The following is a 72,089-nucleotide window of genomic DNA, read 5'->3' as shown; positions in this document are numbered from 1 at the left end:
ATATGTGATCGGTATATTCAATGGAAGTGTGTTTCACCTTTATGAATTATCACAGAAAACATTGGTGTACACAATTGGTAATCACATGTAGGTTATTGAATTGAATAAATATCCCACACATTTACATTTATTGGGTATTCACGTTATAATGATGACAGCTTTTTATTCTTGAGATAAGTTAGCATGACAATAGGCCTAAGCTAAGTGTTCCACATTTTGAAATTGTTAGTGTGCTGTTTATTCCTTTCTTTGATGGTGCATTATCAAGTCCCTTGTTAGCTAGAAAAGGCTCATTATTTTGTACTAGATAGACAGTTAGGCATGAAGTTGAAAAATTGGCAGCAGATGTTGAGAAATTACGATTAAAGGATTCTCCTGTGCCAGGCATCTTAGGAAGATGCAACTCTCAAGGGTGATCATATGTGTATCTAGCTGTGCTGAGATGGGACTTTAGGGGTTTACAGGTTCCTGGCAAATGCTGCCATCAGATTGGTTTGGACTGTGGGAGTGAGATATGGAGTGAGACGTTTTATTGTGTTCTAATTGGTATACCATAGTAGTTAGAGAAGTGACCTTTACCTGACTTAAAAGAGAGCAGATCTCTCTATTTTTCTCATTTCCAGGAGTGTGAATCTTCATGCTAAACACTCTTTTAATTTCCTTTGAAATTCTGCTGCGGTTTTGATGATGCTGACACCTTCCTCTTTTCCCCTTAGGAAATCCCCTTTGTACTTTTCTTGCCTAATTTAGCGAGGGCTAGCTTCTTTATGGATGCTTTGGATTCTTTACATATTTATTATTTGCATTCTGTAGTTCATAATCATTAAGGCCCTGATGTATGACCAATTTATTTTGCGCCTCGCAATTTCCGACTATTTGCGAGTTGCAAATTGTGATGCGCAAAATAAAATGTTCAGCAGTGTGTTTAACACTGTTTGGGATTCTCAATGAGGTCGCAAATTGCGAGGCTCATTAATATTAATGAGTCTCTTACAATTTGCAAGGCCATTTGGAATGACAGGCCCTCCCAGGTACGGTGGCCTGCTGGGCCCATGCTGAGCCCAAATGCAGCCTATTTTCCTTAAAAGAAAACAGGATGCATTTAAAAAAAAAAAAATGAAATGTTTTTATTTCATTTTTTAAGGGCAGGTAGTGGTCCCTGGGAGCATTGCCTGCCCGTAAAAAATATTTTAGCATGCTTTTGCAAAGGGGAACGGATCCTCTGGGGACCCCTTCCCATTTGCCAATGCATTGCCACCTACTTGAAGTAGGTGGTAATTGTGAGTGTTTTGCAAACGCAATTGCGGTTGCAAAACCTTAGTACATTATTTTGAGACTCGCTATTTGGAAGGGAACGCCCCTTCCAAATAGCGAGTCGCATAGCCTATTTAGCAAGTCGCAAATACATTGTGACTTGCTAAATAGGCTTTGTACATGGCCCATGATGTTTTTGGATGCGCAAACGGGTTCGCAAACCCGCTTGCGCATGCATAAACGGGTTGTACACCTGGCCCTAAATTTACAGCTCTCAACTGGCTTAATATTTCCCTGTTATGATGTATTTAATTAGTCGTTTACACTTTTGCCGATTTCTATGAACTAATAGTTAAAAAATAAACCTTTTTAGTTGCATACAATCCTCTCTGTCATTATTGTTGAACTGTATTGGTTTTGTTGACTTTCAAATGAATTCTGAATGCTATCTGTCCCTCAATGATTCATGTCCACTATCAAAGACCCATACAACCAGTAGGGAATTATGTTTGATAACTGTACCAAGAGACTGAGATTTCAACATCCTCCCTTGATCAACAGTATCAGTAGCAAGACAAGATTTTTAAGGATGGGATTAAACTGTTAATGCTAGTGTGTACCACTTGACAAGGGCTGCATGGTGTTTGACCTGCTTTAACTGTTTCAGCATCATGATAGCCAACTCTGGAAAAGATGGAAACTGTTGTACCAATGGATTATTGTCTGTTTGCTCATTAATTAACACATTTTGACGTCCAGGGCTGGAAGTCACAATATTTAATCAAACCTCTGTGAAACAGAGTGGATCATATCATACTGCAAGAGTCAAAGGTTTTGATTTGTTTGACTTGGATACAAATCAGACCAAAAACATTGAGTCAAAAAACAAGGTTACATAGTATCCTATTACCAAAGATCAAGGCTTCAGAAACATTCAGTTTAGGAAAATTCATTGCATCCACAGAAGAATACCAGAAAGAAAGGATTTGATGGAAGGAGTAGCTCATGAGCTAAAGGGATTGATGCACATATATATATATATATATATATATATATATATATATATATATATATATATATATATATATATATATATATATATATATATATATATATATATATATATATATATATATATATATTCACTGAAAAAACCATAGGTTTAACACCAGTTATAGTTAGCTGGAAATTTTACTGACATAAAACCATTGAAATTCCCACGTTATAGTTAGTTGGACTCACTATAACTTGCACGTGTAATGCACTGATGACACCATCCAGTGAATGTGTGTCTTTCAGATAAATAAATATGTTTTATATATGTATGTTAAGGTCGATGGAAGGATATTTGTTTAAATTATTGTCTTAATGGATGTTTTTAAAAAAAAAAAAAATTGGATATCTGCCTTATTAAGTGTATCTTAGTGAATACATATATTAGCGAGTGAAAGTAGGTCAGTCTCTCTGTCATCAGTGATGTCATGAGTGATGTCACTGACCATGTCATGAGTGATGTAATATGTGATGTCATCAGCAGTGCATTACACGTGCAAGTTATAGTGAGTCCAACTAACTATAACGTGGGAATTTCAATGGTTTTATGTCAGTAAAATTTCCAGCTAACTATAACTGGTGTTAAACCTATGGTTTTTTCAGTGAATTTGATAGGTTTTTAAAATGCTAATTCCTAACTATAACTGGTGTGAAACCTATGGTTTTTTCAGTGAATTTCATAGGTTTTTTAAATGCTAATTCCTTTCTATATCGAGTTTCTAACCTTTTTTTTTTTTTACAATTTGCTGTTTTTTTTTAAGTATTCATTTTTTTTATATATTTTTTTTCTTTTGCGCTCTGGGTGCGCGCTCCGGGAAGCTTTCAGCTAAGCTCTCCGGTAAGCTTTCCGGTGAGCTCACCTGAAAGCGCACCCAGAGCGCTACTGTCGTTCGTGAAAAAAAATATGAATGAAAAGTTAATAATAATGCAAAACATTTCGTACCATACAAATAAAATCCGTTTTTTTTATAAGGAAAATGATTATGTATTTCTGTAAAAGTTTGATGACGTCACTTTGGCGCGCAACGTAAGTGCCCTCGGAAGCGCCTGCGATCGCGCCGCGTAAACGCACCCGGAAGCGCCCAAGATCGCGCCACGTTTACGCCCCGGAAGCGCCTACGATCGCGCCGCGTAAACGCACCCAGAAGTGCTCCGGAGCGCGCTGCGTAAGCGCGTCGGGTCATGTGACCCTAAAATAACACTTTTCATTGGTTGCTAACAGTTTTTTTTACAAAGAATGAAATCCCCACCCATTTCCTTCACTATTGCTTTGTACTTGGAGAGAGCAAGAGCTGTTCTGTGTACTATCTTCATCTCCTACTTTCCTGATCTACAGCAATGGCTGCAAGAGAGTCATCCAGCAGTGATTCAGAGGCATTTGTAGATGAGGACCCTCCTAGGCAGAAGAAAAAAATCCATTTCATCTGGAAATTTTATAACATCCCTGAAGGAGAAAAAAAAGTCAACGCTCCAAAAGTAACCTGCAAAATATGTGGTAGTACTTTATCCAGAGGCAATCCTCTGAAAAAATATAGTTTTGGAAATGCCAATTTAATCAGGCATGTCAAAAGAAGACACCCAAACAACTTTGCGAGGGAGAGTGTCAGAGACCTGGCACGGAAATTACCCACAGATGGCGGCAGCACCTCCACTGGTGGAGCAACACCTTCGGGACCATCCTGTAGAAGAATGGTCCCTAACATACAGCCAAAGTTTGCAGGCATCAAATTTCTGTGCACGGAGTGTGACGAACTGCTCTGCTATGGGGAGCAGAGTGTTGAACTCATTGCCCTAAAGAAACAGCAACACCGCTGCCCTGACAGTCCCTAAATTTTCAAATTTTTTTGCTCCTGTTGAGCCGTTTTGGAATCCCTGTTTTTTGTTTTTCCCTTGACAAAAATCCAAAAAAATTATAAAATTGTTTTAAAAAGTCTAAAAAAAATATATAAAACAACAAAATAAAAAAAAGTTCTTTTCAGAACTACCTCTAATTTATAAAAAAATGCAATTTTTTTGTGAAAAAAAATCTGTCATTTTTTATCTCCATCGTACGCTCCCCAGTAAGCTCCCCGGTACGCGTACCGGGTGCGCCCCTGCGGAAATCGTTTTTTTTTTTTTGTTTTTTTTTTATCCGCGGGACCCTTTTATGGCCCCCACATCAAAACTAGGGGGTCAGAGGGGGTCTACTCTTCCCCCTTATGGTCATTTGCCCCTTTTTTTTTAAACCCCTTGTGTCTCGATTTTACCGAGACACAAGATGGCGGCCGCTCCAGACTGTTTAGAATGTTTACAGACACCCAAGAGCCAATCAGCTTTCTGCGCGCAAGTCGCGTGGCGCGACTGGAGCGCTTTCCGGTGCGCGCACCGGAGAGCGCCTATAGATATATATATTTTTTTGAACCTAAATTACTCAAAATCCACTGGAACACATATCTTGAGACATAGCAAAGGCACATCGGGCTACCAGTCCCTACAATTTTGCCAAGTTTGCTGTATATCCATTCAGCCGTTCGAGCTAAAAAAGAAATCGACCGCCCTATGGAAATTAACATGGGGAAAACGCGTTTTGGGACCCCCCTTTTATCTCGGCCCCCGCTTGACGTATCCCCCCCAAACTTTCAAGGAAGAACCGGAGCTCGACGAGGCCATTTTCAGGAATTTTTCAGGCACATTCGTCAACCGGTGCCAAAGTTATTCCAAATAGAATTTTGAGATTTAACATTGAAAAAAATCCTAACTATAACTACCTACTGGCGACCGCCAGTAGGTAATATAAATATATATATATATATATATATATATATATATCTGGAACTTCGCCATTCGCCCCAAAGAAACTGGAAGCCAAAAACGAAACGGACCCGTTCAGGTTAGTTTAACTGCTTATTTTATTCTGTGCACCCTCTTGTCCGCCATGACGCGTTTCGGGCCCTGGAGCCCTTGATCACATGACATGGTCGAATTACACCCAATGATTTGTAGTACCGGAATGGTCACATGACTCCAAGCCTATAGAAATAAAGAAAATACTTCAGCCTAACCCGGACTGTTTGACAAAAAAACATTTTTCTTTTTGTCATGTGTTAATTTTTTACATCATTATTACCTCATTGTATTTTAACCCACGGATATGTGCAAAAATTCGCAATAAATACAATAAATATTTAAAATAAATACTTAAATATGTGCAAATTTGCAGTAACAGTTAACCAATATCATTACACTGGTAATTATTTACCATATTGATCAAGTATATATATATGTACAAGTTGGCAAGAATAAAGTGCATTATGCTTGTTTTCAAGTTTGTTTTGCTGTACAGTGACAGATTCAAAATTCCTGTATACCAACAATTATTTACATTATTTAACACGTATATACAAATTCACTTAGGACCAATATATCAATCATGTTTTAAAAAAAAAACAGTGAAATTTATGTGCAAAATTCGCCAAATAAAGTACATAGTGCTTAACTGCTCAAGTTTTCTAGTGGGTTCTACCAATTTATGAGGATTTAAATAATACTGCCCAAGTGGGCATTCTCATCACAGTTCCGGACCACTGCTTCTATACTGCTTGGGTTTTTCTGTGTTATCCATGCACCACGAAAAGAAATAGTGTGATTTACCCTTAATTATGTGTTTTATTTTACTACTGTTTTTAAAATCTGGCAGTACTTGATGACATAGCATAATTTGACGACTCTATGCCCCTGATCCACTTTTGAAGTTTTAATGTCTGATTCATATAACCTGCTTATGATATTATTCCAGATGTAAGCAGGTATATAAATCCTCAGTCGCATTGAGGCCATATGGTGTCTTGGTGTCAAGCTCGAGGATGTAGCGGGTTTCTAATACTCGTAAACGTGCTTCTCTATTCCCTCCTCTTCGTAGAGGCTGCACCATATCTATTGCATAATACTTCAGGCAGTTTACATCTCCCTTGTGGCATAGATTAACATGCCTCGCCACAGGGTAGGCTTCATCCTTGTTGGTTACTGCCCTCATATGCTGCAATATGCGTTTGTGGACTTGTAGCTTAGTGCTACCAACGTAGCAAAGTCCACAGACGCATTCCAATACATAGATAACGTAATCTGATTTACAAGTTATCTCTTTGGATATATATATATATATATTCACTGAAAAAACCATAGGTTTCACACCAGTTATAGTTAGGAATTAGCATTTAAAAAACCTATTAAATTCACTGAAAAAACCATAGGTTTCACACCAGTTATAGTTAGCTGGAAATTTTACTGATATAAAACCATTGAAATTCCCACGTTATAGTTAGTCGGACTCACTATAACTTGCGCGTGCAATGCACTGCTGATGACATCACATATTACATCACTCATGACATGGTCAGTGACATCACTCATGACACCATCCTTGTGACATAGTGACAGACCTTCTTTCACTATAATGTAACCCTTGAGACACATATTCAAAAATAGAAACTGAAATTTTTTAAAAAATGGAGATACCTATATCAGTTACAACAAGCAATTCAGTAATTCCACTATCTATATACACATCCACTCATTCACCAACAGTTCTATATAGTCACTCATACATATACTCACTCATCATATGAAGTGATACACCTATACATCCTGTTACACACCGACATTCATCCAAAAGTTACTGACACACATATTCTCACGTGCAAATAAACTATTGGACATCCATTTATTTGAATATAGAGTTATACACACACTTCCACCTTACTTCTATTTAAAATTACACATATTTATTCTCTTAAACAATCACTTATAGAAACACATACTTATTTAAACAGGAACTCTTACAATCTCTTACTCTCACATATACTCACTTATATACATCAATATTCACATATACTAGATTAAAACATATGTAGTTACTGATAAAGACACTAGTGAGACAGTCATTCACTCACTAACAAACACATATAGACACTCATCCACCCATACAGTCCTGTACATATGCTGTCTTCAAAACACATACAAACAAAGAGTCAGTCACTCATGCATCTATGTGCTAAGTAATACCCCCACCAAACCATATAGACACTCATACTGATACTAATAATAATATCAAATAACCCATATACATACACATGAGTGGATGTGTATTAGAAGGTGGTATTACTGAATTGCTTGTTGTAACTGATATAGGTATCTCCATTTTTTAAAAAATTTCAGTTTCTATTTTTGAATATGTGTTTCATGGGTTACATTATAGTGAAAGGAGGTCTGTCAGTGTGTCACAAGGATGGTGTCATCAGTGATGTCATGAGTGATGTCACTGACCATGTCATGAGTGATGTAATATGTGATGTCATCAGCAGTGCATTGCACGCGCAAGTTATAGTGAGTCCGACTAACTATAACGTGGGAATTTCAATGGTTTTATATCAGTAAAATTTCCAGCTAACTATAACTGGTGTGAAACCTATGGTTTTTTCAGTGAATTTAATAGGTTTTTTAAATGCTAATTCCTAACTATAACTGGTGTGAAACCTATGGTTTTTTCAGTGAATTTCATAGGTTTTTTAAATGCTAATTCCTAACTATAACTGGTGTGAAACCTATGGTTTTTTCAGTGAATTTCATAGGTTTTTTAAATGCTAATTCCTTTGTATATCGAGTTTCTAACCTTTTTTTTTTTTACAATTTGCTGTTTTTTTTTAAGTATTCATTTTTTTTAATAATTTTTTTCTTTTGCGCTCTGGGTGCGCGCTCCGGGAAGCTTTCAGCTAAGCTCTCCTGTAAGCTTCTCCGAGAGCTCATCTGAAAGCGCACTCAGAGCGCAACTGTCGTTCGTGAAAAAAAAATATGAATGAAAAGTTAATAATAATGCAAAACATTTCGTACCATACAAATAAAATTTGTTTTTTTTAATATGGAAAATGATTATGCATTTCTATAAAAGATTGATGACGTCACTTCGGCGCGCAACGTAAGTGCCCTCGGAAGCGCATACGTGCGCGGCGCATAAACGCACGGAAAAGCGCCTACGATCGCGCCACGTTTGCGCCCCGGAAGCGCCTACGATCGCGCTGCGTAAACGCACCCGGAAGTGCTCCGGAGCGCGCAGCGTAAACGCGTTGGGTCATGTGACCCTAAAATAACACTTTTCATTGGTTGCTAACAGTTTTTTTTTACAATGAATGAAATCCCCACCCATTTCCTTCACTTCTTCTTTCACTTTTGTGACTGAAAGACCTGCCTTTTTTGCTGCTCCATATTCCTGGATTCATCATGGCTGCCAGACCATCCAGCAGTGAAGATGACTCCAATGATTTCATTGATGAAGAGCCTCCTACCCCAAAGGTGAAGGAACATTTCATCTGGAAATTTTTTAAGTTTCCAGCAGGCCAGAAGAAGGTGAATGCACCAAAAGTAGAGTGCAGGATCTGCAAACAGGTCCTGTCACGGGGTAACCCCCAAAAAAAATACTCTTTTGGCAACTTCACCATGATTCGCCATGTGGAGAGGAGGCACCCCCAGAATTTTGCCCGGGAAAGTGTCAGGGCTCTGGCACAAGAGGTTCCCAGAGATGGGGCCTCTACATCAACAGGAGGAGCAACTTCTTCTGGAAGAGAACAATCTCAGGGGCAGGTAGCAAACATTCAACCTGCATTCAACCATGGGGTCGTCAGATGCAGATACTGCAATCAACTCCTCACCTATGGGGAGCAAAGTGTCCTGCTCATGGTTCGGGCATTGGAGAACCATCACTGCCCTTCCCACCCCTAATTTTTTTCTTTTCTTTTTGCTCCTGTTGAGCAGTTTCTATTCCCTGTTTTTGTTCCTGTTCAGTTAAAAGAAGAAAACCAAAAGTTCTTTTCAGAACTACCTCCAATTCTCATCAAAGAGCTATAATCTTAAAAAATGAAGAGTAAGTGAAATATAGTGCATTGATAATTGAAAGGAGAATGAGTAAGAAAGAACAGAAAGGTATGAGAGGTGAAAGGAAGTGAAGTAGGAGGAATGAAAGAAGGTGAGTGTTAGAAAAGAAAGTTATGACACAGTGAATAAACTGGAGGCCTCATTTCTGAAAAGTGACGCATCGCTACGTGAAAATAGCGATGCGTCACTTTTCTGGACGCACTCCTTATGACATTCCAGATATGTCATATTTAATATATGACTAATCAATTCGCAAGGAGTTACAGATATGTCAGTATTTCTGACATATCTGTAAACACAAAAGTAACGCATTGCAGGAGTGCGTCACAAAAGTGACGCAACTCCAGTAATGTGTCCTTTCACATGGAAAAAGCACCATGTGAAAGGTTTGCTGTGAAGCAGGCGCAAGATTTTGGCGCAACTGCATCCTAAAAGTGACGCACTGCGTCATTATTACCAAGCTTTTTGCAAGGAACACCCCCTCTGCATGCATTATACCTGACACTATTTTTTAAAAAGTGACGCATCTAGGTACATGGGTCACTTTTTAAAACTCTGCGCCATATTGTATCTGCATCAGGTATAATGTATGCAGAGGGGGCAATCCCTCGCAAAAAGCTTGGTAATAACAACGTACTGAAATCTATGAGATTTCTCTGCGTCACTTTTAGGATGCTATTGCGTCAAAATCTTGCGCCGGCCTCGCATTACTTTTATGTTTACAGATATGTCAGAAATACTGACGTATCTGTAACTCCTTGCAACATGATTCGTCATACATTAAATATGACACATCTGGAATGTCATAAGGACTGTGGACAGAAAAGTGACGCATCACACCAGCAGTGTAATGAAATGTGCCTCGTTGCACTATATTTAAAGGATGCAACAGCATCCTAAAAGTGACGCAGTGAAATCTCAAACATTTCACTGCGTCGCTATTACAAAGCTTTTAGTGGGAGAACACCCCCTCTGCATGCATTATACCTCACGCAGATATAATGTGGCGCTTGATTTTAAAAAGTGACCCATCTACCTAGATACCTCACTTTTTAAATATAACGCAACGAGGCACATTTTTTTACACCACTGGTGCGATGCGTCACTTTTCTGTGCGCACTCCTTATGACATTCCAAGTAACGCATTGCTGGAGTGCGTCACAAAAGTGACGCAACTCCAGTAATGTGTCCTTTCAAATGGGGAAAGCAGCATGTGAAAGGTCTTGCCTCAGTCTAACACCTGCTGTAAAGCAGGCACAAGATTTTGACGCAACAGCATCCTAAAACTGACGCAGTGAAATCTCAAAGATTTCACTGCGTCGCTATTACAAAGCTTTTTGCGGGAGAACACCCCCTCTGCATGCATTATACCTGACGCTATTTTTAAAAAGTGACGCATCTAGGTACATGGGTCACTTTTTAAAACTCTGCGCCATATTGTATCTGCATCAGGTATAATGTATGCAAAGGGGGCATTCCCCCACAAAAAGCTTGGTAATAACGACGTACTGAAATCTATAAGATTTCTCTGCGTCACTTTTAGGATGCTGTTGCGTCAAAATCTTGCACCTGCCTCGCATCACTTTTATGTTTACAGATATGTCAGAAATACTGACGTATCTGTAACTCCTTGCAACATGATTCGTCATACATTAAATATGACACATCTGGAATGTCATAAGGAGTGCGCACAGAAAAGTGACGCATAACACCAGCAGTGTAATAAAATGTACCTCGTTGCACTATATTTAAAAAGTGACGCATCTAGATAGATGCGTCACTTTTTAAATATTGCATAACAATGCGCATTTTTTTACACCGCTGGTGCGTCACAAAAATTGACGCACAGGAAGCGCAAAACTAACAGCGCAAGGCCTTCATAAATATGGTCCTGGATTTTCCCCGTGCTTCGCCGGTGCGCGTACCATGCGCTTCCCCCGCGCAAAACGAAAAAAAATTTTTAATGCCCTGCAGGACCCTATTTTAGTCCCTACATCAAACCTAGGGGGTCAAAGGGGGTCTACTCTTCCCCCTTATGGTCATTTGCCCCTTTTTTTTTCAAACCCCTTGTGTCTCGATTTTACCGAGACACAAGATGGCGGCCGCTCCACACTGTTTAGAATGTTTACAGACAACTGAGAGCCAATCAGCTTCCTGCGCGCAAGTCGCGTGTCGCGCCTGGAGCGCACTCCGGTGCGCGCACGGGAGAGCGCCTATAGATATATATATTTTTTTGAACCTAAATTACTCAAAATCCACTGGAGCACATATCTTGAGACATAGCAAAGGCACATCGGGCTACCAGTCCCTACAATTTTGCCAAGTTTCGTGGAAATCCATTCAGCCGTTCGGGCTAAAAGTGAAATCGACCGCCCTATGGAAATTAACATGGGGAAAACGCGTTTTGGGACCCCCCTTTTATCTTGGCCCCCGCTTAACGTATCCCCCCCAAACTTTCAGGGAAGGACCGGAACCCCGCGAGGCCATTTTCAGGAAATTTTCAGGCAGATTCGTCAACCGGCGCCAAAGTTATTCCAAATAGAATTTTGAGATTTAACATTGAAAAAAATCCTAACTATAACTACCTACTGGCGACCGCCAGTAGGTAATATATATATATATATATATATATATATATATATATATATATATATATATATATATATATATATATATATATATATATATATATATATATATATGTATCATCTGTCAAAGAGGAGAATTATAGTATTATCTTCTATGGTGCTTCATAAGAAGGATGACCAAATAAAAGGGCATGAATAAAGGAAGAGCTATGAATGACTTCGAATACCAAATATCTTTCCTTTCAATCACATAGGAGATGCACAAAACATTGTGTCAAATTAAGTATAGTGCTGGCTTCTCAGGTTCCAGCTTTGATCAAGGATCAAGCAGAAACTATAAACAAATCAAAGAGGATCAGTGTGTTCCCTCCACAGTCCCCAGCAAATAATGAAGCAGATGCCTTAAAGTCAAGATATGTGTGTCATTTTAGTATCTTGGTCAGAAACCTTTCCATGAAGGATTGAGGAGAGAATGCTTCCCCAATAAAATGTGTGTACTGCCTACTGATTATGTGTCCAATCCGCTTACTTGGGTAGAAGAATTTTGAAATGAGATGAAAATTATTATATTTATCTGCATGAAGATAACTCACTTTTAGCAGTGTAGTTCTCCCATTCAGTTTAAATGTATAAGGCATTGATTGGAGGACCAATGAGGTGTCAATCAGTTGTTGTATAACCAGGGAAATTTTTCTGGTATCTGTTCAGTCATCCTGCCCTGGCATAATCCCTGCAGAGATTCCACAGTATGCTAACTTTAGATTAAGCACACATTCCATGCCAAGTAGCAAGAAGTCACATAGTTTTATGGCACCCATATGAATTCTTGACATGGTTGATTTCGAGAGAAGAGAGAATGATAGTCGGCTTAAAATTTGATATGCCTGTGCAACATTCTGAACACCTTTTTATGTTGAGTTTGAGACCTTGTGTATATACTGTAGTATATACTTCTTTGTTGGCTTAAAAGCCTGTCTCTGCTATTCCTTTGTATTTTTCAGTGTCCTTTAAAAATCCTTGCTTGCTAGTTGTCAATCCTTCTTCTTTGTCTCTCCTTTTGGTGGTTGGTTTCCTCTCACAGAGATGGGACTAAGTACAGTATTTTTAAGCTTTGCTTGTTTATCTTTTTTTGAGGGACTATTTGTTACTTGTTTCCTGCTTGTGTTACTGTTTGCCTGTGTCCAGCTTCGGTGCATGTAGCTGCCACAGTTATGCGATCTCGCAGCTGACAGTGGCATTGCCAGTCTTTTACAGAAGGCATAAAAATCCTAACTTTGAAACTATAGTGCTGCCCAAGTACCGTAGGATAAGTGCCCTGTGCTTGTCTCCGTGGAGACCTTGGTATTCCAATTTGGTCTGCTTTTGTTACATCAGTGCTCCAATCTTATTGTGCACTCGCCAGTGAACTGAAGGTCAAAGCAGGGATCGACGCCAGTGCCCGGATCGAGACGAGCACTTGCTGGTCACCCCTGGGCCAAAGCAGGCCCCCAGGTGAATATCGGAGGTCTATAAAGTGGGTTCAAATGAAGAATGAGGGACAATAATGCTGCACGTTGGGTGCATTGGTCTGACGATCCGGTTGGAAGAGGGACATGGCATAGCCCTAGTCATTCCCTTTCCCTAAAACCACTTTTGTTGCACTCCACAGGCAGCCCTTCAGGTCAGTATCTCTTCAGAGGAGCAGTCCCAGTGTATCCTGAGTTAGGGGACTACATTAGTTCTGATAAGAACATGTGTTGTGAGGAATAAAGTCTTATTCTGGAAGTCTGCCTTTAATTCTTGTTCAACTCCTGCCCCATCACCCTATACATGCTGTAGAAGGGGTGCCGACTCCTTTATTGAGTTCAGAGAGCTTGGAAATGTATTTCTGTGCAGGTGAAGAGATCTGACTGCTGCACAGCACTCAGAGGGCAGCAACAGCTGGCACTTGCTTCCCTGGGCAGTCCTTCCTCCTGCTGCTCTTTGGCATTGAGGTGATGGGGAGAGGAGCAGATATGAACTGTCTCTGTGACCTGCAACCTCAGTGTTTGGGGTTACTGCTGTGTGTTTGTGCAAGAAAATTCAAGCTCCTAACATAAATGAAGGTTGGTAAACTACCTAAAGAATTTGTGTTTGTAAAGTGTTTGTGTTAGTGAACAGCAGTGTTAGACAACTGCACTATTATGCACAAGTGTGATAGACAATACAGGATCAACAGATGGAACCTGTCATGTAGTTCCCACTAATCCGTAGGATCTGCACATTTGCTTGACAGCATAAACTTTGGGTGAGGTGCCTAGACTGCAGGATATGTTGGCCTAGAGAGCAGCTAGCTCACAGTGCCACCATAAGCCTCCCTAAACCTACCAGGGAGCGCATGGTTTCTTGCAACCACTGAACATGACAACCCGATCCCTCAGGGATCGTGGAAACTGTTCAGGACCTATCCTGCATTTACTTGTACTCATGTTTGCTCAGAGAAATATACAGAGAATACGCAGTAGGCAATTTCAACATGTTTATTGAACCAATGTTATTCTTGTATAAAATACATATGCTGCGATAATCAGTAGACAGAAGCAGATGATAGCGATTACAAATACCAAAAGTGTAAATGGTAGATACATCTCTACAATGGTGTGAAAACTGTGTATTTATGCAGGTATATGCCACGAAGCAGTAATCAGGCATACTTCTACTATGTGAACCCTACTCTGCGTGTACCTAGAGTGTATGTAGAAGTGAAGCCAAGAATTCTCCCTAGGGACCATCCAACCCCATTACCTGGTGAGAAAGAATGTAGGACCATGTCTTGGTCATTAACTGGACACCCCTCATGAAGATGTCAGATGGCTACTTGGTGAAGTCTCAGCATGCAGGGACCCTTGTTGGCAGCTGAAGTGCCTCTTCTACCAATCTTCTAGGATGGTCATTATTTATAATGTAAAGCATCCTTGTGATGTACGCATGGAATAGTAATGTTATGGATATGTAGATAGCCTGTCTCCCCTTGCATGAAGATAGAGCCGCATTTGTACATTGTGTGTAATAAGGCCTTGTACATGGTATTTGAGACATCATGATAATGCAATGTGTAGCTAGATGTGTGAACAGAAGTAGTTTCAGATAAACTAATCCAACATTGTCACACTCGCAAATATCTGTAAAAGGTCACAACAGAAATGTTATTGTGCAAAAGTAGGATTTTTGTGTAGTTCCTATAAAACCTACAGTGGATCTGCGCGTTCTGACAACATAAACTGTGGGATTGGTGTCAGACTGATTCTAGACACCACCAGCGAGTATGTTAGCCTGCATACCAGCTAGCCCATTAGAAACCGCTCTTACCAGGGAGAAAATACTTCTTGGCAACTATCGAACATGAGAACCCTGATCTCTCAGGACCGTGGAAACAGTGTAATACCTTTCGCTCAGTCACTCGTGCTCACTTTGTCTCAGAGAGATACACAGAATAAACAATATGGATGTTTTTCAATATACATTTTTTGAACAGTCATCATTCTGGTGTAAAATAGGTGTGCTGAAACAATCACTAGACAGTAACAGATATAAATGAATAAAAGTACTAGGAAAGTAAAAGGATGGTAGATTTCTACCATTATGCTAAAATCCTGAACACAAGCAAGTATATAAAATACATGACAATAAAATGTGTACTCCTATGATGCGATCCTAATCAGATGTACCTAAGTGTACCAAGCATGTGCGTAGGTGTTAAGCCAAGAATCCCTCTAGAATTAAGCCAACCCCATTACCTGAAGTGAGAGACTGTGGGACCCCACTGAGTCTCGAATTGGACACCCACGAAGAATGTTAGACCACTACGAGCTGAAGTATCTGCATGGAGAAGCCTCATCACCTCGCTTCAGTGGGTTGGCATGGAAGTCCTAGTACTCCTCTTTTTGTCTCAGTAGGATGTGATGTTTATATACCCTAAGGTCTCCTTGGGGATTCTACCTTGCTGTGACACTTGTCAGACTTAGGATGACGTCGGGAATGAACTTTATACATAGTTATTATACAGGAGATGGTAGTCCTGCTGAGTTTCCAAAAATCCTCATGCAGAATGTATGAGGCATTTACCAGGGAAAATCCTGCATTCTGTGTGCAGTGTTGTATCTAGGTGAAGTGCCAGTCCCCAAGAACTGTTATGTGTGTAATGTAGAGTAGAGTATAGGTGAAAGGTTACAATGTTACCTGAACCTATACGGAATATAACACCCACTCCTCATCTGACTGGATGACATAGTTAAATTCTACTAGGCTGTGTAGGTATGCAAAGAACTCCAGTAAAAGCAATTGTTTTGCTCAAAAATGGTAAAAAAAACTCTAAAAATAAGTGCTTAAAAAAATTCTCACTCAAGCAATAGCTCTAACGTGTCCGTATATATAGTCCGAACAACTACAAGCATTGAAAAGCCACGCAGGTCATAAAAGGTGTCAATTGCTTGGAATTGCAATGTGAGTTTAATTGAAAAAGGCTGATTTTGTCCCAGCACACAACAAGCCAGATGTTGATGTGTCCTGGCTGGTATACGCAACATTACTGTTGCCTGCCTTCGCAGAAGGCGATCCCTGTAACACCTTGCAGATTACGTCAATTGAGCACAGATGATATTCTGTACTGCCAGCAGCCAATGCTGGGCATCCTGTGTGTCATCCAAGGCCTAGGTGTCACTGGAGGAGCAGGTATCTATTACAACAGAAGTAGAGACTTCCTTTGGAGGCTCTAAGTATGCTGCCATCAACATAGGAATACGTTGGGAACGCTGAAGAACATGGGCCATTATCGGGTCCAGTAAAGCATCAAAGTACGGTTGCGCAACTTATGGAAGTTTCAGGCAGAGACCCAACACACATTCTTCTCTTCAGAACAGCCACCAGAGAACAGGTAGGTTACAGTCCATCTAGACAGGCCTAAATGACAAGTACCAAGAGGCGCTCAGTTTCTGTAGGCGAGGTGTGCCCTGATGTTGTACCATGAGATCACAGTATTTGCCTTTTCCATCTCCTTGGTGACTGGGACGTCCATTGCATAGCAGAAAACTACAATCAGGATACCTGCTATTAGTAACAGGATCAGTGGAAGTCCTCAAAAATGCTTCTGAATACGGAGTGTATAAAGTTTTGAATAACTCCGAGGACTATCTGAAAGGTGCTTAACAGTCCCAAACCTATGGTCTTAAAAAGATGGACTATACCCGTTGTATCAGACATGTTAAAGATATGATTTACCATTTCTGTGAAATGGAAGGGGCAGTTTGTACGTATGAGTGCCTGTATCTCAGCCGAGGACCTCATGATCTGGAGATCAAAAGTCTCCCGGGCAGAGGTTAAGGACATGGTTTTCAGTCTGCTCAGAGTATCAAACTGTATAAAGGAAACATTCAATCAAGTGCATAGCAGCACCTCTCTGTTTGTGTTTGTCGGTGGAAACAATACTTGCATTCAGCAAGTAACCCTGGAGCTCAAGGTGACTAGCTATGTGATGCCCGAAAGCATCCCACAACAACCTTGATCGTTCAGCGTCAAGTAACTCCCATTCAAAAGTAGCTTAACTACCGGAGTAATCATGGTTGCTGATGTACCAAGTGAAAGGATAGGTGTGCCACTGAACTATTACAGGCCCTGTGTAGCATAATATCCTGGCATATGAGAGATCCACTTAAAGCGTTCTCGCAGTTTGTACCTCTCAGAAGCACTTCCAGATCCCCACTCCTGCATCGAAATCTGCACAGTAATTCCCAACATTCCTTGATGAATTCCCTATCCATTTCTTCATATCTGCCTGCCTGTTGTTGTTCTAGGCAATACTGAAAAAGGAAAGTTGTGACCGGTCATGTTATATGGCCGTGGATTACCCCCTCTGTGGCTGGTGATTCGGCCACAGTAAAAGGTAACGTGTCCAATTTTTCAATACCCGGCATTGTATATTTTGATCCTCTTTGTGCCATTGTTATCTGCTTATGCATCAGATTGTATGCAGAAAACGAGGAGGTACTGTTGAAAAAACTCCAAGGCATGTAAACAGCTCGCAATGCTTGCAGCGTCCAACTTAGTAGCATAATAGAATGTAGTTGTGATTGCTGTAATATGGACAGAGAAAAAATCCTGGATGTTAACGTAGCTATGCCATTGTCATCTATGGCTAACGCCTTCTCTAGGTTAATTATATCTATTTCCTGAAGTCTCTCCACTGCTTTTTGTTGGGAGATTCTCCAGATTTCATTACAGACAGCATATAAGAAACGTTTTTGACATGGCTTTCTGGGACCTAATCCTAATACCACATCCTCTGTTAGTAAGGATATGTGCTGTTTTACCTGAGGTAGTGTTGAGGTTCTTAGCCAATCAATGCATAACTTCACTGTATGATGTTACCATTCCCAGATGTTCTCTTTGTACAGAGCTTGGGTCTGATCTATGGATACTGAGCCCTTCGGTGGTACCCCTGAATCTTCCTTGACATCCGTTTGTGTCTGTGGGCCAAACCAATCATCCCTTCCAATTGGGGTTTGATCTATTGTGTTGTACAATGTCATCTATTGTAGTCCCGTCTTGTGATGCACATTTTTCCTTGGTATGAGATGGTGTTGGAATCCGAGGTGTGTTCAAATCCTTGTTCTTGGCTATTCCAAAACAGGAAGTCTGTTGCGAAGTATCATTCAGAAATATCAATAGCTGAGGAATGAGGCATGCTCTAAATACCTCTTCTGTTCCCTGGACATGCCAGTCTCTAGAACCCCAGACTAATTTTAAGTCTATTGTGTCTTTCCATAAGTTGAAACCCCATTCAGACAGTTGGGTAATGAATGAAGCTGAATATATCTAGTGTTAGTCCGTATATTTTTCTGTGCGGATGTAGGTACAACCTTATAATAATATGAGGTTGGGTCTTAAATATTAAACCTTGAAAAAAATGAACAATTTTGTGAAAATAATTTTGGACTACTTTTTGGTGGTGTAGGGCAATGTTCCCATTGGTGATATGTGAAAACATTTGTAGGGATATTGGATTTGTCTAGAAAATGATGACCATAATGTTGATAACAACACATGGTGCTAAGGTCTGATGTTTCATTTAAAATTTCATTGCTAGAAAATGCGCCAGATTGTTCTAAATCGGATAACATATTGTTTACAGTTTCAAAATCCTAATCATTTGAAAAAGTACTGGAGGTAATGATATAATTTAAGGACATTTTAAATAAATTAGGTATTTTTAAAATTTCTTTTGGGCCACATATATCATAATCAACCTTGTAACATACTATACCGGCAGGTATAGGAACTGCTGAAATGTTCATGTAGAACAAGTCTCTTTGTTTACGATGTGAAGAAACATGAGGTTTCAGGCTCAAGTTAACATTTGATGCTGCAGAGCTTTGGCGCAGATACGTTCCATGTAAGCAGAAAACAGTTACTAAGCCTATCCAGAAAAGAAAGAACAGTGTATCAGTGATTATCCAAAGTTCTAGCAAAGTGACACCAGGTATGTCCTTTTAAGAAAAATTAAGAAGTCTTTGAATTATTGTTTATGAGATATTAGGGCTGTTATTTCCGGTTCACTTGAATCCAAAGAAAAGGTATCAAAGTCGATGAACTAGCCAGATGCACTTTGATCTATTTTTTGTAGCTCAGCAGGTTTTGTTAAACTTGTAGATGGCTCTTCTTGAGGCATATTGATGTAGACATCAGTGCAAGGTCAAATTGAAATGTTGCCTTTCGTTTTAATTATGTATTTCCAGTTCAAGGAAAATGAGTTTCCATGGCATTGTTGCATAGTCCATAATTCCATATAGGAGACTCTTTGAACGTGATGAGCCTTTCCATCTGACTCCCTCTACGGTAGCGAGAGGAGGGCATCAGCTACCCAGGAGTCCACTCGGCCTATTATTCAGTATTGGCCACATAGTGTGGTTTGATCAGATCAATGGAGATGAATCTCTTATCTTTTTTTCCGGCAAGAGGAGGTCGAAGTACAGGTTCTGTTCATTCAATGGCAAGGAGAGGTACAGGCTTTGTGTATCATGGCCCAAATTCTGTCTTGCCCACTCTCTTTTATCTGACCAGCGCCCCGACTTTAGGAGCCCTGACAGGTCTTGCTGTGACTGATTTGACTTCCCCTGTGGCGGTCCTTTTCCCTGCACGTTCCTTTGAATGGCTCTGAATTGATTGAGATCCGGTAATACAGCCAAGCGTTTATTTATGTCAAAAGGTTCTTTATTCGCCACTGTGCCTTCACAATCAAGATTGGATACCCGCATGCTTGTCCCAAATAGGACCTCATAAGGAGTGATACCCCAAAGAGAACTTCTTGGCATGTTGGTAATAGCTCCCTGTACTCCATACAAATGATTGACATAACGGCCACCCGCACCTAATACCCTTGCTATTGAAGATTATTTTAAGTCCTCTCCACAACCGAATTTACCTCAGGATGGTACGGAGCAGAATACCACAATGCAACACCCAAACTTCCCATGGCTTGTTTGTAAGCCCTAGAGCTAAATGCTGGGCCATGATCAGAATGTAATGTGCCAACTGCCTATGTCGCTATGAAGACTTGCAAATCTTTGATAACAGTTTGAGCATCAGACGAGCGCTGAGGCCATACCCATTGAAACCTCAAGCAGGAATCCACTGCAACCATGATGTACTTGTAAGCCCCATCAGATTGTAAGGGGCCACAGTGGTCCAAATATACACATGTGAGTGGTCTGTCTGATATTAATGAAGGTGTCTGCACTGGGCGAGCTACAGTGGAAACCTTCATCTGCTGGCAGATGTCGCAATTTAAGACAAAATCTTCGGACTGCTTTATTAACCCTGGCCACCAGTAGCATTGCTTCAGTAAAGAAATTGTTGCAGTAACTCATGCGTTTGCAGAACCCAGACCCTTTTGTGCAGCTAGTATTAACCCTAATCTGCAATCCATGTTTGGTATTACTCGATCGCCCACTCCTGGAATCTGAGCAAATGGAACGTTATTTGCATTAAACTTGTAGGAGTATTTGAGTACAAAACCTTTTGGCAATGCCTTATTTTCTTTGTGTGAATTAATGACAGCTACCAATATCTGTCCATCTATTCTCATTTTTGAATGAGTGATTGCAGCTATGGAGGCAGCTCTTACTGCCCCCTTCGCAGCTTCATTAGCCAATGAATTCCATTAAATGTGAACCCCATCACGTTGATGACTCAGCTGGTGTATCTAGTAAGCTCTTGGCAGTGCGTTTTTCTACTCAGCTACCTGTTACCATAGCATGTAATGCTTATTTATGCCACCTTTCGAGTCCTTGAACCCATTTTGTCCCCAATAGTGTAGCTATTCATTGTATGACTGGACACAGTAAAAAGAATCGCACACAATTAGTGTGGGGAATTCTTGATCCGCATTTATCAGTGCCAGTAATAGACCTTTTAATTCTGCCAGCTGAGCCATGCAGTCTCCTAGAGACTGTGTTTTTGTATAGCTTGAATGGAACCTGCTGTCCTGCATACAACCTTTCACAATCGCACATTCAGCGATGTATTGTTGTTTACTTCCAATGGCCACTTGAGCAGGCCCGTCGTTGTAAACAATGTATTCATACTGATCTAGAGACTTAATTTCATTTGGGGGAGGATGTTCTTGTTCATATTGCAGGAATGCTTGTGTTTTCAGACTTGGGTTGTATCTGTATTCTACATCTGTTGCAGTGAGAGAATTAGCCCATCTCGGATGTAAGGCTTTAGCATTTGGAAAGTTTGCCTTTGTACAGCCTCTAAGGCTGGTACCAAAGTCACAACAATTATTAGTTTTCCCTGATCCAGTGCTCTTTCTCTCTCTACAGCGGTCTGTACTGCTGTCAGAATTTTTTTTGTGGTTGCAAAACACATCTCACCGTTTGTGTACAAATGTGATTTGTATGCTATTCATGCTATTCACCTTTATTGTATGTGAGCTAAGTGTACCCAGATTGACCAGCAATTATATGGATCACCAGTTTGCAGAAATTTACACGTGTCTGTAATTGTTTAGACGCTATCATGTCAGCTTGTAGGGAACAAAGGGAATTTGGATGTTCCTGTGTCCATTGCCTAACTGAAACATCAGTTCTTATATGGTCATAGTAAGGTTTAACCCTCTCTGCATAATCCAAAATGTATAGATGTGAGGAAGCGACCCCCGGGATGACCCCATACCTAGGACTACGGCTACCAGAAACCTGCAGAACTAGGTGGAGGAACCGTAAAGGGCAAAATGACCAAACCCCGACCCGGGAGAAAAACACACCTAACTTTCCTGTTTCTCCGCAGTCAGGTCCGGAGGCAAAAGGAGGAGGAGTCGACCTCAGAAACACAACAACTGCTCCAGTAGAAGAGGAGGAAGGATTGTCGATGACCGGAAGGAAGAGGTTCTGAGAGGAGGCAAGTCCGGAAGTGCAGCAAGATGCGGAACGGGAACGCCGACCAGAACAGAGAAGAAGAGGAGACTGATGACCACTGGACGGAGGAGTGGTGGCATCCAACAGAGGAAGCTGAGGAGTGGCCGCAACTCAGGAGAGTTGCGGCGGAGCCGGTGAGTGATTCAAGGACGGGGACACTGAAATGTTGCCGTATTTCCTATAGTACCAGAAAAGAACCCTTGGGAAACAGACCACAGTTTCAGGGCCGCACAAAGAGAAGATCCTGTTTTACAAGAAGCCTGGAGCACCACCATAGATAAACAGGACCTCCTTCAAGTATGTCCCTATTTCTTCCTCAGGAATGGACTGTTATATAGGAAAGGAAATCACACTCAAAAATTCCAGCTATTGATCCCCGTTCCCTTTAGATAAAAAGTATTGTTTTTGGCCCATAGTCATTTATTGGGGGACACTTCGGGCAGAAAAAACAGAGAAGCAAATCACAGAGCGATTCTATTGGCCGGGAATATATCAACAGGTAAAAAGATATTATAGGGAATGCCCCATATGTCAGAGGAATGGCCGATATAAGCCACCCGAGCTCCCCTCCGACCCCTTCCGATCATAGACGAACCCTTTAGTTGAGTAGGGATGGACATTATAGGACCCCTGTTGCCCTCACGAAATGCCTGTCGCTACGTTTTAGTCATAGTCGACTATGCCACCCAATTCCCCGAAGCGATAGCCTGCGCCGTCCAGATGCCACTAACATCGCGAAGGCCATGACAACCGTGTTTTAGAGATTGGGGTTCCCAAAAGAAATTGTAACCGACCAGGGAACCCGTTCATCTCAAAAGTCATGAAGCAGGTATGTGCTCAAATGGGGATGCATCAGATAAGAACCGCTAGCTTTAGAAACCAGGAAATGGGAGGACATGTTGCCCTTGGCTCTGTTCGCTTTGAGCTATAAGGTACAGAAAAGCATTGGTTACTCGCCCTTTGTGCTCTTATATGGCCATCAGCCCAGAACATTGCTGGACATGACACAGGAACAAAGGGAGACGGAACCAGATAAAATAAAACCCTTAGTGGACTATGTATCCAGCCTCAAAACCCATCTAAGTCAGATTAGAACCATTGTCCGTGCTAATTTAGAAGATGCACAAGCAGCACAAAGTTTCAATATGACAAAAAAGCTAAGGATAGGTCGTTTAAGGTAGGAGATTCTGTCCTTCTCATGATCTCCTCTTCTGACCATAAACTCCTGGGGCAGTGGCAGGGTCCATATACTGTGACAGAGAAGGTAACACCTGTGACGTAACGTATAGAAATAGATCCGGTCCAGGGTACTTCACAAATTTATCATATAAATTTGCTGAAGAAATGGGAGGGCCCCGTACCAGCCTTGGTTCTGAAAGCAGTGACTGGAGCACCTTTATTCGAACAATGCATGGGTTTGGCGCTTTCCCCTAGTCAAAAAACTAAATTGACTGATGTCCTTCTTCCTCTTAGTGATAATTTCTCTTTGACTCGGGGGCGAACATCCTTAGTAGAACATGCCATTAAGACCCCTCCCGGCATAAAGGTACGCCTCAGGTCTGATGAAGTGCAAAAGATGATACAGATGGATGTTATAGAACCATCTGTTAGCGAGTGGAATTCGCCAATAGTTTTAGTACCAAAGCCAGATGACTCGGTACGCTTTTGTATCGACTATATTGAGGTGAATAAAATCTCGGAATTCGATACATATCCTCTGCCGAGAGTGCATTGGTGGATAAGATAGGCCGAGCTAAATACATCAGCACCCTGGACCTGTGTAAAGGGTATTGGCAGATTCCCTTGCGCACCCAAGATAAAGAAAAAAAAGCTTTCTCCACTCCCGATGGTTTATACCAATTCAAGGTATTACCCTTTGGATTGCATGGAGCTCCAGCTACTTTTCAGAGAGTCATGAATCATATTCTTCGCCCTCATGAAAAGTATGCCGGCGCCTACATAGACAACATAGTTATATATAGTGATACTTGGGAACACCACATGTATCATCTATCACAAGTTATCACTGCTTTAGGACACTATGGTCTCAAAATTAACCCAGCCAAAAGCCATCTGGCAGCCCAAACTGTCAAATATTTGGGTTATCTATTAGGCGAAGGTGTAATAAGACCACAAGATTCAAAATTGACTACTATTTCTCAAATACCCTTACCCAAAACAAAAAAAGATTTCAGAGCCTTCCTAGGGTTACTCGATTATTACAGGAGATTTATCCCTAACTTTACTCAAACAGCTGCCCCTCTCACTAATATGTTACAGAAAACCACCAATACTGAGGCAAGACTAGCACAACCACTCAGGACATCCTCTGAGCCTTTGAAACCCTAAAACAATCCCTTACCTCTGATACAGTACTGGCCAGCCCTGACTATACACTCCCCTTTGTCCTACAGACGGATGCTTCAGACCAGAGAATAGGGGCAGTGTTATCTCTGGTAACTAAGCAGGGAGATGAAAGACCTATTCTGTATATCAGCAGGAAATTGTTTCAGAGAGAACAAAATTGAGCTGTAATAGAAAAAGAAGCCCTAGCCATCAAGTGGGCTATAGAAACCCTGCGGTATTACTTAGAAGGGAGAGAGTTCACATTTTATATGGATCATGCCCTTTGGAGTGGCTAGCTCAAAATAAAGGAAACAACGACTGAGTTTTGAGGTGGTTTCTGGCCTTACAACCTTATAGATTCCGAACCCAACATAGGAAAGGCTCAGACCAAGGAAACGTGGGCTTTCTATCAGGATATCCTCAGGGAAACACCCCTAGTAGTAAGACAGCAAGGGTAAGGGGATGTGAGGGAGTGACCCCCAGGATCACCCCATACCTAGGACTACGGCTACCAGAATCCTGCAGAACTAGGAGGCGGAACCGTAAAGGGCAAAATGACTAAACCCCGACCCGGGAGAAAAACGCACCTACCTTTCCTGTTTCTCCGCAGTCAGGTCGGGAGGCGAAAGGAGGAAGAGACGACCCCGGAAACACAGCAACTGCTCCAGTAGAAGAGGGACCAATTCAGGAGGAAGGATTGTCGACGACCGGAAGGAAGAGGTTCCGAGAGGAGAAAAGTCCGGAAGTGCAGCAAGATTCGGAACGGGACGCCGAACAGGAGAACGCCGACCAGAACAGCGAAGAAGTGGAGACTGATGACCACTGGATGGAGGAGTGGTGGCGTCCACCAGAGGAAACTGAGGAGCGGCTGCAACTCAGGAGAGTTTCGGCAGAGCCGGTGAGTGATTCAGGGATGGGTGACACTGAAACATTGCCGCGGGAGGAGGGAGGAGGGAGCTAAGGGTCTATGCCGGCACTACCATTTTACAGGCAGATTTCTTTGCACTTTAAAGGCGCTCGAAAGCTGAGATTACTTTGCATTTGGCTTCAAGACAGTTTTTGTTATTGTTTTTTCTGCACTATTTCCACCCTAAGGCAGAGTCCCCTTTGCACTATTGTTTTTCCTCGAAGGCAGAACCTGCTATCGTCTTGCAGATGCATAACACCGCCCTAAATTAAATCGCACTAGTTCCTGCTGTTTCCCCTAGACACTACTGGGTGTAGGTGACGGGTCCTAACGGTAAAACAGTGATACTGACAAGCTCCCTTTCTTTCTTCTTGGTGAACCTCTGGGTGAAGTCGTCACAATGGACGTGACAATCAACCCTACACCATGCAGAGGTTCCTGACCAGGAAGAAGCAGTTCAAGCCACCGAAAAACCCAAGACTGTAAGCGAGAAGACCTATGCTAAAGAAGAACCTTTCGTAAAACCAAAAACCATACTACTGACAATAAAACATCTTCTTTCCGACAATATATCCAGCCTCCTCGTCAATATATCAACCCGCACTGTTACAATGTTCTACCAAAAATCAGGAATCCCAGCAATGGATTGTACATTTTCCAATGATTTTGCAGGTTGGAGCTGCTCACACTTTTAAAAAATGTTAGCTGTCAAACTCTTGCCTTCACTTGAAAGCTCATAGGACATTGAGGTGGACTATTTCAATTCTTTCAAGTTCAATTTGTATCCCTCAATGGCGAATCCCTAAATTATGGTGCTCACCCTGGTCAAGTGTTCCTCTAGGTTATCATCCATCAGGTAAATACCATCCACATAGGACAATGCCTCCTCATCCTTATTCTGAAGTGACTTAGTTACCCTAGCTGAGAACAACCCTGGGCTGTTTTATATCCCTGGGGGAGTCAAAAATAATTGACACTGGGACCCCAGCTCTGAGAATGCTGTCAAATATCTCCTCTCAGACGCTATATTTTGACAGGAAAATCCATTTGAGCTATCTTGTGTTGTTTTGTGTTTTTTTCGCACAATGTTATTCATCAATGCGGCACTGTGTGTGTTCTGTATTGCAAATGTTTTTGTGCAAGAGTACAGATGCCTGTAGTCTAAAAGAAGAAGATATGTAATGTCAGGTTTCATGACAGGAAACAAAGGGTGCAAGTTTCAATCACCTCCTGGTATTCAAATTGATCTAAGGTCTCCCTGACCTGTTTCATAGCTTCCTGTTTTATTGGATACTGTCTCTGTGGAGTTGGAGTAGATTTTAATGGTATCATGTGGCGGGTAGATTCTTCATCCCATCCAACATGGTTGTGATATAGTGCTGGAGCAAGCGCTACTTCCCAGTTGCGTGCATATCTATGTTTTATGTATCGGGTAATGAGGTCAGAAAAAGCTGGCATAATTACAGGTTTCTCCCTTTTGGCAATCCATAACAGTCGCAGGTGGCCAATCTCTTTCAGCTAAAATAATGTCATAGCCAAATGTTAAGGTCTTCCAAAAAAGACCTTACATTTTTATAGGCTTTTCCCTCTCCATTTGGAGTGTTATTTCATGTAACCTATGTGGGACGCTCACCCTGGTATCAGGTATTTCCTCCGTGATATGTTCATTCAGCGCTACTGTCACCAGAATTTCTATCAAGTTCTGGCAAGTTATTGTTACTTCTGCTCCACTGTCTAGCATTGTCAGAGCCCATTCCCGTTCAGTAGTTGAGTCCTCAGTATTCTGGGCATGTCTGATCTTAAGACCTTCTACTTTCTTCTTTTTAAATTGAGGTTTTGATTTTGTTTTTTCTTCTTTCTTTGAAGTGTATTTTGGAGGGGTTTGTGTGTCTCTGGACTATGTACGCTCCTCTTGTCTGTGTTCTGACCGTCATTCCCTCTCAGAGATTTTCGATGAACCCTGAAAGGAATGAGAGGAACGTGTATCAGTGTCTTGATACCTGTCAGGGTTTCTAATGTTATCCCTATTCCTAAGGTTATACCTCCTTTCAGAGGCCTCCTGTTGAGGAGACCCACCTCTGCATTGAGATCTGTTCTCTACATTCAGTTTTTGTATATTATCCCATTTCCTCTTTGAAGAAGCAGGTGCTTTCTTGAAGGTATCCTTTCCGGGACCACCCATCAGTTGAGGTTTTATCGCTTTAGTTCCAAAACTTTCGCTACCTAATTCTGCATAATTGGTTTCAATAATTTTTGGTAATTCATGCTCCTGTTGTAATGGAGTGAACTCCCTCGGGTGCTGGCTTATTGCCACCGCTGCTGCCTCCCCTTTAATGTATGCTAATATTATAGCTGATACCTGGGCAAAATTACCTAGTAATTTCATCCCTACGATTAGAGCAGGTTCCGCTCCATACTCATTCTGTATTTGTCTTAAGTCATCTGGTATTACTGCTAATGAAGGGATGCCATGAGTCCTGGTATATATGGCAGCAAAGATTGTTTCACAAGTCGTACGATCTTCTTTCTGGGGAGTTATCCTCATCGGAAGCAGATTGGTAACATTCTGTGTTTTTCTTGTGAGCTGGTGTGTGGAAATACTGCCTTAGCATTGTTATTTTTTGAGCTACCCAGAATGGCATTTGTTCACGTTTAGTGGGCATCTTACCCATGACCGCGTGAAGCATTTGTGCTGCTATTTTAGTTGGGGATATTTGAATTGGTCCTGTTGGTATAGCGGTGGCTGGCTGAAGTGTGAGCGTTCTCATCACAAACTGTGTCATGTTTCTGTAAAGTGTTATTAGTTCTTTATGAAGTGCACGTAAGTCTCCTACTGGCATTGTATCAATGACAGGATGTGATGTATAGGCAGCTAGTACTGGCCATGTTGGTCCGTCTCTTCTAAGCGGATCAAGTCTTGTATGGGAAGGGTGCCTTGAAGCCAGTTTAGCTCGAGTTAGGTGAGAGGAACTTCAATTTCCTCATACAGACAGCATTCATTCAGTAAATCATCCTCTAAATAATAATGGAATGTGTTTATTCATGCATTTGCTTGTGGGATTTTAACCCATGAATAGAGTACCTCTGTTCAATATGATTTGTGTGCCTCAATCACAAAGGTTACTGGCCCACCCCTAGCTGATAAACAATATACTGCTAGTTTTAGGGTGATGGAATTTCTAACATTTTCAGGAATTTGTATTGTATCTGCATCTTCTTCCTCTTGGACTGTCATATGTAGTGCACACACAACATTTTCCTGCTCAGTCATTTTTTTTAGTAGGAAGAGTTTACCAGGGGAACTGAGATCAGGTTTAATGCACAATAGGAACAATGTGTCCTTTAAGCTTGACTAACTATCAGGATTTTCCTACTCAGCTGTGGTGGATATTTGTTCCCTCCAACTCCAGACATCTCTGGGCAAATGTGAGTAGGGGTCTCTGAGAATAGGACAACTAAACTACTCAGGTTCGACCGTTAAATGCGTACCCAACAAATGTTAGGTGCCATGTCTTGTAGTTCCAATACAACCTATATATGATCTGCACGTTTTGACAACATACACTGTAGGATTGGAGTCAGACTGATTCTAGACACCCACACCGGGTATGTTAACCTATATACCAGCTGGCTCACAGTGCCACTAGAAACCCCTCTTACTAGGAGTGAATAAGTCTTGGCAGCTATCAAAAATTAAAGCCCTGATCTCTTAGGACCGTGGAAAAAGTGTAATACTTTACGCTCAGTCGCTCGTGCTTACTTTGTCTCAGAGAGATACACAGAATAAACTACATGGATATTTTTCAAGAAAAATGTATTGTGCAGTCATCATTCTAGTGTAAAATAGGTGTGCTGAAACAATCACTAGACAGTAACAAATATAAATGATCAGAAGCACTAGGAAAGTAAAGGGATGGTAGATTTCTACCATTATGCCAAAATCATAAATATAGGCAAGTATATAACATACATACCAATAAAATGCGTACTCTTACGATGCAATCCTAACTAGATGTACTTAAGTGTACCTAGCATGTGTGCAGGTGTTAAGCCAAAAATCCCTCTAGGGTAAAGTCAACCCCATTACCTGAAGTGAGAGACTGTGGGACCCCGTCTTGGTCTTGAATTGGACACCCCGCAAGGGATGTCAGACCACTGTGAGCTAGAGTATCTTCATGCAGGAGCCTCAGCGTCTCACGTCAGTGTGTCGGCATGAAAGTCCTATTACTCCTCTTTTTGTCTCAGAAAGATGTGATGTTTATCTACCTAAAGGTCTACCTGGGGGTTCTACCTTGCTGTGACACCTGTCCTACTTAGAATGACGTCGGGAATGAACTTCATACATAGTTATACATAGTTAATATACAGGAGATGGTAGTCCAGCTTAGCTTCCAAGAATCCTCATTTATAACGTATGAGGCTTTTACCAGGGAAAATCCTGTGTTCTGTGTTCAGTGTTGTATGTTGGTAAAAAGTCAGTCCCCAAGAACCATTATGGTGTAATGTAGGGGAGAGTATAGGTGAAAGGTTACTTAAAACGTGGTTGTTTACCAAATCATTTTTAAATAAGTGGGCACCCTGTTAGAGCATTTAACTGAATAACCATCTGAAGCTTGCAAATTAACCAGTGCCAAGACGCCTTCGGGTATACCCTGCGCTCTATAAATGGCAATAAATTTAAATTTAAAATTTAAATTTAAATTTAAAAATGTTACCTGAGCCTATATTGGGGTACCTACATGAAATATAACAGGACAATGTAAGAAAAGTGCAGCTTCTTTATTCGGGCCTAACTCAGACACATAACAAACTGCATTCCTTCGTGTGAGTAAACAGCGTGCCTGTTTGTACATGCACGCACATGGGCTTGGGCAGTGGTTTCCTCGCTCATCTTCTTAACATTTGCAATAAACTATTTCTTGGCATCTTACATTGCTGCAATCTCTGTGTCCTCATCTATTCCTCTCAAAGTTTCTATGTTACCTTCTCTCGGTTCTCTCTTCCTAATTACAGCCCCCATTTGTCTTCCTCTCTGCCCTGCTGCCCACCATGCTCCCGTTTGCCAACTGTGTGCTACTTTTTCCCCTCTTTGACCTTCTTTTCTGCCTTTTATGACCATTCTCTATTTCCCCATCCACAAATGTCCAAATATTTCAGCTTCTTTCACCACATGCCAGTTATTGCCTCTTATAAACATTTCTCTGTCCTCATTTTGGCATTCCCTCAGCCACTGTTGGTTCACCCCTACCCTTTTGCCTTTCTATCAGCCCCCTTGTATTTTCTCACTACCTGTGTTTTACCTTTGTCATGCTCTATGCAACCCTTTCCCCTCAGCTTCATCCCATTCTCACACCTCTTAGCCCCCTTTACTGTCTGTGTTAAATTTTACTCAAGTCCCTTAATTCCCCAATGTCCTTTTTCACCTGCTCATTCCCATATCACGCTGTCACTATAACTTCATCCTGCTTTTTCCTCTGTCCTTGATGTACCTTTCACTGAGCATCTGGAGCTTTGACTTAGTGTCTCTGTAAATACCCAACAAAAGGCACGAGGGTTTCAGAACTTGTTATTGGTTACCCCACTCCAATTTCTGAGTCCCAACACTCAAACAGCCTCCTTGTGTAAGTATCAGTCCCACCTAGGGCAACCCTCTGAAATGACATGGACCCTACAATACATGTTTGAACTGGACAAACTATGACGATGTTTAGAGTAGCATGTTGTAAAGAGGAGATTAACATAACATGCTCTGGAGTCATGCGCACTGTGACCTAAGATGGATGCCTAGCATCAGAGCTCCGCGCTGCATCGGACATCGCAGCTTGAATTACAGCATTTTTTTTCCAGTTTTGACATGGAAAAAGCAGTTTCTTGAATCAGAAGGATTTCTCTAAAGGAGGATATCTTTTTCTTCAGATGATGTTTTCAGTTATTTAGCGGCCACCATTTTGAATTTCATTTTTTTTCTGATTTCTCCTCAAAATCTATTATAATATACTTGGAACTGCCCTTTTCTACCCATTTTTGTTTTTCATACTGCATTATCTTCAACTGAAGTGCTTTTCATATAATGGGAGGCCCAGGTTTTTACTTTATTTTTTGCTCTTGTGTGGAGGGATTCTTGTCAAACTGTTGGTACATCATTGGACAGACCCATTTTCTTGTTTCCTGGATATACTATTCCATTAGAAGGAGCAAAAAGTTACAGCACTCCTCCAAAAAATGCAATTCCAGTGAATTGGTGTATTGCCCTGCATACTCTGCAGCTCCCAATAATTCCTCTCAGCCTTCTGAGTGCTTACCACAAGTGGCACACTCTCGCCCCACAGCTCTGTCAACTATGGCTTCTAAATCGCAAGTGCCTAAACTGCCATAAGGAGAATAAAACATGACCCTACTTCTCCTCCAAAATCTATATCTTCAGTCTCTCTGGACATTGTTCTGGGGGAAATTCATGCACTCAGACCTTTTGTGGAGGAAACAAACTTTTGTTGGCAGACTCTGGATAACAAGTGTCATCCTTAGATTCCCGCTTTTTGGCGGTGGAACAATAAATCAGCAATGCACAAGACTCTTCCTCTGAATAATACTTCTAGATTTGAAGATCCTGTGGAGCTCAGAAACTTCATTCATTCTCATTCTGCATCCTCGATGGAGATTGCTGGCCGTTCTCCTAATACTTTACTTTTAATGGTTCCTCTGTAATGTTTATATTGATTCTGTTTTCACTGTAACAAGTTATTTAACTTCACTACTTCATATGCATAACATTTCAATGTTTTCTACTTACAGGTTCTTTGGATCCCATCTTTTGTACCTACCTTATGTTCCTGCTCCGATATGTATATTTTCATTGACGTCCTGGTGTGGTTCGTTGCCCTTTATTCGGTGTGCCCTCCCTGTTGTCCATTGACACCTCCCATTTTTCCCTTGTGTTTTCCTGTGAAGGTACGTATTGCAGTCGTCATTTGGCATGTTCTGTCTCTTCTTACTCATACTTCTTTTTTCCTTCCCTCTTTCCCTCTTCTTTTCTCTGTAGCTTTTTCGCTATCTTTGTCTCTCTCTTACTCTACCTACTTTTTCTACACATTGTTATTGTGGTTGGTTCTAATGCTCCATATTTATTGCCATTTTCTTTCATTCAGAGTTACTTGGAATTAAAAATGTTTTATTAACCCTATAAAAAGGCAAATACTTTTATCACATTTAGCCTCCTATAACCCTGATTTAGTTTTAATACAGGAAACTCACTTGTCAGAGGCTGAAGCTCCTAAACTCAAACGCAGTTGGGTTCGTTCTGTTCTTGTTTCTCCCACTACTACAAAAAAGAATGGTGTCATTATTTTATGCCATAAAAATTTAAATGTTCTGTTGTCTCACAAGAAACTGACACAGATGGTAGATGGGTATTAGTTAAACTTCTTATTAATGATAAGATCTCTCTAACTGTCTTTAATATTTATAGCCCAACTCAACCAGATGATGCTTTCTGACCTTCTATTACCAATAATTTCTTGCAACACGAAGATGAATTTTTTATCCTTGGTGGTGATTGTAACCAGATCATGGACCCCTTTATTGATCGAAAGTCCCTGGTACGCTTTACCCCACACAAAGCACACACTCAATTTCATATTACCATCCCTGTCTCTGTCTGTCCCTGTCTCTGTGTGTTTCTGTCTGTCCCTGTCTGTAACTGTCTCTGTCTGTCCCTGTCTGTCCATGTCTGTCCCTATCTCTATCTGTCTGTTCCTGCCTCTGTCTGTTCCTGTCTCAATCTGTCTGTCCCTGTCTCAATCTGTCTGTCCCTGTCCCTACCAGCCTGTCCCTGTCTCTATCTGTCTGTCCCTGTCTCTGTCTCTATCTGTCTATCTCTCTCTCTGTTCTCTCTGTCCCTGTTACTGTCTGTCCCTGTCCCTGTCTGTCCCTGTCTCTATCTGTCTGTCCCTGTCTGTCGGCCCCTGTCTCTATGTTTCTGCCCATGTCACTGTCTGTCCCTGTCTCTATCTGTTTGTCCCTGTCTGTCCCTGTCCCTGTCTTTCTGCCCCTGTCTCTGTTTGTCACTATCTCTGTCTCTGTCTGTCCCTGTGTCTATTTGTCTGTCCCTGTACCTATCTCTGTCTGTCCCTGTCTCTATCTCTATCTCTGACCCTGTCTCTGTCTGTCCCTCTCTATCTCTGTCCCTGTCTCTGTCTGTCCCGGTCTCTATCTCTATCTCTGTCTGTCCCTGTCTGTCTTTGTCCAAATGAGTAGACTTCCCAAAAGGCCCTTTTAAAAGTCATCTGTGAAAGCGCTTACAGGTGACTTTTAAAGGGCCTTTTGGAAAGCTTTCTGAAGATGCCCTGATGTCACAGAGGCCGGCAGTAAACACAGAAGATGGCAGCTGGAGCATACGTAGTAAATACCTATTTAGTACGTATTCACTACTTATGGTCCTGCAGTGATCTTCTGTGTTTACTGCCGGTCGTGGAAGCTGCAAGGCAAGGTTCGTGGGCTGCCAATGAAGGCCTGCCGGGCCGCTGGCGGCCCGAAGGCCTTACTATGAGTACCACGGCTCTAGATGCAGATTTAAGAACTTCCTTTCACAAGACCTAGTTGTTTCCTCTTCCTTTGCTTCTTTTGTGGAAGAATGATTTTCTTTTAATGAGGACCCATCTATTTCTCCTGTCGGGGTATGGGACTCTTTCAAAGCTGCTGCCCAGGGCTTCATCATTGATTTTGTATCTATCAATCAATCAATCAGTGACACTTATAAAGCGCGCTACATACCCGTGGGGTCTCAAGGCGCTGATCTAGGATAAAGAGACATACTCTTACTCAACACAAAGCCCTGCTGGATAATATCAAACAATCGGAACATCAATTTTATACTTCTTCATCAGATTCCACTCTGCAGCAGCTTGTTCGGACAAAGCTGGAGTTCAATAAGATCTCCACAGACAATGCTTCCTCTATTTTATGTCGTAGCAGTGCCTGGTACTATGGTGGTCGTAATAACGTTGGATTGCTTTTAGCTAACTACCTTAATTCCAAGAAAGAGAGGACTCTGATTGATTCTATCCAGTCAGCAGATGGGTAAACATCTTTTTAAAAACCATGACATTCTGGTTGAAGTTGCATCTTTTTATGAAAACGTATATACTCCGAAGTCATCAGCATTGAACCCTCCTATTGACTCTTATCTTAATAGTGTTTCTACCTCTCCATGTTCAGATTTGGATTTGGATTCCCTAGATTTGGATATTTTGCTTCAAGAGATTACCAATTCTCTAAATTCACATAAGAAAAATAAATCCCCTGGCCCAATGGTTTTTCGTAGAATTTTATTTACATTTTTCTAATCTCTTACTTCCAAAATTCTTTTATCTCTTTCAGCATTTCTGTACTACTGGTGCAGCAAGAGGTACTTTCCTAGAAGCCTCTATCCGTCTCATTCATAAAGAAGGTAAAGAACTGAAATTCTGTAAAAATTACCGTCCTATATCCTTGATCAACGTGGATTATAACATTTTTGCTAAATTGTTAGCACTACGTCTTGAATCATTCTTACGTCATTTAATTGGTCCAGAGAAATGTGGCTTTGTGAAAGGCAGACTAACTTCTGATTATTCCTGGTTATTCTTCAATGTCCTAAACAAAGCATCTACTCTATCCTATCCCTTAGCTGCAAATTCTATTGTCGCGGAGAAGGCTTTCGATAGAGTGGATTGGTCTCTTCTATTTAAATCACTCAGTTGTCATGGTTTTGAACCTAAATTAATTTTCCAGTTATCATTACTTTATACTACACCTACTGCCTCTACTATAGTTAAAGGTCTTATTTCAAATCATTTTTTACCTCATCGTGGTGTCTGTCAGGGTTGTCCCTTATCTCCTCTTCTTTTTATTTTATTCCTTGAAACTTTTCTGTCTCACATTCGTCATAACTTTTCCATTTCTGGGTTTCTACACTTGAACCTTTCTGTATATGCAGATTATATTTGACTTTTTATATCCATTCCAGAATCCTCTCTTCCCCTTTATTACAAGAAATTTCAGACTTCTCTGCAGTATCAAGCTACAAAATAAATTCTGACAAAACAGGAATCCTACCCATAACAAAATTTTGTTCCAAACATCATTTCGACCTAACAAGTTTCCGTTACAATAGTTCTAAAATTACATACCTAGGCAAATGGTTTACCAACACTATTTCGGACTTAACCACAATTATTATGAAATAAATCCTTGATCGGGTTTCCAAACCACTTTCCTCCTGGAGTCCCCTCTTCCTTTCCTGGTGGAGACGCCTGGATTCTATCAAGATGATGGTCACTCCTATATTGTTATATGTACTTTCAATGCTCCTAGATCATATCCCCTCTTTTTACTTAAAAAAACTAGACTCTCTTCTTTCTAAACTTTTATGGAATAGTAAAAAATTCAGAATTTCTTTATCTCATCTCAGAAAATTAAAATCAACTGGTGGTATGAATTTCCCAAACTTTAGATTGTATCATAAAGCTTTTTGCCTCAGGCCAGCTTCGTACTGGCTTCATACAGGCATCTCCTCTCATATTCCTTTATGGGTTAATATTGAACGTTGCCTTTTCTCCCATGTCTCTATCCCAGAGATTCTTTTTTTTACTGCCCAAACTACCCTCACATCTTTTCCACTATTTAAACATACCTGCTCATTTTTACAACCTCACTGTCAGCCAAAGACTCTCTCTAGGAACACATTTTTACAATCTCCTCTTTGGTACAATCGCCTTCTCCTCATTAACAATAGACCCTTTTTTTTGGAGCTCTTGGAGATCCAAGGGTATCATCTGGGTTCAAGACATGTTTGATGGTCTTTCTCCTTATTCTCTCCCCCAGTTCCAAACCACTCTTCCGAGTCCACGTTCATTACTGCGTACATTTTTATTACTGATGGAAACAATTATGAACATTTTTCATTCTCTTCGCCTGGAAAACTCCTTGTTTATGCAAGACCTGCTTATAAAGATCTTGTTGTTGTCTCCAAAGGCTTCTCTCATATATAAATGTTTTAACTCCGTTGATCCGGAACAAGTCAAGACTAAGGTGGAGCTTGCATGGGAGATGGACTTTGGGTTGTGAATGGAGCATTGATTTCTGGAGAAACATTTCTAGATCTGCATTTACTACTCAGGCTATGTTTTTCCTATTTCACAGATTATTTTTTACGCCCCTCTCCTTTGCCAATTTTACACACTCTGATAATAAGTCGTGCTGGTCTTCCGATCACTCATTGGATGATCTATATCACCTCCTTTTTCTATGTCCTCAAGTAGCCTCTTTTTGGTCACAAATCTGTTCTAGGATTTCGATTAGTTTTAATCTTCACACTCCTTTGTCACATATTCTTCTCTTCACTAGAAGTTTATCAGAATCACTTGGGCTAATGTCTCATGAATGAGGGTTGTTTGACCTCATGTTAGCCTGAGCCTTTCAGCAGATTACACTTAGGGGCCGATTCCGATGTCGGACTGACCTGAGTCTGGTCCTGCAAGTACGATGCGACCGAATCCTGTTTGATTCCATTCCTATGTTGCAGAATGGGAGCATGCATTCCAAGGGAAATGCATGCGTGCATTGTGAAATGGAGGGTTGCAGTTCATCCCTGCACCCTGTGGCCGGCACACCAAGATGCCTGCCACCCGGTGCAGGGATCACCAGAGGGGAACCATAGGTGGCCCCAGGCCACCATCCAGAGGCCTTGCTCCCATGGAGGCCCTAATGGGACCCCCAAAGACATTTTCTGACTGACATTTTTGTCCCAGAAGACCCGGACAAAAAGGCAGTGAAAACTGCCATCGTACTCTCTCAGTCGCAAAGAGGTGCCTGGGGAAGTACTGAAGGATTTCCGGATGGCTGACGGGCCCGTTGGAAGCCATCTGAAATCCAAGGCGGATTCCTATCCGACCGAGCCCATCAAAATGGCGCAGTCAGAAGGGAATCTGAACGGCACCTTCCAATGCGGACGGAAGGGCCGTCCGACATCGGAATCGGCCTCTTAATTAGAAGTGTTCGAACAAACCCTCAATCACATCTTGGTGGAACATTCTGTGCCATTATCATAGGTTGGATATTGCTTTTGCATCCTGTCGTAACCCACAGAGAAATAGATATACATTTTGGTTACCACTAACTGTTTATTTAAATAAGATCTCTATTACTCAGTCATCACTTGTTGTTCTGAAAATTTCCAGCCTCCACGATTTTGTTTTTCTATTTCTTTGGCTTTTTTTGTCTAAATATTCATTCTTGTAATATTAAAAGGGCGGTCGTTAAAGCGCTTCTGAAGAAGCCGGGCTTGGACCTGCAGAACCTGGCCAATTTCAGGCCCATCTCCTTATTACCAGGAGTCAGTAAGATTGCCGAGAGGTGGGCGAACCATCGGTTATCAAACTTTCTTGAGGAGAATGGCCGGTTGAGGGACTCCCAGACGGGATTTTGACCGGGCCATGGAATGGACACGGCTCTGCTAGCAGTGGTAGAGGAGGCCAGAAGCACTTTGGACGCAGGGGGATCAGTGGCAGTGATCCTCCTGGACCTCAGTGCGGCCTTCGATACCGTCAACCATGGGGTGCTGATACAACGTCTAGCTGAGTCGGGTGTCTCAGGAGTGGCCCTGGAATGGTTGGCCTCCTTTTTGGAGGGGCGTACCTTCGAGGTCTGGGAAGGAAACGCAAAATCTCCTCCCCTCCCACTTCACTGCGGGGTGCCACAGGGCTCATCCCTGAGCCCCACGTTATTTAACGTGTATATGGCACCCCTGGAGGGTGTGGCGTCTCCGTTTGGCTTTAAGACCATAAGCTATGCGGATGTCACCCAGCTAGTGGTGAGTCTTACACAGCTGGAGAAACAGCCCGAGACGCTCCATGCATGCTTGAGAGAGGTGTTTGATTGGATGTCCAGGTCATCGCTCAAATTGAACGGATCAAAAACCAAGCTGATGATCTTGGGCCAGTCAAGTTTTGCCCTCTCGCCAAGCAGCTGGCCCAACTGCATGGGCACCCCGCCCGACCCAAAAAAGGAGATTAAGAGCCTGGGGGTCTGGCTGGAGCTGGATTTGTCCTTTAGGACACACGCCAAGAAGACCGCGGGCGTGTGCTATGGAATGCTCCGGTCGGCCCGTAAGGTTCTCCCCCTGCTACCAGAACTCTCCCGGAAGCTGCTAGTCCAAGGCTTAATCATCTCACACCTGGACTGCAGTAACGCGCTCTTTCTGGGAGCGCCAGAGTCTACGTTTAAGATCCTGCAACAAGTGCAGAACGCAGCAGCAAGGCTGCTGCGGAACGTTCCGGCCAGGCAGTCAGCCAGGCCTGCTTTAAAAGCACTCCATTGGCTCCCTGTCAAAGAGAGAGTTACCTTTAAGGCCCTGTGCATCGCCCACAAGAGCATACAGGGGAAAGGACCAGCTATTCTGAAGGACATGATTCGCCCCTACAAGCCCACAAGAGCCTTACGCTCTGACAACAAACATTTCCTTCAGACAAGGAGAATTAGGAGAGCCCGTTCAGGGGGCAGGAGTTTCTCTATCCATACAGCGCGCGCCTGGAACTCCCTCCCATTCTCGTTGCGCTCCGACCCAAACCTCCTCAGATTCCGGAAACATCTGAAAACGTATCTTTTTCCAGAATAACTGTAGCTCCTCTGCTCTCTATTAGTAGCCTGCTCTGGGTTTCTATAAGCACTGGGATGCCCAAGGGTAACCGTGCGCGGTACAAAATTCAATAATAATAATTATATGAACATATATTCCATATAATCTTGATGTATATTTATTGATATTTGATCCTCAGCTATAGAGTATATTTTATTTTATTTTCCCCTTCCTCTTTGCTCCTCCCTTTTGTCCTTATAATTCCAAAATTGTAAACAGCTTTGTACTTTGTTTTATGGCATATTTATGCCTCATCTATTGATTATTCTTACTATTAGTATGTTTTTTTTTGGCATATGAAGTATGTTTTACTTTTTGTCAAATTAAGCTTATTAAACTTTAAAAAAACATAGCATGCTCTGCACAGTCTAGCCCTGGCCAGTTTCCATTAAACTCCACTGAAGGCATACAGTCCTGTAATAGGTTTATTTTTTAAATCACCCTTTTAATTCAAGCATTTGCATCTTATTTGCACCAAGGTTAAGATATCAGCTCAAAATCAGTTACCTCTCTATGCAATTTACAGAATCCAATTCAGGTAATCTGTTTCTTTGAACACTGGCCTTTGTAAATGTAACTCAACACTTTGCATACTCCGAAAGAAAGACCGGTGCTTAACAGTGACACATTTTGAAATTAGGGTTGGGGAAATGGGTGTTCCCAAAGGTGGAAAAGAATTTAATTGTTGGTGAGTAGGCACAACATTGTAACTTTTTTGGTATTCATAAACATTCCAAGTTCTGTTTCAAACCTAACTGGCAAAAATCCACAGTTAACTTTTTTGATATTCATAAACATTCCAAGTTCGGTTTCAAACCTAGCTGGCAAAAAATCCACAATTAGTTTCGTGATCATGTTGGCCATTAGTTTCCGGTTTAGAATGTTTTGCTGGAAAATAAGGCACAAGAGACTTTAATGGAGTTGCCATTTGATTGTGCTCATTTTTAGGCCGCACCTTCATCCACTCTCACTTGCAAGAGATATTGAGTTGAACAAGGGGCTTGTTCTGATTTAACTATGTACAAGCCATTCACAAAATAGGCAGCTATCAGGTAGATTCATGAAGTCGAAATCGGCTCGCAAAGGGCCAGATTCTGAGAATCTGGCCCTTTGTAAGCGCTATTTTTGCATTTGGGATTCATCATCCCAAATGCAAAAATCGCAATTATAGAAATCGCTAAATTGCAATGAATTGCATTTAAGGAATCTCAATTTGAGATTCCTTAAATGCAATTTATGAACCATTTAAAAATTGCCAATTCGCAATCTGGGGCCGCTATTTACAGCGAAGTCTAACTATGTGGTAAATAGCAAAAATGTGCATTTTTCAAAAGTTTCATGTTGCACACACACATGCCCTAAGGGCATGTGTGTGCGCAACATATGTGCACACATCAATTTCAGGGGTGCAACAGGGTGTCCTTTGGACACCCCAGCACCCTTGAAATCGCAATCTCAATTTGCGAATCGCTAAATGCGATTAGCAAATTGAGTTGGTCTTCCCATTCACTCCTATTGGCCTCTAGGCCCACAGGAATGAATGGGGAGATATTCCTTAATTGCGACTCGCAATTTGCGAGTCGCAATAAAGGAATTATTAGAAATCGCTATTTTTTAATGGATTTCTTGATAAATAGCATTTTGCTATTCCTTAATAGCGAATTGGTATTTTTCGCTATTAAGGAATCGCAAAATGTGTTCTTGATGAATCTGGGGGTTAGTGTCTCTCCATTGTTTCTCAAATGCTGATGCATTGATTTTAATGTTTTCCCCCTAAGGGTAAGGGATAGATAGTAGGAAAAACCACATAAAAGCTCATCTTGTTTTGGGCTTGGCGTTAAATAAGAAGCAGTAGCTGAGCCTGGTTCGAGCTTTTCAGTAGCTTTCAAGTTCACTGAATCGCCCACTTCTGTGGCAAGTGACAGCACCTTCACATTTTTCATTCTGTGTAGCATACCTGAATGTTTAGTGTGACACACAATTCCACACCACACAATTCACTGTCACACAATTCAACACTAGCCAACATAATTCAACTCCACATAATACCGCTCAACGCAGCATAATTCAACTCCACATAATTATACTCTACTCAATGTCCATATATACACCCAACATAAAACCACTCTGTCACATAACAACAATCCACATAAATACACTTGCACCATGCCACGTAATTCCAATAGCAAAAACAACAAGTGATGGACCGAATGTGGATCATTGTCACACATTCCCCCAGTCAAAAGATCTGGGCCCAAATCCATCGTTTTTTTGCACTCCACACCACCCTGGGTTAGACAATGGCGATATGCAAATCAGCTCTGACCCTGTTGCCCCATGGGAACAGTCCAGTCCGAACTACAAAAGCCATGTCCTTCCCAGAACGGAATCAAGCATCCGAGGACCGGACCGGTTTCGAGGTAACACCTCTCATCAGCCCGGCTAGCTTGACTCCAAGTGGTGTGGAGTGCCTGGGACCCACGTCTGGGCATCCCCAGCGCACTTAGGGCGGCAATTGCAAAAACAACAAGTGATGGACCGAATGTGGATCATTGTCACACATTCCCCCAGTCAAAAGATCTGGGCCCAAATCCATCGTTTTTTTGCACTCCACACCACCCTGGGTTAGACAATGGCGATATGCAAATCAGCTCTGACCCTGTTGCCCCATGGGAACAGTCCAGTCCGAACTACAAAAGCCATGTCCTTCCCAGAACGGAATCAAGCATCCGAGGACCGGACCGGTTTCGAGGTAACACCTCTCATCAGCCCGGCTAGCTTGACTCCAAGTGGTGTGGAGTGCCTGGGACCCACGTCTGGGCATCCCCAGCGCACTTAGGGCGGCAATTGCAAAAACAACAAGTGATGGACCGAATGTGGATCATTGTCACACATTCCCCCAGTCAAAAGATCTGGGCCCAAATCCATCGTTTTTTTGCACTCCACACCACCCTGGGTTAGACAATGGCGATATGCAAATCAGCTCTGACCCTGTTGCCCCATGGGAACAGTCCAGTCCGAACTACAAAAGCCATGTCCTTCCCAGAACGGAATCAAGCATCCGAGGACCGGACCGGTTTCGAGGTAACACCTCTCATCAGCCCGGCTAGCTTGACTCCAAGTGGTGTGGAGTGCCTGGGACCCACGTCTGGGCATCCCCAGCGCACTTAGGGCGGCAATTGCAAAAACAACAAGTGATGGACCGAATGTGGATCATTGTCACACATTCCCCCAGTCAAAAGATCTGGGCCCAAATCCATCGTTTTTTTGCACTCCACACCACCCTGGGTTAGACAATGGCGATATGCAAATCAGCTCTGACCCTGTTGCCCCATGGGAACAGTCCAGTCCGAACTACAAAAGCCATGTCCTTCCCAGAACGGAATCAAGCATCCGAGGACCGGACCGGTTTCGAGGTAACACCTCTCATCAGCCCGGCTAGCTTGACTCCAAGTGGTGTGGAGTGGACATGGCTTTTGTAGTTCGGACTGGACTGTTCCCATGGGGCACAGGGTCAGAGCTGATTTGCATATCGCCATTGTCTGACCCAGGGTGGTGTGGAGTGCAAAAAAACGATGGATTTGGGCCCAGATCTTTGGACTGGGTTGAATGTGTGACATTGATCCACATTCGGTCCATCACCTGTTTTGTTTGCAAATTCGCCCTAAGTGCGCTGGGGATGCTCAGACGTGGGTCCCAGGCACTCCACACCACTGGAGTCAAGCTAGCCGGGCTGATGAGAGGTGTTACCTCGAAACCGGTCCGGTCCTCGGATGCTTGATTCCGTTCTGGGAAGGACATGGCTTTTGTAGTTCGGACTGGACTGTTCCCATGGGGCACAGGGTCAGAGCTGATTTGCATATCGCCATTGTCTGACCCAGGGTGGTGTGGAGTGCAAAAAAACGATGGATTTGGGCCCAGATCTTTGGACTGGGTTGAATGTGTGACATTGATCCACATTCGGTCCATCACCTGTTTTGTTTGCAAATTCGCCCTAAGTGCGCTGGGGATGCTCAGACGTGGGTCCCAGGCACTCCACACCACTGGAGTCAAGCTAGCCGGGCTGATGAGAGGTGTTACCTCGAAACCGGTCCGGTCCTCGGATGCTTGATTCCGTTCTGGGAAGGACATGGCTTTTGTAGTTCGGACTGGACTGTTCCCATGGGGCACAGGGTCAGAGCTGATTTGCATATCGCCATTGTCTGACCCAGGGTGGTGTGGAGTGCAAAAAAACGATAAATTTGGGCCCAGATCTTTGGACTGGGTTGAATGTGTGACATTGATCCACATTCGGTCCATCACCTGTTTTGTTTGCAAATTCGCCCTAAGTGCGCTGGGGATGCTCAGACGTGGGTCCCAGGCACTCCACACCACTGGAGTCAAGCTAGCCGGGCTGATGAGAGGTGTTACCTCGAAACCGGTCCGGTCCTCGGATGCTTGATTCCGTTCTGGGAAGGACATGGCTTTTGTAGTTCGGACTGGACTGTTCCCATGGGGCACAGGGTCAGAGCTGATTTGCATATCGCCATTGTCTGACCCAGGGTGGTGTGGAGTGCAAAAAAACGATGGATTTGGGCCCAGATCTTTGGACTGGGTTGAATGTGTGACATTGATCCACATTCGGTCCATCACCTGTTTTGTTTGCAAATTCGCCCTAAGTGCGCTGGGGATGCTCAGACGTGGGTCCCAGGCACTCCACACCACTGGAGTCAAGCTAGCCGGGCTGATGAGAGGTGTTACCTCGAAACCGGTCCGGTCCTCGGATGCTTGATTCCGTTCTGGGAAGGACATGGCTTTTGTAGTTCGGACTGGACTGTTCCCATGGGGCACAGGGTCAGAGCTGATTTGCATATCGCCATTGTCTGACCCAGGGTGGTGTGGAGTGCAAAAAAACGATGGATTTGGGCCCAGATCTTTGGACTGGGTTGAATGTGTGACATTGATCCACATTCGGTCCATCACCTGTTTTGTTTACGTAATTCCAATAAGCATAATTTCACTTAACACCACACATTTCCACACAACACAATCCAACACCATACATTTCCATTCCACACCACATAATTTGACACAAAGCCACATAATTCAACTCAACAACACAATTACACATCACACCACATACATCCAACCCACACCACAGAATTACACATCATGCCACAACATTAAACAACACACCTCATATATAAACTCCACTACATACCACTCTACAACACAAAATACCATTCCATATAATTCCACTCCATAACACACAATTCTACTCCACATAATTCCAGTACAATCAATACCACATAATTATTATCCAAATAATTCCACTGCACTCCATACCACATAATTCCACACACAAATCGCATCCAAACAACAAAATTCCATGCCACACAATTCAACAAGTATCAATTCCAATCCAACCTACATAATTCCACTACACACCACATACATGCACATGGGTAAACGGCATTGCCAATTACAACACTAATAGCTCTAACTCAAACAAATGTGAGACCTATTGCATTTCCAAAGCTTGTTTCCTTATGGTCTCCTAGGGTATTGAAAATACACTTCAATGTAATTGTACTTTTTTCTTTAATCCTTTTTGTTTTCTTGTGGATTGTTATTCTCGGCGATAGTTATAGTAATGAGTTGTTAGTATTTATTAATTTACTTTTTTTTAAAATTTGTATAGAATACCCTTGTCCTGAAGAGGAGCAGGTCGGTATAAAATTTACGGAAACACTCAAATCGCCCTACATTGCTTATAATCATGCAATATTCAGGTAGATATGAGTTGAACAGGAGAGCACATAAGGTAAACACGAACATTGAGCAAAAAGCAAGTGTAAAAAGAGTGAGTTTAAGACGAAAATGAATTGACAAGTCTATGAATGCTCTCAGAGTGGGTGCGGAAAAAGGCTGACCTTAGAACATGGTACCAGTCAGTCTCCTAGCAACCAAGCTACATGTGGTGTTTTGACAACAGGAAATCTGCATCCAATTAAAAGGTGTATGAAGTTGATGGGTTTCACTTCGTCCAACTTCAAAAAATAAAGCTTTTTTAAAACGTTGCCAGCTTTAGAACTTTATGAAACTGGCAAACACTAGCATAAAAGTGAAATATTCTGCCAAAAAGATCAGACAGAGGAAACATCTGACAACACGTTGTTTTTTTGGTGGATTATTTCAACAAAAAATGGTTTGATGTGAAAAACATCACGAAAAACCTGTGTTGATGACATTTTCCCTGCATATAAAGTTGTGAAAAGTTGTCAACTTTTTCATCTTCTCAAAAAGTTATCAACCTGCTCAAATCCCTTGGTGAAATTATCATGACGCAAGCCAGTATCAGGTGTATGGGCAGCCCTAGAACAAGCGTCTTGGATGTCATGCAGCACATCATTTAGTAAAGAATGTGGAAGAGAACAGGAAGTCAGTGGAGTTGACTAAATACAAGGGTAATATTGTCAAGTTTTCAGTTTCTCAACATGGGCCTTGCTGGTAGAGTGAAGGGCACTTTTCAATGAAGCTATAGATGATGGCGACATGATGGGCACTTATGCATTTTCCACCATTTCGAATAGTCTAGAATTAATCAATATCATGAACTATTTACATACAGTTGAGACATGGAAGCTTAAATAATTTTGGAATCCAAGGCAAAACCGAAATAATGGTATTCGCAGGTGAAGGAGGCAAACAAAGTTTTATAAAAGAGAACATCAGCCCTGTACTTTAGCAAATGAAATAGAAGTAAACATCAGAAGAATGTCATATTGCTATATTTACATATTGAAATATTATCGGCATCCATGCTATGATGGTACCAAGGAATGAATGTAAATAGTTGTTATTATAATATAATACAAGGAGGCTGAAAGAAAAGAGGAAACAGTACAAATGACCACATGTAACATTTATACTGCTTTGCATGCTTAGTCAAGCTACTCTACATAGCCTAAGACAAGTAACTTTATAAGACAATTAAGTAATAGTCAATACCAGGATTTTGGAGGAACAGTAGGGCAGGACAAAGCCTAATGCATTTGTATCTTCTTGTTATCATTAGCTTTGTACCTTCGAAATTAAATTAAAATATTCCACCATTATCTCACTGTTCTGACTGATAGCTAATCTAGTTTTGTACCAGTTCTTTTGGAAAGGGGCGACCATTCGGTCCCCCCGAACGTATGGTTGGGTGCCTCGATCCTCTCGGGAAACGATTTTGGGCGGGGGGGGGTGTCTCGGCTGGTATGCCCGAAGCGGCGTAGCCGGGGCGCGCCTTTTCCCGCCCAAGAGGGGTTGTCCTAGAGACCTACACCGAAGACCACGCCCAGTAGGCGTACCGGAGGAGGGTCCCCGCCCTCACGCAGACGGATAAAAGAGCGGGAATCCGAAGAAGCGTCCTCTTGTTCCTGTGCTCTGAAGGCTGCACCCACTCGTTGCTCGTGAGCCCTCGACGGAACAAGCAGCAATTTTGAGAACTTGTAATCTTGTTGTTTCTCTTTCAGTTACTTGGAGTTCGAAGACCTCGTCGATCAGCTAGGAGCGGAATCTCGACATCATGGCTGGCAAGAAAGCGGGAAAGAGTTCCGAGACGGACAAGGTGTTGCGCTTATTGTCGAACCGGATGGCTTGCATGGACCGAAAACTCGGACAAGTCCAATCGATCGGTAGAGGTTTGACGGAGGTCAAAAAACAGCTGGCTGCACTGAGCAACTCGGGTCATCCTAAGAAGGTAATAGGCCCGGCCTTGCCGGGAGTCGTCCCTGAGGGTAGAGGGAAGCGGGTCAAGAAGAGGGCAGTTTCGGGGGGGATCCCGGTCCCAGAGGTACCCCCAGTCGCCCCTCTCATGCCGGTAGACAACCCGGTACCAAATCCTGATATGGGGCAGCTGATTCCGGTGGTAATTACTCCTGATAACGATGAGGATATGCCTCCCGAATTGGCCACCCAGTTGGCATCATGGCTCAAGACGAAAGTAGGGGGCTCAGTGGCCCCTGGAGATCCGGCCGAGGAGGCCAGACTACTAATCAAGCAATTGCGGCAGTCGAAGAGATGTCGCAAGGGCGAATGTTCCTCTTGTTTCCCCACAGGTAGCACCGGTAGGAACTGCAGTTGGTCACGAGAAAACGGCGGGAACAACGGCTGAACCGGGTAAGCTCGCATTGCCAATGGCGGGGGAGGGTTCATTACCCTCGAGGCAGGAGAAGGTGGCACAGCACATCCCTTTGGCCACAAAAGAGTTAATATGGGGGAACAAATATGTTAACATGTTTTCTTTATTAACTGACCATCACGAGATGGAATATGCTAAAACCCAGAAGGATTTGTGGCACCCGAGCGTCTGGCGCGCCAAGATGGCGGAATTCAGGGTGGATGAGACAGTAACGAATTGGGTTAAGGCCTTTTCTATATTTACTGCAGTTATGGGGGAACGTAAACCTGAGGTGATGACTGAGTTGACTTGCTATCAAAATCGTATTATGGATTTTTATTCTATGTATGAGGGGGAGGAATGGAAAGGTTACGACATGAAATTCCGGAAAGCCAAAGAATATGATGCTACTTTGACTTGGGATTGCCTGGACTCGGTGTCATGGCACAAACAGCTCCTGCCAGGGGCGGCAGGTACGTCCTCGCCAGGCGGGAGCGGGTCGGGGGTCGTCCGCCAAAAGCCCGCGGTGCCCTTTCGAGCGGGTGCCGGTGGGGATTACCAGCCTAAGACCGGCGGGAATGGCGGCAAACGGGGGGTCTGTTGGGGCTTCAATCGAGGCAACTGTAACAGACCGCAGGGAACATGTAGGTTCAAGCAAGTATGTGCGGGCTGTGGGAACTCCTCACACCCGGAGAGTTCATGTAAATCGAAAAATAGTGGGACGGGAGGAAAAGGAGGCTCTAAGCAGGAGTGAGGTAGAACGTTGTGACCGATTGCCTACACCCGTTGATCTCATGGCTATGACTCCTTGGTTAAACAGATACCCTGATCATGTATCCGCTGGGGTGTTGAGGAACGGATTCTTACATGGCTTCCACATCCCGGCGGGGGATTTTCGGGGGGACTCCTTCTGTAAAAACCAGTTATCGGTGCAGCACAACCCAAGCGTAGCAGAGAAGAAAATAGCAAAAGAAATCAGCTTAGGGCGAGTGGCAGGGCCTTTCCATCGCCCGCCGGTGGCAGAATTAATCTGTTCCCCGTTAGGGGTTGTCCCGAAGAAAGACCCGGGAGAGTTTAGACTTATTTATAACCTGTCTGCTCCAAGGGGTTCCTCGGTGAACGAGGCCATTGACCCAGAAGTCTGTTCAGTACGGTACGCATCGTTCGACGAGGCCGTGGCCATGTTAAATCGCCTGGGCCCCGGGGCGCTGATGGCGAAATCAGATATCGAATCGGCGTTCTGGTTGCTCCCGGTACACCCACAGGATCAGCGCTGGCTAGGTTTTGCATTTCAAGGAAGTTATTACATGGATAAATGCATGCCTATGGGTTGCTCAATTTCTTGTGCCTCTTTTGAAATGTTCAGTTGTTTTTTAGAGTGGGCATTCACCGAGGCCACAGGGCATGGGCATGTTATGCACTATCTCGATGACTTCCTGTTCTTGGGAGCAGCCGGCGATACGAGATGTGCGCAGGCGCTGCAGGACTTCTGTATCCTCATGAGGGAGTTTGGAGTCCCACTGGCACCAGGTAAGACGGTTGGACCATCTACTTCACTGGAGTTTCTTGGAATTGAGCTCGATTCTGTGGAGGGATGTTTCCGTTTACCGATGGAAAAGGTGGCCAAGTTTAGGGCTTCCTTGATGCAATGCCTGGGTAAAGAGAAAGTGACCCTGCACCAGTTACAGCAAACAGTGTGTCAGCTTAACTTTGCTTTGACAGTAATACCTATGGCCCGCCCCTTCTCACGCTCTATTGCACAAGCTATGGTCAGTCTCAAAGAGGGGCACCACCGTACGAGACTGTCGGCAGAGGTTCACCAGGATATGCGCATTTGGTTGGCATTTCTGGCGGACTTCAACGGTCGAGTCGTGTGGAACAAGCCGCCAGTGTCTTCAGATGAACTAGGTCTGTGGACTGACTCGGCGGGGAGCGTGGGATTTGGCGTCATCTTAGGTAATCGATGGTCGGCGCAAACATGGCCGGCCTGGTGGCACTCCAGCGGTCTCACAGGTAACATTGGGTTCTTGGAGTTATTCCCCATTTGGGTTGCTCTGATGGCATGGCCTGACGACTTCAGGGACCGCTCAGTGGTGTTTTGGTCTGATAATATGACGGTGGTCGAATGCATTAACCAACAGGCAGCACGCTGCAAATGGATCTTGAGATTGTTGAAGGAAGTTGTGCTGCTTTGCATGAGACTGAATGTACAGTTCAGGGCGAAACATGTGCCAGGCGCACTGAATCATGCAGCTGATGCACTCTCTCATTCACATATGCAGGCGTTCAGGGGTTATCTGCCTACAGCGGACCTAGTGGCGGCACCATTCCCCGAAGCACTATGGCTAATCGGTGCCCCGGACTACAAGATCTCGTGGCAGCAAGCTTAGCCCCCAGGACAAGGAAGGCATACGAAGGAGCGTTTTGTTCCTATTGCACATTTTTGGGTCCAACAGGGAGTCAGAGCTGGGGTCAGGAGGAATCCTTCCTGGGGTTCCTGGTAGTGCTGCACAGAGAAGGCCGATCAGCGGCAACGGCCAGTAGGCATAGGGCGGCCATTTCATTCATGGCGCAGGTGCATGGCATAAGAGACCCAACGGATTCCTTTTTGGTTAAGAAGGCCCTTCGTGGCTGGCAGCGCCTCGAGGGTCGCAAGCAAGATGTGAGACGCCCGATTGGCTTACACAGGTTGGCTTTACTTGTAGCAAAACTAGACGAGACGTGCTCCTCCCATTTCGAAGCAGTTCTGTTCCGGGCAGCTTTCTCATTAGCATTCCATGGGGCTATGCGGGTGAGCGAACTGGTCGCAAGGAATAAGAAAGACGTGGAGGGAGGCTTATGCAGGGATCACATCTAAATTAGGGGTGATTCGATGGTGGTCTCGATAGCCAGGTCCAAGACCGACCAGGGGGCTTTTGGGAATAGTGTTGTCATGCAGCGCGCGCGAGGGTCCCCCACGTGCCCAATAAAGTGTATAGAGGAATACTTGGCACTAAGGGCGGCTACATGGGGGGGGAGTTTGCTGAGGCACAAGGATGGCACCCCACTGACGAGGTTTCAATTCCAGAGGGTGCTAGCACTGACAATCGCTGCTGCGGGCATGGACCCATGTGATTTTGGGACCCACTCCTTTAGGATAGGGGCTGCTACTGAGGCTACAGCCAGGGGTCAGAGTGCGGAGGAAGTGAAACAGTTGGGACGATGGTCCTCGAATTGCTTCAAAAGGTATGTGCGATTGCACATGTTGTAATGATCAATTGACATGCACTCACGCTTCTTGTCTTTTGTTTGAATTACAGTTTTGCGAGCCTGTCACGCGGGGCGGAATTTGCAGTCGACCCAGCACCAGGAGACCAGCGGTCAAGGATCACCGTCTGGAGAGAGAGTGGTATGGGTCGTGGGCCATTCATATGTGAGGCGCGCCGGGGACGTATTCGAAGCAGGTGACGCGACTCACGCAGCTGGAGAATACGGGTACAGAGTGGCCTTCCATGGGAAGGGTGGGCTCTGTTTTGACCAATTCGAATCCTAGGGCGGAAAAGGTCACCGCCATCTGTAGTCATAGTACACCTGGGGGGCAATGACTTGGTGACACTGGGTAGACGAGTGTTGTTCGAACAAATTTTGTCTGCTGTTAGCTGGTTGGCTGAAAGAATCCTGGGGTGCACGATTGCCTGGTCCCACATGATTCCCAGGAAGGTATGGCGGGGGGGCCTTTCGGTGTCAGCACTGAACCATTCGGTGAAAAGGGTTAACAATAAAATTGGTAAATTGTTTCGCTCTTCGCAGTTGCATAGCATTCCTCACGGGTGTATTCGGGGTGATCTCATGTATCTGAATGATGGGGTTCACCTGTCCAGGGGGGGGAATGATTTACTCATAGGAGACTTCGTAGCATGGCTAAGGGGTTTGAGGAAGCATGACCTTTAGGAGGAGTTGGGGGGGCCGGATAGTCGGTCAACTATCCGGCCTGTGGCGGTAAGGTCATGATCGGTGAGCAGTAATTTCAAGGTCCCTAGAGGGGGGCGCCACCCACAACGGATGGGAGCGCCCGAGGGGAGGCGGCCATTGGCCCCTCCCACGGGGAGGCGGCACCCACTAAGGATGGGTCGACTAGGGGGAGACGGCCATAGGCCCCTCCCAGGGGGGGAGGCAGCTAGATGCCCCTCCTACTATTTTCCCGGGGGCTGGATATCCGCGACGGCGGATAGAGAGTGTGGGGATGGGGGGGAGTCCACGCTGTCCTTCCTACAGATACCTCACACGGGAACTCGGAAGACCTTTAAGATGGCGTCGAGTGGAAAGGGGGCCCCACCACGACAAGGGAAGTTACAGTTGGCAACGAGGGTAGAGTCCTCTGCGCATGCGCCACTCACACGGTGAGGGCAAGAGTTTTTGGTAGTAGGGATCTGACACCGGTTAAGACCTTGCCGTTGGCCCTTAATGCTAGGATGTACAATTTTAATTTAGAATGTTTGCATTTGCAGGAGGTTAGCCAAAAGATCATGTCTGCATCGAAATGTAATAAATGTAAAATTGTACATAATTATGAAACTTTTATTTAATGTTTTAAATTTTGTTTCATATTTTAATAAATACGGCCGGGAGGGTGACTCCCTCCCGCCTTCCAAAAGTTCAAATTTGTGTCCGGCTTCTCCCATCCTTGGGGATTGTGTTGAGAGGGGGTGGCGGGCATCCCGGCCATATGGAAAGGGGCGACCATTCGGTCCCCCCGAACGTATGGTTGGGTGCCTCGATCCTCCCGGGAAACCATTTTGGGCGGGGGGCGTGTCTCGGCTGGTATGCCCGAAGCGGTGTAGCCGGGGCGCGCCTTTTCCCGCCCAAGAGGGGTTGTCCTAGACACCTACACCGAAGACCACGCCCAGTAGGCGTACTGGAGAAGGGTGTCCGCCCTCACGCAGACGGATAAAAAAGCGGGAATCCGAAGAAGCGTCCTCTTGTTCCTGTGCTCTGAAGGCTGCACCCACTCGTTGCTCGTGAGCCCTCGACGGAACAAGCAGCAATTTTGACCCACCCACCAGCCCCTTATGGCAATGTTTGTTTTAAATAAAGTTTTGCTGAGTAGGCCTTTTTTCCTTTGTAGAAACAGTAAAGGAATGTTTTAATAAGGATGTGACTTCTGCCTGTAGGATAATGTTTTCTTGGTAGGAGTGAGCGGTCGATGAAGCATCGAGGAAATGTCAGAATTTTTTCCTTTAGTAGGTAAACAACTGTCATATTTATTTTGGTCGGGCGGTAAGGTCATGATCGGTGAGCAGTAATTTCAAGGTCCCTAGAGGGGGGCGCCACCCACAACGGATGGGAGTGCCCGAGGGGAGGCGGCCATTGGCCCCTCCCACAGGGAGGCGGCACCCACTAAGGATGGGTCGCCTAGGGGGAGACGGCCATAGGCCCCTCCCAGGGGGGGAGGCGGCTAGATGTCCCTCCTACTAATTTCCCGGAGGCCGGATATCCGCGACGGCGGATAGAGAGTGTGGGGATGGGGGGGAGTCCAAGCTGTCCTTCCTACAGATACCTCACACGGGAACTCGGACGACCTTTAAGATGGCGTCGAGTGGAAAGGGGGCCCCCACCACGACAAGGGAAGTTACAGTTCGCAACGAGGGTAGAGTCCTCTGCGCATGCGACACTCACACGGGGAGGGCGACAGTTTTTGGTAGTAGGGATCTGACACCGGTTAAGACCTTGCCGTTGGCCCTTAATGCTAGGATGTACAATTTTAATTTAGAATGTTTGCATTTGCAGGATGTTAGACTCGGCTAGGAAACCTTTGTATTAGAGATCTCTTAAGGTTAGCCAAAAGATCATGTCTGCATCGAAATGTAATAAATGTAAAATTGTACATAATTATGAAACTTTTATTTAATGTTTTAAATTTTGTTTCATATTTTAATAAATACGGCCGGGAGGGTGACTCCCTCCTGCCTTCCAAAAGTTAAAATTTGTGTCCGGCTTCTCCCATCCTTGGGGATTGTGTTGAGAGGGGGTGGCGGCCATCCCGGCCATATGACATTTGACATGTGAACCTATCTTTATGCCCACAAATTGCGATTCTCCTATTAACATGACCACAGAATCTGGATTTCATTAAAGACACGGAGGCTAACATTATGCATATAACTTTTAATGCAACTCCAAACAGCCGCATATATCATAAAGCAAAAGTTCCAATGGAACAGTAACAACAAAACAATTCTAGAAAGCACCAGGCAATCAGTCTCTTTTAAATGCGGCTCCAAGCAGATAAGTCATACTTTCTCTTACTCTTCCAATATTGTTTCTAATAATGTTAACCTTTTACATGTTTATATATGATTCTTAACCTGTGTTTACTATTTTGTACTTGCACTTGACATGACATGTATTTACCCTCTAGGTATTCGCCTTATTACGGTAGGTTTTTACGCTAGGTTTTAACTTAAAACGTTGCCTTTTCCATGTCGATGTAAACTGTATTATTACTCTATTTGCTGCCATAAATTTCTCTTTTCAGGCCTCTCGGAAGGCTTCCTTCCCCTTCCCCCGACCTGTTCACCCCCGACCTCCAATTTACGGAGGTCGGCTCACCCTAATACCTCGCTTTGCCTCGCTTTGCCTCGCTTTACCTCGCTTTGCTCCCCATCGCAGCGCCGGTTACTTTCCGATCCCGGCTGCCTTTCCCTTCATCTCTGTCCCGTTTTACCGTCCCCATTAGAGGAACGGGCCTTGGCGAATCACGCGATGCGTGCTATGCCCGCCTACGTCTTTCCTCTAACCATGCGCTCACAATGAACGCTCCTAGGCAACAAGCTGATCTCGGTCGGGAAAGTGACAGTTTTTCCGATGCGATCAGCTGCATTTCATGTGAATCTTCGCTCCGACCACATTTTAAGTGGAAACGATCCTGATTTTAACGATCACCACCCCCTTTTGCCTTAATATAATCCACATTTCCATAAAAAAAAAAGGGGAAATAGATTTATTTAATCCTCTGCTTACCTAAAAATAAAAAAAAAGGGAGAAAAATAGGAGAGGATTAATTATTTTATACTATACCTTTTGCCTCTCCACAATGTCTGAGAGGGGGTGGCGGGCATCCCGGCCATATGACATTTGACATGTGAACCTATCTTTATGCCCACAAATCCATACAATATTTCTAGTTTGCACAATTCGTATTACTACTTTTCATATTCACTCACAATGTATCAGTTCATCATTACCATGCATCTTACATTGGTTTCCCCAGCCTGGTAGTGGAACCAATATAAGGGGCCTTTTACGATTGCGGAAGCCACCGCCGGCCTGGAGGATGCAGGAAAACCGCTGCGGATGCTTGAAAGACCCACCGCCAAATTAGGATGGCTGGTGGGTCTTGGAATCTGTCCGCCGCTTTTCCGCCGCGGTTGCCTTCCGACCGCGGCGGAAAAGCATTAACTTGGCTGACGGTGTCTATCAGACACCTTCACTTCGGGGGCCCGTTGCGGGCCCCCTGGGTGAAGGGGGGTGGGGGCTGCACATGGGGGGGTACCTATGGAACCCCCCTGCATTTGCGTGGACAAAGCAGCAGGCACCGCGCGGTGCCTGCCGCTTTGTGCACGCAAATGCCGTGCATGCATTTTTAACATTGCGGCGGATGCAGCTTGAAGCTGCACCTGCCGCAATGTTAAAAATAGAGGATGTGACTGCCACCCTCGCGGTCACATCCTAATCTGCACGGAGGGACCGCCGCTGTCCCTGCGGACGGTCCCTCCTACTTTATGGTGGCAGACAGACTCAGGTCCGTCCGCCATCATAATCGGCCCCTTAGTCAGGATTATGCTTCTTCTGAATGTTTCATTCTCATTGAATTCAATTTTAGGCATTAGTATGGATATTCCCTACCGACTGAAGTTGGAGCGTAATGTTGGACCTCAATATTTTGCATCTCTTATATAGAAAAGAGTTATCAATTGTGATCATTAAAACAGGTGGGAATGTGTGCTGTTTAGTTTGATCATACAATGTCTTATATCACAAGAGCCGTGGAGTAGGTTTAGTGTTGTGTATTAGGTTTAGAGTTTATTTATGCAACCCTGCATGGAAACTGAAGGTTAGAGAATTTATGGCTGAAATTATTCTGTTGTATATTTATTGAGCCCTCATACACGGAGCACTAGAAAAAATTAATGTTCAGGGTCTGATCTGTGATTTACTCCTCCAATCTCAACTCCAAATATATTCCTATTGATTACGTATAACAGTTTTTTATCGATTACTACCATATCGTAATTTGCCTACATTTCTGATGGGATTTGCATTGACTATTTGGAAGCATTCCTTCAATTACCTTTTTTGTAGTTGATATAGTGCACTAAGTGGCCAAGAGTATACCCAAACGCGGGTCTCTTATTCGCTGTGCAGCAGGATTTAAGCCACACCTCACTGACGAGATTTAAATAGGCCAAAATCAGTCATGGGCAGCTTGTTTTTGTGATTACAGAGGGCACCTCACCTGGAAATTGAGAATAGTCTGTTTGCTAGAGGAGCAGGGTCAGAACTTGTGAGAAAGTGTATTACTAGTTGAGATGAGACGGTGCAGGCAGGCTTAACGTTAAAAAATGTGTAGAGCATTTAGATATACCAAAACAATTAAAACATTAAAAATTCCACTCAAAACAAATCTCACTTCATTTTAGAAACATAGAGACTAATTAAGGAAGCTGTCAAAGTCGAACGGATGCTGCTTGGCATCAGGTCCGGGGAAGATTTCTCCCTTCTGACTTAGGGCCTGATTACGAGTTTGGCGGTCTGACTGCCAGAACACAATTGCGATAGTTGTGAGTACTCTGCCAAGCCGGCGACATCCCTACCACCATTTTTCGAGAACACAGCTGGACAGTCTGTGTTGTGTCAGCGGTGCTACGGTGGCGGCATGGTTCAGCTCATGGAGAGCCTGCAGCATATATTGCCACCTTAACAGCACCACTTGCACTATAAAGCTACTGTAAGAAAGTATACTGTAGCTGAGGGGTGGAAACACAATCCCTGTCAGTGTGAATTAAAAAAAGACTCTAAATTAACGTGTGATTATTTCTCTTGCAGTGTGGCACAGAAGAAGTCAGACTTTACTTGGAGGCAATGTGTAGAGTCCTTATGCTGCACACATATAGTAACAAACTGAAAACACAACATAAAACCCCACATCAACTTACCAAAACAAGCTTTATGACTTTTTACAATTGTTTGGGGAAAGTAGCACTTAAAAGATCAGAGCACCAACTGTGGGGATCTGGTCGTGGAACACTGCGCCACAGTCAAAAGTTAGGGTTCACAACAATGGTGCGAACATCAGATACAAGGGGTTAAATGGGCCTGATCATTGTTTACCTTTGGACTTGAAAACAATTTCAGAAAAAGTCTGGGAGAAGGAAGAGTATCAGTAGGACAAGACACAGTCTATGTCCGAGGACAAGTCTTCAACAACAGAAGTCACTAGAGGAGATCTCGGTATGGGAAGTGACGAGGGCAGAAAAAACATCAAGTAGGAGAAGCTGGATTTCTAGGCCAAAGAGGTTGCTATCATCAATGGGTTGCTGGTTGTCGTCAAGCTCAGTGAAAATGTCTACCTCCGAACTTAAAAGTTTTCCTGGAGTCTGGATTCACCCAGTGGGAATAGGCTACATGCTGTAGCTGAAGAAGGCTTCACTAGGCCGGATACCATCCCTGTGAGGTCCCGCTGAAGAGGATTAGGGACAAAGGATTAGGAACAAAGCGGGAGCTGTTGGCCCCTTCGATGGCCCCTTCCATGATTCCCTCAGTATCACCCTCCAACAGTGCCTCTCATATCTCCATAGCCCCTCTCTCACATGTGTTTCATGTGTTTTATAGTGTCTCTTATACCAGTGTAGGGTGTCAAAGCACTTTACATCACACAGACACACAGAGGCAGGTGTGAATCAGTATATAGAAAATGTTACATAACACACAATTAGACAGGGTCTGGAGAAGTACAAACTCACTCCGTGGTTAGGGTTGGCTTTAATAATAAGAATTTATTCCTACCCAAACAAATTATTTTTAGCAACATTAGGACAATGAAAGACTGGGAAAAATCTAACTTTATAACCCATATCAAGCAGCTCTTTGATGGCAGTTCATAGCTCACTATGCTAGATTACAATTGTAATTTATGAACTACACAGTAACAAAAAGATCTCTGTGATGAAAGCACTAACCCACTGAGCTATGAAATACATTTCTGTGGTCTGCATGGTACACGTTCTTTACAGAAGGCATAATATCTACCTGTTCTACTTTAAACGGGTCAAATCTGCCACTAGACAAAACTCCAATCTCTCTCAAGCAGGAACATTTATCACCAGAGTTATCTTGACACTTTTATTGTAGCCTGAGAATGGCTGCAGTGGGTGCTTTTAAAACTTCTGCTATGCTAAAAAACTGGCAGCTGGTGTCTCAGGTAGGTCCTAAAAATAGTAAGGATCTGCACGTTTGTTGGACAACATAAACTGAAGGATTGATGTCTAGGCTGATTCCGGACACACCTATAGGATATGTCAACCTACAGACCATCTAGCTCACAGTGCCACGCTAACCCCCCCCCCCCCCGATTTCCCCAAATCCTACCTAGGAGCGAATAGCCCCCATCATTCCAGCCTCCCTGGGGAAATGCCTGTTGCCCGGTATGGCCAGTGCTGCCTTGCCCAATACCGGTGAGTGCTCGGGGATAGGACCTCACTCCTGCAGGGCCGGCAGAAGAAGGCTGGTAAGTAGTCCTGGGGGAAATTTCAATGACTTCAGAGTAATTGGGGTAGTTTCAGTAATTCTGTGTTACTCTTTGACATGGAGTTATTAATATTTGTGTGATTACTACCCTGTGCATAATTGAGTGTATAATTAAGTGTAATTCTGGGTGAAAATCCTAATGTGAGAGCACATTTGGTATGCATGAGTGGCCACTCACACTTGCTATTCATGTTCTGCTCCTTTTAGCACTGTTTCTTAGAATAAAATGCAGCCTCATGTCTAAAATAGAGAGAAAATAGAGCTAAATGTCAGTAGAAAATTGGGGAAAATCCTGTCCCAGGGGCACATTTACAGAGTGTTAGCAGACACTCACTATTTGCGGTCTCTTGTATTTATCACTTTTTCTTAGTGCAAAATACATCCTCACATCCATTTTGGACATGAATTTGCATTCTGTGCTTAATGGAGCAGAATATTAATAGCAAGCCTGACCAAGCACAAGTAGCCACTCACGCTCACTAAATGTGCTCTTGAGTTAGAATTAGTTCCTCCAAATTACTCTTAATTGCATGAGGAAGATGAAATTTGGATGCAAGAGAACTTTTTTGCCCTGAGAAATAGGGCTAAATGGAGAATTACTCTTCTTGTCTAATTTGAGCGTAATCTTGCGGGATTTTAGGCCATTCTAAGAGATTACACTAAATTGCACAAGATATGTCTACCCCTATCTGTAAGTTGCAAGGTTTTTGGAGCTTGTTGTGTCCCTGTAGCTCACATAGGAGGCCTCCCAGCTAGCCCTTGGAGTCAATATGATGAGACTAAGTTCACTGAGCTGGTCCTGTCTTCCTTCCTCGGGGAGAAGGGCAGCAGGGTAGTCCTTCTAGCAGCAGGGCAGCAGAAAAGTCCTTCTTCCGAGACTTCCACAGGCCCAGACCTAACCTGAAGAGTGCTCTGGGGGTCCAATACCTTGTCCTACCACCAAACCTGGTTCTGGAAAGTCCTTCCATTCCCATATCAAGGCTCTTAACTGTCTGAGTTGACAGAAGGCTGGAGTTGTTTTTCTTTGTGTGTACTGGAGGCAAAGCCCTTTGAGGTGAAAGTGGGGCAGGTGCACCTCCGACTCCTGCTGTCCTAGCAGGATGGCCCATTCTTTCCACACCTAGTCCCCTTTGTGGCACTTGTTTGGGAGATATACACAGACCCCAACTGTTGAGCAATTCATACTCATGTGACGCAGAATACAGGCAGAAGGCACACATGTATGGGACAAGAAAATGTCAACTTTCTAAGAATGCCATTTTCACAATTGTGACTTAAAATCTGACTTTACTGTTAAAGAGGATTTTAGGTTATAATGTATGTGAGCCTAAAAAGAATATCTCTGTCTGCTCCCAACCCAGGGTTAACACTTATTGTTAGCCAATAGGAGGGATAAGCCTTAGCACAGTGGAAAAAAGGTGTTTTCACTGTCAGGACATGTAAAACTTAAGAACACATGTCCTACTTTTTAAATACCCTGCCCCCTGTCCAAGGAGATGTTAGACCCTTCCTGGAGGGTGATTTATAAGTATGCAAAAGGAATATCCCTGGCAAAAGGTTTATATTTTTCAAGTCAAGTCAAGTCAATGCAAGCTTTATTCGATTATTAAAATTATAAAAGCAATTCCATCACATATAAAAAAAAGACAATTCATGTGTTAAAAACAATTCATGTATAAAACAGTTATTACATTTAAAAAGAGCATTTAAGAGAACAGTTTCATATATTTACATAGGATAGAGTGTTTCATCGGTAGAACTAATGGGTAGTAATTATTAACACGTATCAAAGAACATTTAGCTTCTATTTAGACTTAATACGGATAGCAGCAACCAAAAAACTTGCAACCCAAAATATCACTCTGATGGTGCTCAAGAGCTGTAGGTAACGGAGAGCGGGCCAGACTTGTGTAAACCCTGCTTGTCTCAAAATAGGTAATAAAAACTGTTTCCTACATTCCTCATAATGGCCACAGAAAATAATAAAGTGCATCAGTGTCTGTTCTGAGAAATTATCACAGCTACAGGGGATAGATGTATCTGATTTTCCCCATACTGGATAATTCCCCAAGGAATACTGGATGATATTAAGTCTGAATCTCACAAGGAGGTTACGATGGAAGGGCCGGGTCACAATATTCAGATAGGGTTCCAATTTAGGGGTAGTCTGAATTATGTAATGAGCTCTGACTCCCGGTTTTTGAAACTCTAATTCCTCCCGTTCCATCTCTACACGTCCCAGAAAGTTGTTCTTAATCCACAGTAATTCACCCTTCTTGATGGTACTCGGGGAAAAGTATAGGTCTGGCCTCCCCAGTTTACAAAGAGTGTTTTTAATGTAAACCAACCATGGGATTTTATTGACTTTATCCAGTGCCATACAGTCTTTAGGGATAGAATGGTTTAGACTAATTTCAGAGTTCAGCCAGGTCTTGGCCCAACAGGTCAGAGGTGCCAGCTGTAACTGGTCACTGATATAGCCAAGACCCAGCTCTGTATGGACTGAGAGTACTGGGGTTGATTGGGGGACCACTAACAGGGATCCAAGGAACTTATTTTCCGCCACCTGGAGTTTGCCTTGTGGTAGATAACCCCATAGGGAAGCACCATACTTTGCTATTGAAAGGCTTTTTGATTTATAAACTGTCAACAGTGCTTCTACTGGTCGCGATCCCAATCGTTTCGCAAAGCTCAGTAGAGCAGAAGTTGATCTGGTGACAGCTAAGCCTTTGGCATTTAATTGAGGCCTCCAAGTGCCCCTTTCGTCAAATATGACGCCCAGGTAAGTAAAAACCGGGACCCTGGAGATTTCTTCGCCGTTGCATAGAAACTTCCTTATCTTTACAGTTTTTGGGCGTTTCCCTGCAACCATAACGTGCGATTTTTTGTTATTTATCTGTAGATCCAGGGAGGATATAAATACCCCAAAATCGTCCAAGAGTCTCTGCAGCCCTACCCCGGTGCCGGCCAGCAGTACCGCGTCATCCGCGTAGAGCAGTACCGGCACCGTGTACTCCCCCACGCATGGGACATCAGATGTGGACCCCTTCAAGGTTGATTCAAGGGAATTTATATATAAGGTGAATAAAAGGGGTGCCAAAATGCACCCCTGCCTTATGCCTCGATTTGATCTAAAAAAGCTAGTAGTTCCACCCTCTCTGTTGGTTCTAATAGAGGCACGCAAATCTTGATGCAGTGTGGCTAAATAGTTTACCAAAGGCAGGTCTATCCCTATGTTGATTAAAAATCGCCCAGAGTTTGGTGCGATTGACCAAATCAAAGGCCGATGATAAGTCCATAAAGGCCATATATAACAGACCCTCCTTAGCCAAGGTGTATTTGCTAATTAGCATGTGGAGGTTGAGGCATTGGTCGAGAGTACCCCTTTTGGCCCTGAACCCGTATTGTAATTCAGAAAGGACCCTCCTCTCTTCCAGGTGTTCACCGAGTCTCTGCAGAATGACTCTGCCCAAGATTTTGACGGCAGAGTCAATCAGAGAGATCAGCCTGTAACAGGCAGGGTCAGATCTTGAGCCTTTTTTAAAAACGGGTATTATAGATGATGTGGCCCAAGACGAAGGGAACCCCGAAGTAATTGTGGAGTTGAAAACATTTGTAAGTGTCTTGGTCCAAAACTCCAAGGGGGTCCTATAAAGGTCTGCGGGCACACCGTCTGGGCCCGGAGCCTTATTTTTCGTCATCTCTACAATAGCCCTTTGTACCTCTGCCTCATTAAACCGCAAAAAAGGGGCTACACCATTTTCTGTGGGATACGACATTGATATATAATCCTCCGCACTATTGTATATTGTGCTGAAATGGGCAACCCATGTCGCATCAGGGATCACAGAGTCCATCACCATGTTGTTTGTACCAGCGAAATAGGGGTGGTTAATTACAGCCCAAAATTTAGAACTATCTCTAAGTACATCAATTGACATCAGATTTTCCCATGCCTCGTTTTTTATGCATTTTTTACGATTAGCCATGGCAAGTTTGTACAGCCACTAGCTCCCGATTTCTTGATTTTTGTTTAAGTGCATACATTAGTTCTTTGTGAGCTTTTGAACACGTCTCATCAAATCACCTTGGTTGGTCTGGAACATCCCTCTTCTTGTTACACCTCAGGTCAAGTCTGACTTGAGCGCAGATATTGGTAAAGGAATTTATGACCTCTTTCCCATCCGCCAAATTATCTAGGCATATTACCATGTCCTCTTTTACTTTGTGCTCTAACTCCTGCATAAAGGTGTCTGGGACCACCTTGGCCCAATTAAGCCTCCTCTCCTGGTCTTTGAGAATAAGTTTGTCATAATTACATTCCTCATTTTCCTTCAGGGTATATGCATTCCCCACCTTGTCTAAGGACAGAATCAGAGGGTTGTGGTCGCTGAAGGCCGAGACTGCGACCTCAAAAGAGAAACCTGCGAGAACTATTCCAGTGGAGACGAAAATATAATCAATTACTGTCTCTGTCTCTCTACCTATGAAAGTCGGGCCCTTTCCTCCCCTCCACTTCCCTCAACTTCGTAGAAGTTAATGTTTGCAAGGAGTTCTTCCATCATCTCTCCTTGAGGCGAGTGTTCGAAATGAGTGGAAATGAGTGGAGATTGAGCCAGGTGGGCCTATGTGGTGTTTAACCAGACAATCCCAGGCACAGGGGTGTATGTTAAAATCACCCATTAGGATTATATCGAATAAAGCATTTCGTTTTGACTTATAATCTTCTAAAAAAGAAGCCAGTGTATTCAGGTGTATATTTTTTGTATTTTGTGTATCCTTCTCTGGCGCGTTATAAAAGTTCAAAATTAAAATCTTTGGGTATTTAGGACGGATCCATTCTAATCCTCGTAAATTTGCTGAATTAATCCCCAATTTGGTAAATGAGCCTGGGAGTCTAAGTGAAGTTATAATACATAAGCCACCTTTAGGTCTCCCTCCCAGACCAGGGGTAGCCTTAACTTGGAAACTACAATAACCATTTAAATAAAAGAGATCACTAGTGTCCCAGGTCTCTTGTAAAGCAATAATCTCATGTTGTACCACAAAGTGTAACCATCTGTCATCCTTTACTTTCTTACTCAGCCCCGCCACATTCCAACTAATTATTTTGTAATAGGAGTGGGATTTTGGCTGCTTATTCTGCTCATTATTGGGCGTGCTAACAGTATCAGTGGGTAGTTGTCAATCATTAATGTCCAGACTCGATAAAACAGAAAATCTATTTGTTAGTGTTAGTTCTGAGTTGGGTCCTATACCAAACTTGTCGGTCGTAACCGTTTTAACTGCCCTCAAGGAGGCCTGTTGAAATTGATACGAATAACGTTTTGTGTTGATAACATTCAGGGTAGAACAATGAGTCTGAGGGACTATAGGCAAACATGCTATGGGTTGTGGAAAAGAGGGTGGAGGATACAAGTAACCCAGTGGAAGTGGCCTAATACCATGACCATCAATCTCTGCGCCATCCCATAACAAAGTGTCCACAATATTTGCTCTATTAAAATTAACAACCACACAATCACCTTGAATGGTCTTTTTCCGTTTCCCCACCCACTCAACCCTTCTGGCCGTAATAATACTTGAGGCACTATCAATGCTCCCACTGCTAAACTGTGAACACCACCTTTTAGTTCTGTCCAGGAGTTCATTCTCATTTTCCACGACACCATTTTTTAGGGATGGAATTCCAGACAGAATTACCACTAAAGGAGCAGCTTGCGGGGGAAGATGTAAAGTGGGTAATTTTGAGGTACGGAGATCAAGAGTGTGTCGATCTTTGCCTGGGGACGTTGATTGTATAACCTCATCAGGTAAGAGATGTCGTTGAACCCCCGGGGTTGACTTCATCCTCTTTTCTTGATATCTAGATCTTTCTGAATTAGTCTGCATGTCCTCACCCAGGGGGGAATCCGTATCTATTTCCTGACTGTTCGCCCTAGTTTGGTTTACACATATGGCACTGCCTTCATTGGGACCTGTAAGATGAGCCCTTAGATCCTTCAGGAATTTGTCAATGTTTTCGCATTTCTTAACAATGTTTGCGACACAAAGATTCAAGGAGTTCACCATATCCTTGCCAATGTTCACAAGTACAGGCTCCAGATGAGATTCAATTAGTTCCTCCATCAACTCCAATACATTAGTTGGGAGGCTAAGGTTCGATGTTGTAGCCACACCCCCTTTAGTCTGGTTGAGGGGTTTCTTCCTTTTAGTACCTTTACTAGTCGCTTTTATGTTTTCATCGTGTATCCTCGTCACCCCCGAGCTGGCTCTTTGAGAAGTGTCTGCAGAGACCGGGATATCCGGGGCACCCTGAAGCGGGTTAACTACAATAATGTCCGGTTCAAAGGGGATGGGGGGAGCAATTCTTGGAGATGTCTCAGCATTCAGAGTGGGCACTACGTCTGTAAGTAAATCAAGTCCCAATTCCTTCTCAATGTTAGCAATTTGGTCATTTAATGCCCCCACAGCAGAAGTTAAATATGAAATAATAGTCTCCGATTTTCGGGGCACCTTGGCCTTCTTACCTTCCCCTTCTCTAGAGTTTAGTTTGCGCTTCCCCATCCTTCAGCCAAGGGGGGTGTCCCGACCCGACCTCTGCTGGTCTCTGATGGCCGCAGATGGCCCGCCCTCTGCCCTGGCTCAGCCCAGCGCTGTCCGTGCGCGTCTCGCTGGACGGGAGGCGTGCCCTTCTCTTAATGCGCCGCCGGGCGCGTTGTTCACGTTGCTCCCGCTGCGCCTGACCCGGGGCTGCTGGGAGTTGTGTCTCGGCCCATTAGTGGGACCAGCGTGCTTGTCTCTGGGCCGTTTCCCTCACGGCACGGTGAGCGATGTTAAAGGATAAGCCGTTGCCCTCACGGCAGGGGAGGAAAGGAAGATGCAGGTGTGACAGCCGTTCCCCTCACGGCGCGATACAATGTCCTGCTGTGATCCCCCTGAGCGCTCAGCGCGCCCTACTCTTAATGCCCTGCCGGGCGCGTTGCTGACGTTGCTCCCGCTGCGCCTGACCCGGGGCTGCTGGGAGTTGTGGTTCGGCCCGTTAGTGGGACCGGTGTGCTTGTCTCTGGGCCGTTTCCCTCACGGCACGGAGCGCGATGTTGAAGGATAAGCCGTTGCCTTCACAGCAGGGGAGGAAAGGAAGATGCAGGTGTGACAGCTGTTCCCCTCATATCGCGATGCAATGTCCTGCCTATCCCGTAGTTATGCTCTCTCCACAATCAGGAAGATAAGAGGGATGGCCCGGGCTCTCTCGGTCTGGAACATGCTCAAAAGGTTTATATAGCCAGGTCAAAATGGCAGTATAAAACTGCACTACTGGTTGCAATGACAAGTCTGAGACATCTTTTTTAAAGTGGGTGGCACAAAGAGTGATGCAGCACCACTAGTAGCATTTAATGTACAGGTCCTGAATATATGTAATACTACTTTTCTAGGGGCTTACAATTAAATAATTACATGGAGTACCACTTACCAGGGACTTAAGAGTAAATTAAATGTGCCAATTAGGAGTAGGCCGATTTTACAATGTTTTATGGAGAGGTCATAAACACTTTGGGCCAGATGTAGGTAGGTATTTACCGGTCGGTAACGGCCGAATTCGGCCGTTACCGACCGGTAAATGCAATTTGCGATGTAGGGCCCTGTATTTTACAGAATCGGTAAATTTGCCGATCGGTAAATTTACCGATTCTGTAAAATACCGAATCGGTATTTTTTCCGATTCGGTAAAATTGATATGTAGGTGGGACTCTTCTGAGTCCCACAAGCATTACAGAATCGGTATTTTACCATCAAATACTATTTGATGGTAAAATACCGATTCTGGTGTGCATATACATGTGTGCATGCACACCTGTGCCATATGACAGGCAGACCTGCCCCTAGGGCTTGTATGCCTGCCACATGGCACCCAATCCTGTTTAGGGGGTGCCAGGGGGTGTCAAAGTGACACCCCCTGCACCCGTGTGAAATTCGGTATTTACCGATTCGGTAAATACCGAATCGGTAAAGCCTATTGATTTCTATGGGCTTTGAAGCCCATAGGAATCAATAGGCTTTACCGATTCGGTATTTACCGAATCGGTAAATACCGAATTTTACCGATTCGGTAAAAGGGAACATCTGGATTCCCTACATACCAACCCCTCACATTTACCGAATCTTAATTACCGAATCGGTAAAATTCGGTAATTTTCGGTAATTAAGATTCGGTAAATGTTACTTACCTACATCTGGCCCCAAATCACTGATTATCAGTTATAAAGTACACAGAGTTCTACAGCCAAAATAAATGAATCCAGCAAAATCGGTGCGTGAAGGCAAAACTACTAACCAAGGTTGTCAGGTGTCACAGCTAAATATACGTGAAATCCGAAGAGTGCATGCATTGTGTCCTGCAGGATGTGGTTATAACTATTTAAATGTATGATTGATAAAAACCAAAATTCCAACTTTAACATTTTTCAAGTTGGACAATGGATCTTTTCCACAATTGATGATTGGAAGGTTCAGAAACCTAAAAGATCATACATTTTAAACAGTTTCATATTCCTTCCGTGCAGAAAGAAAGATGACATGTGTGTAAGGTTGATATTTGATGTATGTTAATTTTTATAATGCTTTAAACTACTATTACCATATCTGAAATAAATAATACCATTTTTGATATAAAGGTTAATGTTTGCTATTTACTTAGTATACACAGCATTTAGAAATATATTTTTTAATATATGCTTCTATTTTCTCTATTTGACTACAACCTTTTTCGCTACCCTGTCTTCCACCCTCTGTTTGCTTGCAGCACATGAAGAACCCAGGTAGAATATTATGAGAAAATGGGTTGTTGATTGACTGATTGACTAGGGTGTGAGCCGTGGACAAGCAGCAACAACAATCCTTGTCATGGTGAGGCACAAGCCAAACCTAAATTAACCTGTGCTCAACACTCTGATACCTTGGCACAGAGCAGTCAGACTTAACTTAGAGGCAATGTGTGAAGCATTTGTGCAACACTTCACAACACAACAAAAATCACACCAATGTAGAAAAATATAACTTTCTTCAATAAATAAAACAAGACCAAAACAAAAAAAAACAATCAGTAGAACCAGAGATATGCAATGTTAAAGATTTTAGAGAGAATAGTGCCAAAAAGCACAAAGCACCAACTGTGGATATCTGGTTTGGGCCGACTTTAGGGACCCAATTTGGCCCACTGAACAAAGTACTTTAAATCCCAGAGCGTTCCAAGTATCCGCGCTGAAGATGTGTTGCTCAACTCAAGCATGGTGATAGTTCCACGATGGGGTGAGGCTGCGATGTGAGGTTCGGCATCACCATCGAGGATCACGTCAACAGGGCGTGCAATGCAAAGTCTGGCATCAGGGATGCAGTAGGGGCAATTAATTAGTTCCAAGGAGCTGTGAGGTGGATTGCGGAGTCCTTAGTCATGCCTGCCATCCATGAGGGATGCGAGGGCCTGTGCTGAGGATGCAGCAGGGCTTCTGAAGATGTTGTGGGTGCAGCAGAAATTCAGGAGATGCATCGGTTCTGCAAGATCCATAGAGGCTGGCAGAGCACCTTAGGCTCACTTTCATGAGTTCAGGACTGGGGAGGTTCCACTTGGCAGGGTAGACTCACAGGTGGCAGATTCCAGGTGCAGGTGTAAGGTTGGTATGTTACAGAGGCTTCAGATCAGGAGACCAGCCAGCTAGCCCTTGCAGTCACTATGGGTTCTGAGTTCAAGAGATGCAGGTCCAGTCCTTCTCACCAAGGCAAGAGGTCAGCACAGCAGGGCAGGACAGCTGTGTAGGTATTGTTTAGCTATATATAAAACTTTATAAATAAATAAATAAAACCATAACAACTTTGACATAAATATACAACATAAATATGCCTTCATAATTCAACACAAAACTTAATGTTCAGTTTGTGCACTCTTGGTCCTTACAGAGGTGGTCAAGTAATGGTTGTAGTGTTCATAATTTTAGACTGGAGAGTGCCTGGATAGCAAAGGCTAAACGAAAGCAGGCGTTGTTCTTAAAATGAGACATGATAACAATTTGTACTAAAATTGATTCAAAATGCAAAATATGCAGGATAACCCTTTCTTCGAACATGAATCTTTACAGGAGTGATTAGGTAATATTCACTATGTACAAGTGTAAAGTGCCAAGGCTGACCTGAGCTTTTAGATACAGGCTTCGTTCTTACTTTGAGTTATAATAAGGAGTTAATCTAAAAATGTTTTCGTGAGCAAAATGAGCAAAGTTAAAGATACATTTCTTCCTTAAGTAGTGACCTAAAAAATTCTGCTTCTAAAATTCGGTAAATGTGTTTTTTTTCCTTCTTTTTCTAATCTTAATAGTTGTTCATTAAGTGTGTACTTTCCGCTTAGCTGTTTATCTTCTCAGATTTAGTATTAAAATGTTAAAACGATTTCTGTTAATAAATAAAATCAATGTTCATGTTGGGCTATGTTTTTTTAAAGTCGGATCGTGAAGTTTGACGTAGTTTACCAATTTGCAGTTCATTTGAGGATCTGACTGGTCTAGTCCTTGTATGATAGCTGCTCTGCATTATTTTTTACTCTAGCGATGAGGGATTTTCTTAATAAAGTGATGCATGCTGTATATAGATAGGGGCATACACAAATTAGGTAAATGAAATCCACTTTCTTGCTGTCAGAAAGTCTGAATACTGTATGCCCCTTATGCATCCTGCTCGGTTGGTCTGCTGTTGGCATTAGTTTTCCAAAGCGGAGTGCCACCAGTTTTTAGGTGTACCGGAAAAGTAAGATCTATTGCCCACATGCATCATTGAGAATTGCATTCGCAAACGGTGCGAATCGCAATTTTCGGCCGTTTGCGAATTCAATTCTCAAATTTGGGATGCATAAGGTTTTCCGCAATTTTAGGAATCACAACCATGTTGCGATTTCTAAAATTGCGATTGCATTTAAGAAATCGCAATTTGAGATTTCTTAAATGCAATGCATGAACATTTTTAATTTGCGAAATAGCAAATAGGAAGGGGTAAATTAGCATGAAGTTGACCTTCATGCTAATTTGCGAAAACTTTCAAAAATGCACAAAAATGCATTTTTTAAAGTTTCATGTTACTCACACGCATGTCCTTGGGACATGTGTGTGTGAAACTTGCACTTAAAGTTACATTTCAGGGGTGCGGGGGTTCTTTGGACCCCCCTCTGCACCCTTGAAAATGCATTCACAAATTGCGATTCCCAAAATGCTAATCGCAATTTGTGAATGGCTTCCCATTCATTCCTATGGGCCTCTTGGCCCATAGGAATCAATGGGAAGGGATTCCTTAATTGTGATTCGCAAATTGTGAATCGCTATAAAGGAATTTTTAGAAATCGCAAATAAAAATGCGATTTTTTTGATGCATAGCAATTTGCGATTTCTTAATTGCGATTCCTTAATTTTCGCAATTAAGAAATCGCAAATGTTAACTTTGATGCATGTGGCCGTAAGTAAAGTGCTGCTATTAGGCTCTTATATTTTTTAATCACCATCCAGGCATGCGATCTGTGGCTGAAGCAAACTGTCAACCACTAGAAAGTGGAATTTTGCTACTCTGTTTATATCTTGTTTGAAGGTTGGAAAGGATACATTCTTGTTCCATAGCCAACTGTGCTTGTGGTTGTTAGAGCTTTAAAAATATCTTTATTGTAAATGGATTTTTTGTCGTTTTCAACTTCTGTATATGGAGCCTTATTGAGTGGGGCTTGTGCTGAGTTTTGTATCAACATTTTATTGTGGTGTACATTCTCCCTATTGTTTCATTCATTAACCTGAATTCCATATGCACCTGTGCCAGTGATGCAGTTTGAGTTAGTTGGAAGACTTGTTTATAAGGTGCAACTTTCAACCTATGCAAAATGAATGAATATTTTATGTGTAAAACGATGCTGGCATAGAATATAGTTGGTAGCATTTTTGCCACTATCACAGATAGCAGCGCTTTATAAGAGGGACCCTCCTTTTTTATGGGCAGTGTTCTGAAGGCGAAAGCTAGAACCCTGGTTCCTTGTTACATCTAGCTTTTTTGCTTGTGGTGATTAAATCTGTTGTCAGTATAGGCTCCCAGGTATTTGTAGCTGGTTACTTCTTCCAGCAGTTTCTGTAATGGGCCAGGGAGAATGCTGATTGTCATAGTTTTTGTGTTGATTTCTAGTTTGTTAGCACTAACGTATTTGAGCATTTCAGTAAGCGCTCTCTGGATACCAACTTTTGTTAAACTCATCGGTAACCCGCCGACTGCATATGAGAAGTGAGATAAGGATAGGTTTCTCAGATATGGCGGATGGGAGTTGATCTGATTAAGCTGTGTTGTTAGGTCAGACATGAACAGGTTAAAAAGGTGTGGCGCCAGTATACAACCATGTTTCGAGCCTGTATTTGTGATCAACTTTCTAGAAATTCTGGAGCAGTCACCTAACTTCACTCTTATCCAGGTGCCGGGGTGAAATAACATTGGGGCCACATTACCAAGATGTGCGTTACAAAACGCACATCGCACATTTCCCTATCGCCGGCTATCGCCGGATTTTATCGCTGTGTTAGCGCGCCATTATCAACGCTCAACATGTAGGCGATATTAAATCCGGCGATAGCCGGCGATAGGGAACATTAGCGCGTGAAAACAAGCGTTGTTGTCACGCGCTAATGTGTGCCTTGATAATATGGGGGATGGATTCAGCTTTATGATCCACACCCCCATGTTAACAATGCCTAACACCTGATCAGAGCAGGCATTGGGAGACCTACGATAAACGAGTTTATCACAGGTCTCCTTTTCCCAACGCCTGCCTTGGTAATAGGGTGTTACCACCTCCAACCACATTTTACATGTGGTTGGACGTGGGAACACCCACTTTGCATGTCATTAGCGATGTTCCTCGCTGACATGCAAAGTGGGCTTGAGGCAGGCGTTAGCATGCCCTTGTTAATAGGGCGCTAGAAGTATCGCCGCTTTCTCGGCACAATTCGCCGAAAAAGCGGCGATACTTCACCTTAGTAATATGGCCCATTATTCCTTGTAGTATTCTTTTGGGGATATTCTAGGCTCTTAACTTTCTCCACAGGTTTTGACAATCTGCACTGTCAAAGGCCACTTTTAGGTCTATTAAATATAGATGTAACTTTTGCTTTTTCCGCTTGCATTTTTCTTCTATTAGTAAGAGCGCTAATATGTTTGCGATTGTTCCGGCCCCTTTTCTGAAGCCTGTCTGATTAATAGGGATCAAGTTGTATTGATCAGACCAGTCAAAGAGGTCTACCAAGATCAGAGAAGAGTGGTACTTTGCTTCCACGTCAAATAGCGCTACGAGTCTGAAATTTGCTGGATGCATTCTGTCTCCACCTTTGTCGATTGAAGGGATAATGGAGCCTTGCCAGCTGGGTAGCACATAGCTTAATAGTTCTACTTCTTTAAAAAGTATAGATGAATGGTTGCTCCAAATGACTGTATCATGTTTGAAGATTGCCCGGGAAATGATGTTAGGCCCGGGTGCTCCATCCCTTCTGCCTTTGTGTATTATGTTAATTATTTCCTCTGCTGAATAACGCAACACATTTTCTTTGCCTTGCGGGTGCTGTTTCCTTCATTACGGATGCTGGGTTTTGCAGTTGTTTTGGTTGCCAACACTTGATCTAGTTGATTGGTGCTCTCTGGTTGCTGAGAAGGCAGTGGTTCTGGATTTGTGTTCCCCGTGAACCTCCTGATTACAAATTTGGCACAATCATGTTCCCGTACATTTGAGGTTATAACATTAACTGGTCCATTCAGGTTATTTATTGTTTCCCAAAAGGTGCTTGAGTTGGTTTGCGTCACACTAAACAATAGTTTTGCCCAAAATCTATACTTGCTTTTTTCTTTTTTCTTCCCATATCTTTTTCTTTGTATTCTTTCCTAAAGCAGCTTACAGTGTCCCAATTAGTTTCATCGAGGTCAGTTGTTCCGGGCAGCTTTCTTTAGT

Source organism: Lissotriton vulgaris, chromosome 6, assembly GCF_964263255.1.
Source record: "Lissotriton vulgaris chromosome 6, aLisVul1.2, whole genome shotgun sequence".
Classification (NCBI taxonomy): Eukaryota; Metazoa; Chordata; class Amphibia; order Caudata; family Salamandridae; genus Lissotriton; species Lissotriton vulgaris.
Note: the sequence above shows the minus strand (reverse complement) of the source record.